Below are 72,089 nucleotides of genomic sequence, written 5' to 3'. Positions count from 1 at the left end.
TTATATCCCTTTCTCTTATAGTATTTTGTTTTACGCTTTTTAAAATATCATTTTCTAAATTGAGTTCTTTTCTTATATTTTCTTTTTATCTTTCCATAATAATATGAACTATCACATCCAATCATTAAAGGCATTTTTGGACTACTACAACTTAAAGATATTTTTCTTTTTAATCCCTTGCTTAATTTAGCTAATATAGCATCTCCGCACCATTCACTTAATTTATCTCTAACATGAGTTATTCTTTTTCCTAACGTATCAGCTGTTCCTGGATTATAAGTTTTTATTAATCTTTGTCCCCAAGGGTCTGGTATTTTTGCAAAAAATAATGCTAAATAACTATTCATATCCGGTACTTGATTATATATATGGTAATAATAATCTTGAAATACACAAATATATCTATCTATTTCACATATGTCACATAATTGTAATCTTATTAAGGCTGTTGAGTATTTTTCGATAGTTGCTGGGTCTTTTATAATATTTCCTTCTCCACAAAATTCTAACCTAAAGGCTTCCGCTGCTCTTGTTATTATGTTTGCTATTATTTCATCTTGTTCAAATATTGTTCTCTTTATATCTAAAGGTAAATTTTGCCAATATCTTAAAGCACTATTTATTAAAGTTCTTTCTAAGAATCCTTGAAGTGTTTCAATATCCATTCTATTAACAGAAACTGCTATTCTTAAAGCTGTTTCCCATTTATCTATTGCTTCTTCCGTATTTTTTATACAATCTACGTCTAAATATATTCCAAAGGGATTAATCGGTTTATTTTTCATATTCTGGTATGGTTTATAATTATCTTCATTTTTTATTGTTGATTTTACAGCAGCATATCATTGTGCTGACCTACGGGTTTCATCTCTTATTGGAATTTTAGGATTTGTACTTGAGCTTGTTTGTTCAGTATCATTAATATTAAAGTTTTCCTCATTAGCCTTTATATTTATAAAATTATCATTTAATTCCATATCCCCTATCTTTGTTATTAAATTTTCTATTTCAGGAGATACGTAAACTTCGCTTTCAGAGTCGTCTGAGCTCATTTCTAATTTCTTTTATATTCTTTAGGAATTTTCATATTTTGTAAAAGTTGAACTAAAGGTTCCTGAAATCTATTTGGGGTTATTTTGTTTTTCTATTTGGGAACGCTGCTTCTAATAAATCTATAATCGTATCTAATTTAAAAATTATTTTATCTCCATAAAATATAATTGTTTTTTGTAATTCTATCATATCTCCATCTATTTTTAAAGAGTTTTCTGTTTCTTTTAGTTTATTAAAACTATTATTTTCCATTACGGTGAAGGGTATTGCCAATCAGTATCATCATAATAGTATTCGGAATTAGTGAATTCATATCCACTAAAATTAAAGTCTTCATCTGAAATATAATCTTCATCAAAATCATAATCTGAATTAAAAGTTTGACTAATTTCTTCTGTTTGCATTATAAAAGTATTATTTATAAAATTAAAATCTAAGTATATTAAGTTATTAAAATCGTATTCATGTATATTAAATTTATCGGCTAGAGCCCCCGCGAAAGAAATTTGCGTGGCTCTGATACCAATTTACACGTTTTCATATTTTTCCGCTGGTACCTCTGAAATTGGTATCAGAGCCACGCAAATTTCTTTCGCGGGGGCTCTAGCCGATGAATTTAATATACATGAATACGATTTTAATAACTTAATATACTTAGATTTTAATTTTATAAATAATACTTTTATAATACAAACAGAAGAAATTAGTCAAACTTTTAATTCAGATTATGATTTTGATGAAGATTATATTTCAGATGAAGACTTTAATTTTAGTGGATATGAATTCACTAATTCCGAATACTATTATGATGATACTGATTGGCAATACCCTTCACCGTAATGGAAAATAATAGTTTTAATAAACTAAAAGAAACAGAAAACTCTTTAAAAATAGATGGAGATATGATAGAATTACAAAAAACAATTATATTTTATGGAGATAAAATAATTTTTAAATTAGATACGATTATAGATTTATTAGAAGCAGCGTTCCCAAATAGAAAAAACAAAATAACCCCAAATAGATTTCAGGAACCTTTAGTTCAACTTTTACAAAATATGAAAATTCCTAAAGAATATAAAAGAAATTAGAAATGAGCTCAGACGACTCTGAAAGCGAAGTTTACGTATCCCCTGAAATAGAAAATTTAATAACAAAGATAGGGGATATGGAATTAAATGATAATTTTATAAATATAAAGGCTAATGAGGAAAACTTTAATATTAATGATACTGAACAAACAAGCTCAAGTACAAATCCTAAAATTCCAATAAGAGATGAAACCCGTAGGTCAGCACAATGATATGCTGCTGTAAAATCAACAATAAAAAATGAAGATAATTATAAACCATACCAGAATATGAAAAATGAACCGATTAATCCATTTGGAATATATTTAGACGTAGATTGTATAAAAAATACGGAAGAAGCAATAGATAAATGGGAAACAGCTTTAAGAATAGCAGTTTCTGTTAATAGAATGGATATTGAAACACTTCAAGGATTCTTAGAAAGAACTTTAATAAATAGTGCTTTAAGATATTGGCAAAATTTACCTTTAGATATAAAGAGAACAATATTTGAACAAGATGAAATAATAGCAAACATAATAACAAGAGCAGCGGAAGCCTTTAGGTTAGAATTTTGTGGAGAAGGAAATATTATAAAAGACCCAGCAACTATCGAAAAATACTCAACAGCCTTAATAAGATTACAATTATGTGACATATGTGAAATAGATAGATATATTTGTGTATTTCAAGATTATTATTACCATATATATAATCAAGTACCGGATATGAATAGTTATTTAGCATTATTTTTTGCAAAAATACCAGACCCTTGGGGACAAAGATTAATAAAAACTTATAATCCAGGAACAGCTGATACGTTAGGAAAAAGAATAACTCATGTTAGAGATAAATTAAGTGAATGGTGCGGAGATGCTATATTAGCTAAATTAAGCAAGGGATTAAAAAGAAAAATATCTTTAAGTTGTAGTAGTCCAAAAATGCCTTTAATGATTGGATGTGATAGTTCATATTATTATGGAAAGATAAAAAGAAAATATAAGAAAAGAACTCAATTTAGAAAAAGATATTTTAAAAAGCGTAAAACAAAATACTATAAGAGAAAGGGATATAAGAAGACGTTTAAGCCTACTTATAAAAGAAAACGAGGTCCTAAGGAATGTAAATGTTATTTCTGTCATGAAAAAGGTCATTATGCAAATGAATGTCCAAAAAAGTTTAAAAGGAATCTTAAAATATTTGAAATAGACGAGGATATAGGAAAAATGATCGAAGACGGAGATTTTATACCAATAAATGATTTTCAAGAAATAGACTCTGATGAAAGTATATTTATTTTAACTGAAACAGAATATACGTCATCTGAAGATGAATAGATTGGATACAGCCTCTAGTAGTAAAATAAATAATAACATAATCTATTGTCAAAATGAACAATTAGGAGAATATAAACAAGAAATTTTAATAGATAAGAAAAAGCTTAAGCAAATACAACATGAAAATTTTTCGTTATCAAACTATTCAGGATTTAAATTGAATACTTTACAAAGATTAGGAATAAGACCTAGAGATCATCATTTATATTATGGATTAAACATTCAAGAAAGGGCTCTAGATATTAATATAACATCCAATAAAGTTATGATACCTTTATTATCTAAAAAGGATATTCAAGAAAAAATACAAAAGGTAAGACCAGAAATAAGAAATACTTTAGGATGGGCTCACGTTGGAGCCATCCAAATAATAATAAAATCCACATTTAAAGAAGGTATAGATACTCCTATAGAATTAACAATCATGGACAATAGGATCCAAAATAGAGAAGAAGCGTGTCTTGGAATATTAAGAGGAAATTTACAATATGGAAAACTTAAATTTAATATTTATCCAAGAATTTCCTATCATATTCAAGACAAGGATTTTGATAAAACGTTAAGTTTATTGCAAGATTTTAAAAGAAAAGATTTCTTTAAACAACAAAACAGGCCATATTCTATTACATATGCTATCTCTTATGCAATATCGAATACTCATCATTTCGATTGTTTTAGTATAAAAGACACAATAGATTTTCCTTTTTTATTTAATGATGTGTGTCAGATACAAACGCCTACCTTACCTAAAATATAAGAAATAGATTCAAGACCATTAAGTCTTGATTTACAAGATAAAACGTTATTATTATCTAATAATGTTCCTTCTAGATTATCATTTTCTAATAAAAGTGTAATTAGTCACTCTTTAATAAGAGATACAAATTCTAATAGATTCTCTGACATAATTAAAGCAAAAGAAGATACTATAAAAAATTACAAAATACAAGGAGAATACTTTAATGGAAATAAATATTCTCATGTAAACATTTTAATAGATACAGGTGCAAATGGAAACTATATAAATTTCAAACTTTGTAAGAATTTACAAAAATATCCATTAGACGAACCTCACCAGTATACTAATTTTAATGGTGAACTACATGAGATTAATGAAGCTGTGGAAACTATGATAAAATTTGGAGATGAAAAAATTTCATTAAGATTACTAATAAGTAACGAGGATGAAAACGACGCATTAGAAATTATGTTAGGATTGACATTTTTAGAAAATGTTAAACCATATCAGATAACCTCCTACGGGTTAAAAATAACACGATATGATAAACTAATATATATACCAAAATGACAAGCTCTAGAAGTATTTATATTCCAATAGGAATCACTTATAAAGATTATAAAGCCGAGTATTTTGCAGCTTACATAGATAGTGGTTCAGGATTAAGTATTTGTAAACCAGAATGCTTTCCAGAATAATACCATGAGGATTTAACACCTTGTAATGGTATTAGTTTTTCTAAGGATATAGTCTCTTTAAGAAGAAGAATAAGAAATCCAATAATATTGTTAGGATCATATATAGTTAAATGTCCTTCATTCTACTTTTATGATTCAGGATCAGACGTATTATTAGGAAGTGATTTTTTTAGAAAGATTTAATAAGATAACTTTTGATATAATAGCATATCAAATAATATTAAAAACACCATGCCACCACTTAATAGTTGTTAAAAGAATAAAAAATGCGTACGGAAGAAAATTTTCAATTAATTTTACAAAACGCTTCAGCAAGCGTGGTGATATAGGCTACAAACCAAACCCAAAACTTGAAAAAGGAATCCTGATTTTACAATGTTACCCAGAAAAACCATTAGACTATCAAGTAAATCTAAGAAATTTAGATATCCATATTGAAAATATAAAGCATAAGCTTAAACAATGTTATACAGATAATCCATTACAATTTTGGAATAAAAATCATATAACAGCAAAATTAGAAATGAAAGATAAAGATAAGAAAATAAGAATAAAGCCCATGAGATATAATCCAGAAGACCAAAAAGAATTTAGCACCCAATTAAAAGAACTTTTAGATTTGAGATTAATTAGAGCTAGCCACAGCCCACATAGTTCTCCTGAATTCCTGGTAAGAAAACATGCAGAAATAATAAGGGGAAAACCTAGAATGGTAATAAACTATAAAAAATTAAATGATAATACTGTTTTTGATGGATATTTCTTACCTCATAAAGAAAGTTTAATAAACTGGACTAGAAATAAAAATATATTTTCTAAGTTTGATTGTAAAAGTGGATTTTGGCAAATAAAAATGCATCCTGATAGTATTAGTTATACTGCATTCTCCACCCCTCAAGGTCAGTATGAATGGCTTGTGATGCCTTTTGGATTAAAAAATGCACCACAGATTTTTCAAAGAAAAATGGATACTATATTCAAAAATTACGATTTTATTTTTGTTTATATTGATGACATTTTAATATTATCTGATAATATCAATAATCATTTAAAACATCTTGATATATTTATAGATTTATGTATAAAACATGGTTTAGCCCTATCTGAACGAAAAACTAGCTTACTAAAAGATAATATTGATTTTTTAGGAATGAAAATAGATGGTAAAGGAATAGAACTCCAGAGCCATATTCTTGAAAAAATTATATCATTTCCTAATAAATTAATAGATAAAAAGCAAGTATAAAGTTTTCTTGGTATATTGAATTATGCTTCAGATTTTATTAAAAATCTCGCAGATATAAGAAAGCCTTTTCAAAACCTACTAAAGAAAGATAAGGTATTTAGTTTTGATAAAAGCTTAGAAGACCAAGTGAAAAATATAAAAGAATATTGTAGGAACTTACCAAAATTACAATTACCTAAAGAAAACGATGATTTGATATTAGAAACAGATGCTTCAGAATATTATTGGAGTGGGATACTTAAAAAAATAGACTATGACTCCGAAAATAAAAAAGTTGGTGAAAGCATTTGTAGATACTGTTCAGGCCCTTTTAGTGACACTGAAACAAGATATCATATTAACGAAAAAGAGCTTTTAGCAGTTGTAAAAAGTTGTCAAAAGCTTTATTATTTTCTATTACAAGTTAGATTTTTACTAAGAACTGATAATACACAAGTAAAAGCTTTTATAAAAAACAATTTGCCCTCTAAACCTGGGTATAAAAGGTTAATTAGATGGCAAACTTTACTATCCGAATATAATTTTGATATAGAAATAATTAAACCTGACAAAAATGTATTAGCAGATTTTTTAGCCAGAGATGGAAGATCATGAGATAGCCCAAAAAATGGATAAGCATATTGAAGACATGGATAGGCAGGTGGTGTCTATAAAAGAAATAATGAAAGATATGAAAGAGATGCTAAGTTATTTTAGCACTCTCCCTGAACAGGTCTCAGACCTAAAAGATTTGATCACAAGAAATTGTCTTCTTACAGACTCAAAAATAGTCTTTTATGAATATGATAGCATGATATTAAAATCTTTGGTAAAACACCAAATAAAATAAAGAGTGAATTTATCTCCTATATATAAGGAGGTGAAAATAGAAAAAAGAGATATCCCGTCATCTTCAAAGGGAGTTCAAACAATAGATCTTACTTCTGATCAAGATGAACCTAAAGAAAAACATTTTAATTTTAAACCACATTCTGGGCAGACTTCAAATTTTGATAATACTTTCCAAAGGATACCAACTCAACAAAATCTTGTTGAGCAACAGTGGTTTAAAATGAGAGATTTATATAACCTTAAAAATACAGATATAAGATATGTTGATTGTACTGGGGTTTACCCCAGAATTAATTACTTACAAGGTAATTCCCCTGAAGAAATAAGATACTGGTATGATTTTGGATCAATAAATTCAATATATCTTACATCACCAAATTTCCCAGAAATTTCCTTTTTACCAAAATGGGTTAGGGATGGAGTAAGGGACAGTTATCTATATAACTCTACTATTACTCCAAGTGATGTTATGGTGTTAAAACTATTTTCTGCAGGGCCTGATTTTTATAAAACAATAATTACCCTGCATATCATCTAATTATAATAGAAAAGATTCATGCATCTCTTTCTTACAATATAGAGACAGAAAGATTAAAAACTTTTCAAAGTTTTAATGAAAATGATATTCATAACAGAAGAGCACTTGGTATGAAGATAGTTCTTTGTACTTTAGAAAATATTTTTAAAAAGTGAATTTAGAACTTATGGAGGAAGTAAGATGCATTCCTCTGTTATGATAGCTCCAGCAAAGAGAACTCCTCCAGCAGCTAAAAATATATAGAGGATAAAATCAGATTTTTGGATACTGGTGTTATAGCATCAAGTCCTCAAGCTCAATATAAACTGTGCTTAACTAGAAAACATCAACACAATGTTTGTCCAGCTTGTTCTAAGAAAAAGAACAATATGATTATTGATTCTCCTAAAGAGAGTCAAACATCATCTGAAGATTAAGATTTTAATTAATCTTATAAAAATAAGATTTCATAAATTAATGATTTAATAAATAATGGATAAACTCTCATGAGATACATACAAAAGTTGGAATGCATGGATCATATAAATCCAAATGTTAGAGTTCCCATAGGGAACATGGATGCAAGAGAAAAGAAAAGCCAAAGTTCAAGTTTCCATGAGGAATCTCAACACCAAATTCAATGATCTGACAATGGAGAATTTCAAGAAAAAGAATATCACATGGAAACAAGATATAGATGACAAAGTGGTGAAGTCTATCTAAAGGGATAAGGGGCCTATATAAGAAGAAAAAGAATGAAGAAGAAGATCATCGGGCCTGGAACAAAATTTCAAAAAAGAGTGTTTAAGCTTTCATGTATTAAAAATAAGAGTGTTTGTATTTACTTATGTACTTTCTTTCACATCTTCATTGTAAAATACCCATCATGAAATAAAAACTTTCACTTTCCTTATAATACCTTTGAGTGTTCTTCCTATTTAGAAGTATTTCTCTTTTAAAAAGAGGAAATCTCCAACTACGAACTGTTCCTTTTTACCATACACCGGAAGTAGGAAACGAAACCTGGTTGAGCTGAATATTGCTGAAGGAGCCAGAGAGGAGTTACCTAAGGCTACTTAGGTTTGGTCTGGAATAACCTAGTAAAAAGACTCCTGGTGTAACCCGGCGATATCTTGGTCAAAACGGGAAAAAGGTACGGAAGCATGTTGGACCCTTGTTCTTTTTAATTTTAAAATACTTTTAAATATTTGAATCTCTTGGGTCTTATAAGGAAAATTCTCATAATTAATTTGAAACAGAGATATAAATACTTGCCTTAATAATTTTAAATTACACTTAAAAATAATCACTATGTGTTTAAATTTTGCATACTTATTAAATATTTGTTATAATATGTGGTTTATAAAATTCATAAGTTTCTTAAACTTAGATATAATCTTAAATTTCATGGATAATAACTTACTTGAACTAATAATCTTAAATCGTTCATATTTTTCCGCTGGTACCTCTGAAATTGGTATCAGAGCCACGCAAATTTCTTTCGCGGGGGCTCTAGCCGATGAATTTAATATACATGAATACGATTTTAATAACTTAATATACTTAGATTTTAATTTTATAAATAATATATATATATATATATATATATATATATATATATTTCTAATGCACGTTTTCATTTACACACACACACAAATATATATATATATATATACATAAATATAAAGAAGATTATAACTTAAAAACTAATGTTTTAATATATATATATATATATATATATATATATATATATATATATATATAGGGGAAGGTTAACGTACAAATGAAATTAACGTGCTAAACGTGAGAATCAAGTAGAGTAATAATATATACACATAGAGTAATTATGTAATTACTTTATAATAATTACTCAATGATGTAATTACATAATTACTCTACTTGTATATATAACTACTCTACTTGATTCTCACGTTTAGCACGTTAATTTCATTTGTATTTGATCCAAACCCTATATATATATATATATAATCAAGTAATTTTATTTATAAAACTAAAAATAATATTTTATGTTTTCTTAAATCAAAATAATCGTTTAATAATAAATTTCTCATAAATATAATATTATTATAATATCTCTTTGCTATTAATTATCTAGTTAAATCATGTATTTAGTAAGTCTGTTTGCTCTCGTTTTCTCATAAGCTTTAACGTTCACGTGTAATTCCTTCTCTCATTCGCACTACCTTAATCATCCTCGTTCGTCCTTGAGGTGAGTACCACATTCCCCTCTATTTTTCCGTTTTATCACTTTTGGGGACATATGCGTAACTTAGTATATTTTCATATTTTATCTATACACAAAACTGCAACTGTTGTTTATTTGTTAACTAATTTTATGCCATACTTGCTAAATGTTTATGTGCTCATTGTGAACCGCATTCAGAGAGGTACAGCATAATCTCAGAAAATAGTATGAGTATTTGGACTTGGAAGATTGTTTAAGGACTTATGCTAGAAGGATTTATATTGAGACAATGAATTTCATGATTTTGATTTATTTGATGTTTTGTTTACTTTGGATTTTGTAATGAATAATGGTCTTATTTGAATTTAATAAATAGATATTTAAATTTTAAATTATTTGCATGATAGTAACCTTGTGAGCTGTGACAATCAGTCAACGTCCCGGCATTTCCACCGTAGGTTGAGATGTGACACTCATGGACCCAAAAAACAGGATTGCAAACTATGATAGTTAAAAGAATTTTGGAAGAGTCATTGAATTTTTTGGATCCATAACATATAATAATTTTTATAAATAGCACGATTTGCAATTTTGTTTTTTGAGTCCATGATATAATAATTTTTATTACAAAAATTGACATAATAATATATTGAAACACTTAAATTATTTAACATTTTGTTTTTTTATATATTTTATAAAATACTAGAAGAGTGCCCGCGCGATGCACTGGGAAATACATACTTTGATAATCATGTAACAATTTATGGGTGTTCATTATTCCGTTTGAAACTATGAGACCGTTCATCAGTTTGGTTTCCTGGTTGAGACCGGAGCTGGCCGTACATATTGAATGTTAATTATTTACCTATTTAGTATTATATATGTTTTATAATATATATTAGACATAGCTAAAATATAATTGAGCAAAGTTTTATTTAATACAAACAAACACATTTATTACAACTTTAATTTATCCCAATTTCTAGTATGTTTTTTTTTTACAATCTTGGTTCTTATTATGATTTTGTCTTCTATTTATTCAAGTAATGTTTATTATTTATGTGACAAAAGTCATCTTTGTTCATAGTATGATTCTCTTATTAATGTATTAGTTGGTGCTTAGTTTGAAGTGAAGGTATATGCAGATTAATAATTCTTATTTTAACTTTAAAACTCAATTTTTTTATTGAAGTACAAACTATATCCGAAAGTAATCGTCGGTAATGATTTGGCTTAATTGGGTTTTAATTTTAAAGAGTTCAGTTTTCGGCTTTCGACGAAAAAAAAACGTGTAAATTTGGCACATGGTTTAATCTAAAACCATCAAAATCAAACCGCAAAACTTTGCATAAATTGCTTTTTTACTTCGAAAACTATAGCAATATCATACTCAAATCAAAGATAATAAAATGCTCGTTTTTATGAAGCTCTTTATTTTAAAAATTATTAACGTATCAAAAATTTTTGACCGTTTAAAAATCGTGAGGTAGTTGGGATAAAAGTGAAAATAAAATAATATATAAATAAAAGATTAAGAACCAATGCTAACTTTAAGGGAAGAAAATTGTAATTATTTTGAAGAATACAATGACACTTTTGCCCTTAGTTGATGTTATACCCTATGCTTTAAGTGTTGTAAATTATTTAAAATGGAGTGTCTTAATTTTTCCATGAGTGGCGCATTACATATAGTATAGATGATATAAAAATAAGGATCACAAAAAGTAGAATACATGACATAATAATTTTTAACATAAAAATAAGGGATCACCAAAAATATGCTACAAGGCATAATAATTTTTATAAAAGATGATATAAAAATAAGGGATCGCAAAAAATATGGTAACTGACATAATAACTTTTATGAAAGATTACATAAAAATAGAGACTCAATAAAATAAGGACATTAGTGATGTATAAGAAATTATACATCTTTTCAGCATTATATTAGAAAAAATAACCACTAATGTTTATTATTTCTATCTATAGGTAAATATAGTCATAAAGAATAAACAAGTTGAAATACGAAGAGAAATAGAGATAAACGGTGAAAACCGGCTCAACACTGTAACAACTCAGATTTTTTTAATTGTTATTTTATTTAACTATTTCCCTACCCGTTTTCATTTTTGGGAAATTTAAATCAATATAAAATATTATATATCTTTCTCTGTATTTTTATATTGTTTATTATAATTATTATTAAAATATATTTATTATATATAAATTAACTTTAAAAATCTATAATTCTTACCCTAAACCATACTTTAACCCTTTAATGCTTCCATCCTTATAGTTCAGGGATCTATTGTAATTTCTGCTATATTAATATATTATTAATCCAAACCCTTTAACCCATATTTAAAAACCTGACCCATATCGTACCCGATGACCCGTTTGTTTTGCTTGAACCACAATTCTTATTCTAATATAGGAATTTAGTTGTGATTCGTGATCCTATTGCCTTAATAAGCCATGCCGACACTCGTATTTATGCTAAAACGATCCTATATGATACGAATTTCTATTCTTAATAAACCGTCTTCATTGTAATAACAATCCATCGTCTAGAGATCAAGAGAACTCAATTAAATCTGCACGAACAACCCTCATACGATCGCGTACAATACCCCCTTGGTTAATTTAATTTTCGTTACGTGTTTGTACCCGTTATCAATCTCGTTCTCGGCCGGCCTGTGTATTCAAAATTAACCCTGCTGATTTATCTTTGTAAGTAATTGTTATGGTGTTTCAATTCGTGTTGTGCTATAGATTATAAACCCTAACATTTGTCGGCCAAACAATTAACGTATTGGCCGATTGATGATCTAGGGTTCTTATGAGATTATGGGTTGTTGATCTGCATGTTATAAGTTTCTGTTGTTAGGTTTAAACCAAGTGGCGCCCTAGCCCAGGTGGCTAGGGGATACGTTGCTGATTTGCTTGGCTGGGGGCGCGGGTTCGAACTCCCCCCCACCCCCACCCCACCCCGTTTCTGTTTTTTTTTTTGGAAAATGATGTTTTAGACCTTAATACTTGTAATAATATCATAAATATTAAACAATAATAATTAATTTATATCTTATTGAAACAACGTTTTTAACTAGTTACTTTTTCGAGACTCGAGTAAAGCCATACATATATTTATATATATGTATATGGAATTGTTTTTAAAAAAATCCTTAAAGGTTTTAATATTTAAAATTAAGGTTTTTAATTTTATATATATATATATATATATATATATATAAATATATAAATATATATATAATATAACACGTTAATTCACGTATTATAAATAGAGTTCAAGTATTTTATAAAATGTTATATGTTATATAAACATTATCCTCTATTAACTATTATTTATTATTAATGATAAAATGATATTTAAATATATTAAAATGTATTTTTAGTTTAAGATATACATGTAACAATGAATCTCTTTATATAATTTATTCGAGAATTTTATAAATGTTTATTCATGTATTTTTATGTATTTTATATAATTTAATCATGTTTATTCACGATAAAACTTTGATAATAAAATGAATAATAAATCTATTAATATTAAACTTTCGTTGAATGCACCCGATCATCGAATACTGAACCTCTACCTAGTTTTAGCTTCATTATTCCATTCATATTTATTCCTCAACTATTGTTACTTAGGATTTCTCGTCGATAATTTCCGAAGAGTGTAACTCTTGTTTACTACTGTTCTTACCGCGTTCGTTTATCTCTTGCTTATTGCTAAGGTGAGTACCACATTCCCCCATTTTACCGCTTTCAATGTTTTGGGGACATATGCGTAAATTATATTTCTTATATATACTTATATTCAAAACTACAACTATTGTCTTATGTGTTAACAACTTATACCTTACTTGTTTATGTGCTTATCTGCTTTATATGCTTCCGCATTCGAAGAGGTCCAGCATAATCTCATAATAGTATGATTATACGCCAGTCGTTAGCCTTTATGCTTCTCGACATATCAGTTATACTTGCTCATTTGGTTTATTTGTTATTGTCATATGACTTGTTGCAATTACTTAATTTTATATATACGATATGTACATTTAAACTGGTGTGTTGCTCACTCAGCATGTGTTGTTGACAAAATTCTATTTTATATGCATATGCAGGTTATCGTAGAAATTTAATGCAGGTTGGTGAAGGCTTAGTGAAGAATTTAAGTTAGAAAATAACTAATCAAGATCATTTGTGATATAAGTTCTATTGTTGTATGATTATGGATTATGTATTTGATTTATTTGAAAACTTAATTTAATTAATAGATATTGTCTAGCTTGGATTAAGCATAGAAGTAATCGCTCTAGCTTGGATTGGGAGAAATAGTGTAAATTTAACTTTGTGAATTTTTCGCTTTAAGTCTTTGTCTGGACAGTTGTTTTTATATGTTATTTCCTTATACTTTTCAGGCCTTTTGCTTCTCGTAAATGGTCTTCTTTATTTGTTCAATGATATTGGCTTTTCAAAAAAAATTAATACATATTGTCATTTAAATAATGTTGCATGATAGTAACCTTAAGAGCTGTGACAATCAGTTTGCGCCACAACATTTCCGCCGTTGGTTAGAGTGTGACAAATACACCCTATGGTGAATCAAGACATTGTCATGCCTAGAGCATACTAAGTAAAGACAAAAATCAGGAAATCAAGACATGATCATGTTAACCAAAACACACCACATGTTATAAAAAAAAGACAAAATAGAAGGTTTTGAAGCAAAACACGATTATGCGTTGCCAAGACATAGCCATGCCTTCAAGGCTTCAAGTACAAAAAAAATAAAAATAAAAAATAAAAATAAAAAAGACAAAGCTGAAGAAGTTTGGAATGTTGTGGAACTCAACACGGTTGTACCTTGCTTAACACGACCGTGTTAACATTGAGTTGCATGATCTGACATGAACAGTTAATGCAGCAGGACTAAAATGACGACATGGTCGTGCCCCACTCAGCACGGTCGTGCCTAGAAGGTTTGATCAATCTATAAATTGAATGCTCATCTTTTTCATTCAACACACCTTGGAAAGGCATTAAATATACATTCCACTTCATTTACTCATCCCAAACCACCTCTTTTCACCATCATTTATAAGGGAATTTAATCTCATCCATCCAACCCTTGAAGATTAAGGAGATTAACCTTTTGGGAGAATTCATTAGCATCAAAGACTAGTCATCCAAATTAGTTATATTGTTTTAGTTTGATCATGTTTGTATCTACTACTTTGATAATTATCATTATGCTTATTAGTGGCTTAGCTTCCATAGTATCATCTTGGTATATAATGAATCTTAATTCAAGTTTAATATTGATTGTAAAACACGTGATTGATTTTTAATAATTAATGGTTATGTTGCATTTATCACTTAATGAGGAATGTTAAAATAATCTTAAAAGATACCCCAAGTGCTAAGTTTGACGATAAACTGAGAAATTGCTAGTCTTGCGAAGCCTTGACGAACCTTATAATAGACACCAAGACCCCAAACTTGATAATAAGTCGAGAAATTTCTATTCTTGTGAGGACTTGGTTGATAAATTAAGAGTCCTTAAAATGAACCCTCAAATACTGAGCTTCACAATAAGTCATGGAACTGTCACTCTTGTGAGGTTTTGGGGAATAACCTAAGAATCTTTTAAAGAGCTGCCAAGACTCTGAGCTTGATTACAAGTCGAGAATCGCCATTCTTGTAAGGGCTTGGCTGAGGAAAAAACGTGAATCCTAGTATTAACATGGACCAAATTGAATATTAGTAGTGATTGACCATTTTAAAATGGGAATTATCAACAACGTTGTGAAAACGGATTGTAAGTGTTCATCCACTAGAATCGATTAATTACTCGTTAAGTGACTATGCAACATAACCTATTTCAAGCAACTTTTGAGTGGTTATTACATGAGTTTTATAATTGTTCACGAGTTGTGTGGGTTAATACTTGGTAATTCAAGGTTAATCCTTTACAACTCAACTAATCTTAATTGATATTTTATGTATAATACGAATGTTATTTATACTAAAGTATCAAGGACAATTTACTTAGTAATTTAAGGGATAGTCTCATCTTTAAAGTGAGTTAACTTATCTTTATCAAAACCACTTACTTACATAAAATGATGTTTTAATAAAAGTGACCAAGAATTATCTCTTTGTTTAATTATCATGGAATAACATAACTAACAATATTATTCTCATATTTAATCATCATAACAAGCTCAAATCACATGTTTACTAATCAACTATTAAACCAAGTTAAGATGAGTTTTAACAAAGATGATACACTTATATCTTTGATTCTTTCTATTTAAAAATATAAAAATATAAAAACCCAAAAATATTGTCTTTTAATTTTAATTTACGTTTCTTTAAACTCATTTACCAAAACCAAAACCAAAATTATTTTTGCTTCCTGTTAAATAAATACAACGATTTAGTAGTAAATATCTATAAGTGTGTACGTGGATCAGTACTTGGTTCTTACATATACGACATATACACTTGCCTATATGTGTGTAGTTTAGTTAAGATAATAATAATAATTTTTATGAATTTAAAACTCATTGTTGTGTTAACTTTACTTGGAAAAAATAACACATTTTTCATACTGCACCCACCACTCATCAATGACATAATAATTTTGTTTAAAAGTGACATAAAAATAAGGGATTACATAATTTTTATACATTTTTAACTATTTTTTAAATAAATCTGATTATTGCTAAAACGAGTAGCCACGAGTAGGTCAAACTAGTCCCGATAAGTTAACTGGTAATAAACTACTCATATTGGAAATGTATACCGGTTGAACTAGTATTGACCAAGATCTACTCGTAATGACTATTTGAGATTTCAAACTAACTAATCCAGTTAAAGGTTTTTTTTTTGTTATTTTTTTGTTTTTTGTTTTTTTTTTGTAAAACTAAACAATTCAATGTTTTTGGTAAACAAAACAACTCGTCATGGTTAGTTTCGTAAACTATTCGTGTATCGAAAAGCTGTAATCTACTCGACGCGACTAAAGGATTTATGCAGCACTCGTGGGCGTTGATTACCAGACATGCAATTTCTTTATTCGTGAAGACTAAAATATTAGTGAATGTTGATGTATATAAAAATATACATCTTTTTAGCATCAAATAATCGATAAAAACTGCAACTTCTATCGTATAATATAGTTAAAATAACTACTTATCATGTTAAAATGTATTTTCAGGTGAATCCAAGCCTCAAACAAAGAAACGAATGAAAAGCCAAAGAAACACCAAAGAAAACCCAAGAAAACAGAAAAACATGGGGCTGTGGTTCAAGAAACACGGGGTTGTGCATCAGAAAACACGGGGTTGTGCTTCTGGGAACACAGGGTCGTGCTCACCTTTCAGAAAAGACAAAAATCTACGAGAAAAAGACAAAATAGTGGAAAGCTAGACACAGGGCCGTGTTTCTGAGGAAACGAGGCCGTGGTCACCTTTCGGAAATGGCAAAATAATTATCACATGTCACAAAAAAGCACGGGGCCGTGCCTTAGAGAGCACGCCCCCGTGCTGAGTCACCATGTACGATCTGACAGAGCATTTAATGTGACTGGACACGTGGACACGGGGGGCGCCTCATGGAGCACGGGGCCATGCCTGAGTGCACGGACAGCCTATAAATAGTTGAGCATGTTGCACTCATTTGGTGTGACTTGAAGAGAGTTCTGTACGGTTTTCACTTATAAAAACACCCACTAACACTCACATTGAAGATCTTGTGGAGAGTTTGAAGGCTTGGAAATCATCATCATCATCATCATCATCATCCATCATCATCATCATCATTAAGGGAGATTCATCCATGTTTGGTTAGATTATTCTAGATTGATCATGTGCTTGTTATCTTCATATATTTTGATGTCATTAACCATGCTCATTATGAGCTAAACTCCATTCACCATATAAATTCTATGAAGAAAATTTGTTTTACTTGATGATTATATTGAACTTGTGGTTAAGTTTTGTAAAGTACATGGTTATTTTGCAATTATCCTTTGATGTGAAAAATGTTTTTAACACTTTAACTCAATAAATCAAAGTTGATGATTAACAATCATTCATGATTTACTCACGTTCTTGGAGACTAAAAATGGTAAAAAGAATACTTTGATAACTTATTTAAGATAAAACATGGATCTTTATATTGTACTTAGAAATGATGAGGTATAAGCTATGATCTATTTCTCTAGTTTTGATAATTCTGAAATAACATCGTTAACACGATTGCTTAGGTTATCATGCTAGTTAAAGAAATCATATGTTAACGGAATGTGTAATTATAACCTACTTAAATCAACCAAGGGGAGGTTGTGTGACTAAACTATAACCACCCGAAGTTGTTAGAATTGGTATTTGAGAAATCTAAGTCAATCATAATCTTTCTACTTTACTAAACTACTTGCCAACTCAAATTGACAAACTCGTGGTAGCATGACATTAGGAAAGGGTTGACTTTAAAATGCGCATGCTACTTTCTTTTATGTCATAGGATATGCTCACTTAGAAATGAGGGGCTATTATATCATGTAACACCCCCGCCTCTCGTACCACCAATATTGTCCGCTCTGCCCACGAAGAGCTCACGGATTTGTTTTTGGTTACCCAGATAGAGACTTCCCAAAACACGTTGGTGATGTTAAGAGGCAGGACATTACTTATGAACCAATGATCTCTCTTGTCCACGGCCGATGTGGGATAGCCTTAGAGTGGGACGATGTTGTGTTTGCCAAGGGTGTTACATATCATACATTATTACAGCAAGTTTATCACATGTTCACTTTATAATCACCAAGGACAAATGGAGTGGATTCTCGGATTTAGATGATAACCTTCATATAATTGAATTTCTCATTTACAATTTCTCGTCTTGGTCACCTATATATTATATATATATTATTTTATAAAAGTTAAAAATCAACCCCAAAATGATTAAAACTCTCTGATTAAACTAAAACAAAGATTCATTATTAGAAACATTCGTGTCCACGGATCGATACTTGGTTTTTACCAATAATATTCTACATATACGATAGGTACACTTGCCTATTTTGTGTGTGTTTAGTCTTAGTAGAAATCACTTTTATAAATTTAAAACACGATCTTGTGCAAAAGCTAAATCTTCAATCTCTTATATTTTAAGCACGCGCACATCAAGTTTTTGGCGCCGTTGCCGGGGACACGGTACGTTTCTAAGAACGATCTAAGTTTTAATTTAATCATTGCTAATAATTGTACAAATTTTTAACTTTCATTTCATTTTAAATTTTTTTTTACTAACTATTATATTATATATTTTTAAGGCTAACCTAACTTTTAGTGTAGCTTATTTAACTTATATATTAGTTTAGATTTAGAATAGCTTAGCCTAACTTTTTATTTAACTTCAACTAACCTTTAGTTAAATTTAAATAGTTTCAATTTGATTTAACCTCATGTATGTCCTCTACATTCGGACCTGAGCTTGTTTCTCCAATTTCTGAACCGGAACTACTTTTTCGTCGACGAGCATGTAAACGGACTGCAAAAACCTCTGAAACAATCAAAGATGAGTCAGTAGACGCCACCACATCAGGAGAAAATCAAACCGAAGAAATGATGGCGGTCCAAAACAATGAGTCGAACATGAGCCAGTATGCCAAGCCAACTCTCGAAGGCTACGACAATGGAGTGGCTCCACCCGATATCACCGAACATTTGGAAATCAAATCAAGCACCATTCATATGATGGAAAATTCAGTTCAGTTTCATGGTCTCCTCGATGAAGACCCTCTTTCTTATATATCTCGATTCCTATGAATTTGCGGAACCTTTAAAATTCAAAACTGTTATGAAGTTCAGATCAAACTCAAACTCTTTCCTTTCTCTCTAAGGGGTCAAGCCCTGGAGTGGATAGAATCTCTTTCATCTGGTTCTATCACTACTTGGGACCAGATGGTTGAACAGTTTCTCCTCACATATTTTCCGCCTGATAAGACTGCCAAACACCGAGCCAGTATTACCGGATTCCGGATCGATGATGATGAGTCGTTACACGCGGCATGAGAGAGATACAAAAGTCTTATGAAAAGATGCCCACATCATGGACTGAGCGTATGGTTACAAGTACAAACTTTCTTTGACGCATAATCGAGTCAAAACAAACAGGCCATCGACCAAGTCGCCGGTGGAGACCTGGAATCCAAATAACCTAATGAAGATTTGAAATCATGGAAACGGCAGCAAAGAAGAGTTTTGCTTACAACCCACCGAGATCTACACCAACACACAAAGGAATGCACCACGTCGATTCCAACACTCTTGTCACCGCATAGCTTGAAGCCCTTTCTAAGAAATTCGAAAAACTTCAAGCCGAACTATTATAAACCAAGATCACCTATGACACCTGTGGAGGAACACATAAGACAAGTGACTGCAAAACAAGTCATTATGGCCATGGAAGAAGTTGACTTCATCGCCCGTCAAAACAACGCTTTCAGCAACAACTAAAATCCCGGTTGGAGAAACCACCCGAATTTCAGTTGGAAAGATGAAGGTAAAACTCAAACCCTACCCGATATCTAAAAAATGCCGATGAATCAATCCTTCCAACCTAAACCTCAATTTCAAGAACAAAGTTCAAGTAGCAATCAAAATCCGAGCTACTCAAAAATTGAAGAAATGTTTATCCAAATCATGACCAAGACAAATGAAGCAGAAAAGAAGGCCAACTCAAGAGCCGTTGATATCAGCGGAGTATTGTTAAAGCATGAACCTGACCTAAAAAGTCAACAAGCATTATTGCAGAATCTAGAAACTCAGATTGGAAGATTGCCCGACAATTATCTGAAAGACCACCCGGCGCTCTTCCAAGCAACACAATAACAAACCCAAATGCAACAGCCAAAACTATTACATTAAGAAGTGGCACAACCACTGTTACCTAACCAACTTTAGAACCAGTTATGGAGAAGGAATCCCCTGATAAAATGCAGGAAAGATTGATCCCAACAGGTACCGTACTACCTAAGGAACCAGTCCGAACTTATGTTCCACCTATTCCATACCCTGGACAACTGAAATAGGAGAGATTGGAAGCTCAGTACGGGAAATTTTTAAAACTCTTCAAACAACTCCACATCAACATCCCTTTCGTCGCAGCCATTGCTCAAATGCCAAACTATGCAAAGTTTCTCAAAGAAGTATTGACCAACAAAAGGAAGCTGGAGGAGCTCTCGCATGTCACCTTAAGTAAAGAATGTTCAGCTGTCCTCTAAAGCAAGTTCCGCCAAAAATGAATGATCCATGGAGTTTTATTATCCCTTGTCTCATAGGAAATTTGTATGTTAGCAATGCACTGGCTGACCTAGGATCTAGTATTAATGTAATGCTTTATACGGTATTTGCAAAATTAGGGATAGGAGAACCAAAGCCCACCCTCATGAGCATTTAGTTAGCTGGCCAATCCGTTAAATACCTTTTGGCATTGTTGAAAACATGCTTGTCGAAATTGACAAATTTGTTTTCCTGGTAGATTTTGTAATTCTAGACATGGAGGAAGACAAAAGTGTACCTCATATTTTAGGAAGACCGTTCTTAGCCACTGCAAAGGCTATTATTGATGTTTGCACCGCAAACTCACTCTCAGGGTCAATGACGAGGCAATCACTTTTGACATAGGAAAATCTATGCAATATTCGCAACATCAAGATAACACATTATATTATGTCGACATCATCGATTCTATCGTGAGTTGCTATGAGCGAGATTCCTCCATCACTAACCCACTCGAAACACAAGTCTTAACCGAAACCATCACCATACCCGTTTTAGAAAATGAAAATATCAATACTAATAATCAAGAAACATCAGAAGTAGTATGTGATAACTGAATGTAATGAAAAATCAAAACCATCAATCGAAGAACCACCAACCTTAGAATTAAAAGAACTCTCAAATCATCTCGAATATGCCTTTCTTGAAAAAGACTCTCAACTCCTAGTAATTATTTCATCTCACCTTTCTAAATAAGAGAAAGACGAATTTCTTAAGGTTCTCAAAAACCATAAGAAGGTTATCGCATGGAAGATCATGGATATCAAGGGCATCAATCCTTCCTTTTGTATTCACAAAATTCTCATGGAGGAAGAATGCAAACCCGTGGTCAACATCAAAGACGTCTCAATCCCAACATGCAAGATGTGGTGAAAAGGAAGTAATCAAACTCCTTGATGCCGGATTAATCTACCCAATCTCGGATTCACCTTGGGTTAGTCCAGTTCAAGTAGTACCCAAGAAGGGAAGAATGACAATTGTAATGAACGAGAAGGACGAGCTGATACCCATGAGGACCATCACATGCTTGAGAGATTGCATTGACTACCGGAAGTTTAATGACGCCACAAGAAAAGATCATTTTCCACTTACTTTTATCGACCAAAATGCTTGAACGTTTATCAGGAAAAATGTTCTACTGTTTTCTTGACGGATTCTCCGGATACTTTCAGATTCCCATTGCTCCTAAAGATCAGGAGAAAACCACCTTTACATGTCCGTATGGAACCTTTGCCTACCGAAGAATGCCATTTGGACTATGTAATTCTCTGGCCACTTTCCAACGTTGCATGGTGGCCATATTTCATGAAATGATCGAAAACTCTATGGAAGTCTTCATGGACGACTTCTCAGTCTTTGGAGATTCATTCGATCAATGTCTGAAAAACCTAGACAAAATGTTAGCTTGGTGTGAAGAAGTAAATTTAGTACTCAACTGGGAAATATGCCACTTTATAGTCAAAGAGGGCATTGTTCTCGGTCACAAGATATCCCAAGCAAGACTAGAAGTTGATAGGGAAAAAATCGAAACCATATCCAAACTTCCGCCACCAACTTCAGTCAGAGCCATTAGAAGTTTTTTAGGTCACGCGGGAGTCTATCACCGTTTCATAAAAAACTTTTCCAAAATTGATGAACCTATGACCAAACTTTTGGAAAAAGACGCACCATTCGTCTTCTCTAAAGAATGTGTTGAATCATTCAACATATTGAAAGACAAACTTGTCAATGCACCAATCATGACTACACCTGATTGGACCCTTCCATTAGAGATAATGTGCGATGCAAGTGAATTTGCAGTTGGATCCGTACTCGGACTACGCAAAGAAAAGCATTTTCACCCAATTTACTATGCTAGTAAAACTCTTAATGATACACAAGAAAATTACACCACAACATAAAAGAGTTATTAGCAGTAGTTTTTGCCTTTGAAAAGTTTAGATCCTACCTAGTCTATTCCAAAACCATAGTTTACACCGACCATGCCCCCATACGATACCTCTTCAACAAGCAAGATGCAAAACCCAGACTTATCTGATGGATTTTACAACTCCAAGAATTTGACATAGAAGTCAAGGACAAGAAGGGAGCAGAGAATGTAGCCGCAGTCCATCTTTCACGTTTAGAATGCCCAGCTTCAGAAGAACATCACAAGGAAATTATCGATGATAATTTTCCACATGAAGTTCTCATGCATAACCAAGCAGTCATACAGGTAAAGGACGAAAGTCCTTGGTTTGCCAATTTCGCAAACTATCTAGCTTGTAGATTCCTAAGAAAAGGGCTAACTCATCAACAACGGAAGAAATTCTTCTCCGACCTTAAGTTCTACTTCTGGGAAGACCCTTACTTGTTTAGGATAGGTGTCGATCAGGTTGTTTGTAGCTGTGTATCATGAAAGAAATCGTTAAATATCCTCAAACACTGCCATGAAGGACCAACTGGTGGACACTACAGCACCGCCACTACGGTTAGAAAAGTGTTTGATGCAGGATTTTTCTTGCCCACCATATATAAAGACACACATACTTTGATCCAAGCATGCGATGCTTGTCAAAGAGCCGGAAACATCTAAGCCAAAAATGTGATAGCCCAAAAAAGCATTCAAATTTGTGAGGTATTTGATGTATGAGGAATAGATTTCATTGGCCCATTTCCTAACTCATTCGGAAATAAGTACATCCTTGTAGCAGTCGACTAAGGTGTTGTTTGTTTTTTAAAACAAAAACTGTCTGCAGATTTCATCTGATTTTATGTCTGTAACTGAAGATGTGGTCTGAAGGTCTGCAATCTTAAAATATAATACCGTTTGTTTTATAAAGTGGATATCGTCTGCATAAGCTAAAAAATAGTTACTTATCATATATATCACAATAGATAAAAGTCATTTAATGTTTGTAGACTTCTAAAATAATTGTTGGTGGTGTACGGACTATGGAAGTGGGTGGTTGTTGATGATTGGTGGTAGACGATTGTGGTAGGCGTTGAATAGTGGTGATGGACGGTGGTAGTGGACGGTGATGGTGACCGATGATGGGTAGTGGTGGTGATGGACGGTGGTGGTGGGTGGTGGACTGTGGTGGTGGCGGTGGTTGGTGGTGGTGGACAGTGATTGTGGCCGACGGTGGGTGGCAGTGGTGCTGACCGGTGGTTGTAGACGGTGGGTGGTGGTGGTGGCGGGGGGTGGTGGTGGGTTGTGGTCGACGGTGGGTGGTGGGGGTGGGTGGTTGACGGTGGTGGTGGTGGTGGCGGACTGTGGGTGGTGGTGGGGTCGGACGGTGGGTGGTGGTGGTGGCGGTTGACGGTAGGTGGTGGGTGGTGGTGGCGGCAACGGACGGTGGGTGGTGGTGGTGGTGGTGGACATTGGATGTTGGTAGAATAAGAAGTGAAGATGTGTGAAAATGATGGATATTAGCTTATTATTTAAGACCATATAAGCAGTTTTCAGATCTTTTTCTTTTTTTTTAAACAAATTGTCTTCAGGAACTTATGTCTGGGCGCCCGCAGACATAACCCTCCTGCAGACATTTGAAGCAAAAACAAACACAACCTAAGTGTCTAAATGGGTGGAAGCACAAGCTCTCCCCACTAACGATGCTCGAGTAGTTGTACGATTTCTGAAAAAGTTGTTTTCACGATTTGGTACTCCAAAAGCCCTAATCAGGGACAGGGGTACCCACTTCTGCAATACCTTAATGGAAAAGGTCTTATCACGATATGGAGTTCACCACCGATTGGCAACACCATATCACCCTCAGACCAGTGAGAAAGTAGAAGTCTCGAATCGAGGAATTAAAAGGATCCTCGAAAGAACTATAGGAATGAATCGCAAAAATTAGGCAGAAAAGTTAGATGATGCTTTGTGGGCCCTCAGGACGGCTTACAAAACCCCATAGGAACAACACCATTCAAACTTGTTTATGGAAAAACATGTCATCTACCTATAGAACTAAAGCACAAAGCTTACTGGGCTCTTAGAGCAGTGAACTTTGATCTAATGTTCGCCTGTAAAAATCGGGAATATCAAATTCACGAGCTCTAAGAACTAAGAGCACTGGCATATGAAAATTCCTGGTCTTACAAAGAAAAGACTAAACGTCTGCACGACGCCCACTTAAAAGGAAACAAGAAATTTCAAGTTGGCGATCGTGTACTGTTATATAACATACGTTTACGTATTTTCCCAAGAAAGCTGAAATCTCATTGGATAGGTCCTTACGTAGTTGAATCAATTTTTGAATATGGGACAGTTGAGATTTCAAGTTCTGATGGACACAAGTTCAAGGTTAATGGACATCGCTTAAAACCATACATCGATGGACCATTCGAGGCCGTCTCGGAGGTCATAATCCTCCATCAGGATAAATAAACATATTGGAAGTAGGTTCTGGCCAAGACCCTCGCTAAACCAGGCATTATATATATGTTTAAAAAAATAAAAAATATATATAAATAATAATAATAATTAATAATAAATAATTAAAACTTACGAATTGTGATAATTCTATGCGGGGTACGGAAAATTCCACACCCGATTTTTATTATTATTATGCTTGTTGGTTGTATGCAGTTTTTATTATTTAGGTACACTACTGGAAAACAGACGAAAAACAAGGGACGCTCTGTCGAAATTTCGTTAACCCTTAGGGAAGTTCCTTTCCATTTTACCCACCATACTTCATATGAATTTTTTTACATTGAGGACAATGTGAGATTCAAGTATGGGGAGGGGAATTACTTGACCAATTGCTTGCTCAATTAATTATAAGATTCTCTAATAACAAAATTTTTGTAGCAAATAAAGACTATTTTTTATAAAAAAAAACCAAAAGAAAATCCAAGAAAATGTTTTGCAAATAACCAGCTAAAAATCAGCTATAACAATAAAAAAATTGAAAAGGTAAAAAAGAATTTTTGTAATATTGAGAATAAATTTATGCAAAAAATATCGCGTTTATACCCAATCCCTCCGTTACTGTGAGATAAACCTCATGCTGTATAAATATTTCTTCGGAAGCTTTGAGCGAGTCATATGGTTCGTGTGATTTAGAACTTGTCGCAAATGTTCATTTCAAGACTGCACGAAGCGTTGTATAAGGAAGAAGTAATATTATCACAATTCGCTCAAACCATTCTTCAAATTACAAAAAACCAAAGGGCCTTACCCAAAAACCTTACCAGTTTATCCCTCTCCCTGGTAAAATACAACACTGGTCTTTTACCGGCAGACCCTAAAGAACGGGAAATGCATTCTTTCGATTTCAATTTCCTTTGCTGAATACATTTCGTAAAACCTAGGTTGCCTCCAGAACTTAGGGAGAGAATCTTTCTCTTTAGCAATGAGGTGAGTAAAAAGTGACACTAATACAAACAAAGGCCACCATTTTATGGAGTTTCCAAAAGTGCAGTGAAAAGAAAAGCAAAAAGATACGAATGTTTCTTAGGATGCAGAAACTAGTCCCACGAAGGAAGATGTAGAAAAATTCAAACTCGGTCTCAACATGAATATACTGAACTAATGAGGGTGGAGGTTATTAGGCTCAAAGCCGAATGATCCATTAGAGTTGGGAGTTATGTTCAGAGCAGGATTGAGGAAGAACTGATTCACATCCTTAGCAAAACTGGTCTTGATGATCTGACCTTAAAAGAGTCACTAGATCTGTAAAATAAAAAATAAAAATAAAAATTCAGCAATTGGGAGAAAGGATCTAACCATTGAAGATATCTTAAGACTCCCGACAATCAGCAAAAGTTATATTTACCATCCTCATTAACCTAAAACCTTGAACCACCACAAAATAACAAATCCCTACTCACACAAAACCAATTAATATTACCTTCTAATCTATGCAACCCTTCACAAAGGTGGAGATTTAAACTTGTTAAAAGCTTATTTATTACACGTCACATTTTGGCTAAGAGTGTTCACATACATACATCCCATGTATGAGATATAAAACCGAGTGAGAGTGAACATTGTGAGAACATGACGTTTTGCATAAACAGAAGCTCATAAAAACAAATCGCCTTTTTATATATCACTACATATATTCCTATGATTTAAGGTTGGTTATTTTGTTTCCATTCTCTTAAAACTCTTTTGGGAATGTTTAAGCTATGGTCCTAACTTGCTATTTTTAGAAAATATTTATAAATAGCTTGCTTTAGGACAAGCAAGGTTCAAGTGTGGGGATGTTTGATGTATATAAAATTATGCATCTTTTTAGTATCAAATAATCTTTAAAAAGTGCAACTTCTATCAAATAATATAGTTCAAATAGCTACTTATCATGTTAAACTGTATTTTCAGGTAAACCCAAGTCTCAAACGAAGAAACGAACAAAAAGACAAAGAAAGATCAAAGAAAACCCAAGAAATATCTAAAACACGCCCCCATTCTTTCCTGTGCAAGAAAGACAAAATACTGGACAGCTGGACACGGGTTCGTGCCCCAGTAAGCATGGGGTCGTGGTCACCTTTCAGAAAATACAAAAGAAAATATAACAAAACACCAAAAACACAGGGACGTGTTTCATGAAGCGCGCCCCCATGGTGAGTCATCATGTACGATTTGTAGCAAATAAAGACTATTTTTTATAGCAAAACCAAAAGAAAATCAAAGAAATTTTTTTGTAAATAACCAACTAGAAATCTATTATAACCAAAAAAGTGAAAAAGTAAAAAAGAAGTTTTGTAATATTGAGAATAAATTTATGCAACATAATGGAGTTTATACCCAATTCCTCCGTTACTGTGAGATAAACCTCATGCCATATAAATATTTTTTTTGGAAGCTTTGAGTGAGTCATATGTTTCGTGTGATTTAGAACATGTCGCAATTATTCATTTTCAAGATCGCACGAAGCATTGTAAAAGAAAGAAGGGAGTATTGTCACAATCCTCTCAAACCATTCCCCAAATTACAAAACCCAAAAACCTTAACTAAAACCTTACCACTTTATCCATCTCACCGGTAAAATACAACACAGGTCTTTTACCGGCAGACCCTAAAGAATTGGAAATATATTCTCTAGATTTCAATTTTCTTTGCTGCATACATTTCGCAAAACCTAGGTTGCCTCCGGAACTTATGGAGAGAATCTTTCTCTTTAGCAATGAGGTGATGAAAAAGTAGCGCCAAGACGAACAAAGGCCACCATTTTTGTGGAGTTTCCAAAAGCGCAATGAAAAGAAGAGCACAAAGATACGAACGATGCTTAGGATGTGGAAACTGGTCCCACGAAGGAAGATGTAGAAAAAGTCAAACTCAATCTCAACGTGAATATACCGAACTAATGAGGGTGGGGGCTATTAGGCTCAAAGCCGAACGATCCATTAGAGTTGGGAGTTATGTTCAGAATAGGATTGAGGAAGAACTGATCCACATCCTCGACAAAACTGGTCTTGACGATTTGGCCTTAAAAGAGTCACTAGGTTTGTTTAAAAAAATGTTGGGAGAAAAGAGCCAACCATTGAAGACATCTTAAGACTCCCGACAATCAGCAGAAGTTGTATTTACCATCCTCATCCTCATTAACCTAAACCCTTGAACCACCAAAAAAATACCAAAATCCCTACTCACACAAAACCAACCCATATTACCTTCTGATCTATGCAACCCTTCACAAATATGGAGATTTGAACTTTTTACAAGCTTATTTATCACATGTTACATCTTGACTAAGAGTGTTCACATACATACATCACAGGTATGATCAGATATAAAACCGAGTGTGAGTGAACATTGTGAGAACGTGACGTTTTGCATAAACGGAAGCTCATAAAAACAAATCATCATTTTATATATCACTACATATATTTTTATGATTTAAGGTTGGTTCTTTTGTTCCCATTTTCTTGGAACTCTTTTGGGGATGATTAAACTATGGTCCAAACTTGCTATTTTTGGAGAATATTTATAAGTAGCTTGCTTGAGGACAAACAAGGTTCAAGTGTGGGGATGTTTGATGTATATAAAGATATACATCTTTTTAGAATAAAATAATCTCTAAAAACTGCAACTTCTATTGTATAATATAGTTAAAATAACTACTTATCATGTTAAAATGTATTTTCAGGTGAATCCAAGCCTCAAACGAATAAACGAATGAAAAGCCAAATAAAAACCAAAGAAAACCCAAGAAAAAAGCAAAACATGGGGCTGTGCTTCAGGAAACACGGGGTCGTGTTTCTGGGAACACGGGGCCGTGCTCACCTTTCAAAACAGACAAAAATCTACAAGAAAAGACAAAATAGTGGACAGCTGAACACGGGGTCCTGCTTCTGAGGACACGGGGCCGTAGTCACCTTTAAGAAACGACAAAAGAATTATCACATATCACAAAAAAGCACGGGGCCGTGCCTCAGAGAGCACGCCCCCGTGTTGAGTCACCATGTACGATCTGACAGAGCATTTAATGCGACTGGACACGTGGACACGAGGACGCGCCTCATGGAGCATGGGGTCGTGCCTGAGTACCCAGACAGCCTATAAATAGTGGAGCATGTTGCACTCATTTTGTGTGCCTTGAAGAGAGTTCTATGCGGTTTTCACTTATAAAAACACCCACTAACACTCATATTGAAGATCTTGTGGAGAGTTTAAAGGCTTGAAAATCATCATCATCATCATTAAGGGAGATTCGTCCACATTTGGTTAGATTATTCTAGTTTGATCATGTGCTTGTTGTCTTCATCTCTTTTGATGTCATTAACCATGCTCATTATGAGCTAAACTCCATTAACCATATAAATTCTATGAAGAAGCTTTGTTTTACTTGATGATTATATTGAACATGTGGTTTAGTTTAGTAAAGTATATGGTTATTTTGCAATTATCCTTTGATGAAAAATGTTTTATCACTTTAACTCAATAAATCAAAGTTGATGATTAACAATAATTCATGATTTACTCATGTTCTTAGAGACTAGAAATTATAAAAAGAATACTTTGATAACTTATTTAAGATAAAACATGGATCCTTATATTTGTACTTAGAAATGATGAGATATAAGCTATGATCTATTTCTCTAGTTTTGATAATTCTGAAATAACATCGTTAAAACGATTGCTTATGTTATCATGCTAGTTAAAGAAATCATATGTTAACGGAATGTGTAATTATAACCTACTTAAATCAACCAAGGGGGGGTTGTGTGACTAAACTATAACCACCCGAAGTTGTTAGAATTGGTATTTGAGAAATCGAAGTTAATCCTAATCTTTTTACTTTACTAAATTACTTGCCAACTCAAATTGACATTCTCGTAGTAGCATGACATTAGGAAAGGGTTGACTTTAAAATGCGCATGCTACTTTCTTTTATGTCATATGATATGCTCACTTATATATGAGGGGCTATTATATCATACATTATTACAACAACTTTATCACATGTTCACTTTATAATCACCAAGGACAAATGTAGTGGATTCTCGGATTTAGATGATAACCTTCATATAATTGAATTACTCATTTAGAATTTCTCGTCTTAGTCACCTGTATATTATATATATATTATTTTATAAACGTTAAAAATCAACCCCAAAATGATTAAAATTCTTTGATTAAACTAAAACAAAGATTCATTATTAGAAACATTCGTGTCCACGGATTGATACTTGGTTCTTACCAATACTATTCTACATATACGATAGGTACACTTGCCTATTTTGTTTATTTTTAGTCTTAGTAGAAATCACTTTTATAAATTTAAAACACGATCTTGTGCAAAAGCTAAATATTCAATCTTTTATATTTTAAGCACACGCACGCACACATTAAATGTGCTAGTCACGGTTAGTTTATTGCCACGTGGCATGTTTTAATTGGCTCTGCAAACTACTCGTGTGTTAACATAATCTACTCATCACGACTAGTTTATAATACCTAATATGGAATTCTTTGAAAATAATACCTAAAACTTAAAATTTGTTTTCGTAAATACTTATTTTGGGAATTTCCAAAAAGTAAAACTTAGCCTAATATGTAATAATTTTTTTTTGGAACGACCAACTAAGTATCGCCAGGTACTCCGTACGCGGCCCCATTTGGCTAAAGGTAGCCCGAGCCGGCCACGAGTCCGGGCGGACGGAGCACCTAACGGTCCACCTATTTATGGATTCCCCCGGATAAAACTCGACCTCCACGCCCACCAAACGGCACGACAGTGATGAGCCGGTAAAACCGGGTGATATCTGGATTCGAACCCTGACAAGCCAGGGTCATCCCTCATATCTCCCATATAAATTGATAATAGTGATGAATGCACTACCTCTCACTAGTAAAGCGAGTGTTTTACCATTGAACCACGTCCGATTTATATAATATGTAATATTAATTACATTGGTAATCATTATGAAAATCAGCACTAGTTATTTGTTTTTTAAGTATGCTATTTAATGCAACCAAATTAATGCAAATATATATTATTTACCTCATCATCTTTCTTTCTTTCTTAAAATCAGATTAATTTTTACTTTTAACCTTACATCACTAAATGTGGGACCTTATTACTATTTAATGCAGCCAAATAATCCAATAAAAACTTTATTCTAACAATTTAATTAATAGCCATTTTAGTCTTGACTCATATTGCTATTTTTGTAGGAAGGTGAGATGGTTAAGATGTATATTAATAAATTAGAGGTTTAATCCTTGCAAACCGTAACATTTAGCTGTTAAACATAAAAAGAAAAAGAAAAGATAACGACTTTTGTCTTTGAGAGTGAAGACTAGGTTTAAAATGTGACATGCGAGTTGGTAGTCTTTTAATAATTTTATTTAGATACTACCTTTGAATCGATCAGAAATACTGTGGGTTTGGTTCACTGAAAGACATCTTTACTGGTTCATGAAATATCTTAATGATTAAATTTTAGAGACATGTTAAATGATTTAGAGGTTTTCTTAATTAGTCATGTCTCAGCGATTGCCAAACAGCCTCTTATATCCATTATTCACCAAAGAAAATCTTTGGTAAAATTTAATTAAAGATTACTTATTATTGAATATTTATTCATATAAATAATACATGTGACGAGAAAGATCAAATCCTATTAGATTAGGATGCATTTTGCAGTAAAAACAAAAACAAAAACAATTTTAGAATACTGGAAGTATACATTTATTAGGGAAAACACTATAGAATAGTAACAAAGTTTTAAATTTGTTCTAATTAAGTTACTCATATTTTGTTTTGTCTCAATTAAGTTCCTCAACTTTCAGTTTGTCTCAATTACGTCACTTAAATTTCAATTTTTGCTCTAAAACGAGAGGGACAACTACTATATTAACGTAAGTGATATTTTTACTGATAAGAAAATAAAAAAATGCTGGCTTAAAAGACGTTTTAGTTATATGAACATATAATATGAAGGTAAAAAAGATAATATTAGAACATTTATTGAAAGTTGAGTGACTTATTGCGTTAAAACTAAAAGTTGAGTGACCTAATTGAGAAAAAATAAATTATTCGCGACTTAATTAGAACAAACTTGAAACTTGGTTACTATTTTATATAGTTGTTCATTTTTGTTATTATATAGAGTTTTAATATAACCTTTTGGGGTTGGGAGTGTCGATGGACCTTGAGAGATCAATTGGAAGACGTGATGTTCTTGCCAAAAGAATGCCTTTTATTCTGTTGCTTCTGTCACTTGGGTTCTTGTCATATTTGGGATGGGAGTATCTATGGATGCTGGTTTTTATTTATGTATGTTTTACGTGTTAGAACTCTTTTCAAGCACCAAGCTAGTTATTTTATTTAATTTTATGATCGCCATTATAAAAAGAAACAAATTGTGTTCCCCCCACCCCATATTGCCATACCAGTCAATAACCGCCTCCTCTCATACGTTATCTAACAACAAAGCGTAAACCAATTTTCGCCAACTCTAGCACGATCATTGTCGATGCACACCATTTGTTCCCTATATGACCACATTAGCCTTATATATTTCCCTTATCCTTCGGGTTTTGATCTTGTCTATGTATTTATTGGACCTATTTCAAGTGCTAACTCTTCTATGCGATCTCATTTATTTGATCTCTTTGATTCGAATTTGCTTTGATGAAACTTTGGGCATCGATAACATGTTTAGAATTTGAGCCTTCAACAAGTACTCTTTAATGTGATCAAATGAAAATAAGTAATCTTTAATTTATAAAAAGGTTAATCTTCTCACTAAAAAAGTGAAAAAATAACCATGTCAAATTCTTGCTAGATGAGTAGATGGCAAATAGAAAAAGATGAAAATGACTACCTATCTAACGCCAACCTATATTGTAACCATGTAAAATATTGTAATTTTTTACTTATAACTGAATTCATATGGAGAATTTTGGTGGTTGATTTCTTGAACTAGAAACTGACTGATCATGTGTTGTTATTTTTTTATATAAAAAAATATAAAAATTATTATTTTTACGAAGTATGATCTTTATCAAAAACCCTAATCGTGAATCTATCCTCTTAACTCAGGTCTATGCACGTGACCTTGATCAACAACTAGTTGGTGCTTAAGTGTCATTATAGGATTCAGTTTAGGTAATATCTTTAATGAGCCCTGTGAGATTACAGTTATGATCTCGATCAAGTAAGAAACGACATATGCTTTTTCATCTATCACCAAGCGATAAATAAATATACAATTTATTACAATTTTGACTAGTTTATAGTCAATGTTGTTAACACTAAGGCCGATCAAATATACGCACATATTACATGATTTACTGACACATAATTTCTTTTTATCATATATATTTACGTGATTCACACCGTGAATGTTGCAATATTGCTATGTACCACACTTTAAATATTTAAAAGGTAGTTTATAAATAAGCTTCATGAGGTTAGAATCATGATCTTAAAGTATGAAATGATGTACAAGTTCTTTTTATCTAATCACCAAATGATAAGATGATGGTAGAACTTATTACAACTTTAACCAAAATAATGGTAGGATTGTGTTTTTTAGAAAGTCGATGTCGTTAACACTAAGATTGTGTGTATTGGATCCCTTCTTGAGCACCAATGGACATCCAAGTCAGCTACGGAGGGCACTAAACCAACCACTACACGGTCGCTAGACCGGGGGGGGGGGGGGGCTCTTACAAGGCTTTAATGAGAGTGAAAAGGAATAAAAGACAAGATGTTGGGAGTGGGGTGGGATAACTTTAAGAAACCTAAGTTAAAACCACTAAACCAATGTTAAAGAGTATGATAATTAAAATCCCATTGTCTATGTAACATTTTAACTTACTCCACCACACATAACCAAAGGCCAATCAAATGTAAGAACATCTTATATCATTGAATGGCCATATATCTACTTTTATCATATATAAACGAGCCTCATGAAATTACAATCATGATCTCAATCAAAGAAGAAATGTCGCATGTATTCTTTTTATCTAAGCACCAATCGATAATAATATAACAACTTCGACAAGAATAATAATACGATCGTGTTTTGTAGAAAGTCGGTATTGTAAACACCCAAGATTGATCAAACATACGCACATCTTACATCATTTACTGACCATGTGTCGTATTTTTATCATATAAATTTCCGAATGCATACCGTGAATGTTATTAATCTTGTTACACACCGCACTACAAAAATATTCATGATCCACCTGTTCTGAATAAATGCTATCATTTTTCTCCGATCCATAAAACACCTGGTTCCGTCTTAAACCCCATCACCACTTTATGAAAAAAGCAATTTTGGCTTGTTGAGAAATTAAAAAGGTATCACATAAATAAATTAAAATTATTTGTGTTAACCAATAGTTAAGTTTCTTAACTACTCGAAAAAGTAGCTTCTAGTAGTACTTAATGGTAAAGAGAGGTATCTCTAAGAAAAGAAAGAAGGATAAACCGGCAGTAAACTTTTTCCGTTAATGAAACAAACGCCGTTAAGTCTTTTCCACTATATAAATACCACAAGGATTCTCTCTTATTGTCTCTTCCTTCCTCTATTGTTAGAACATATTCTTTACGTACATCCACTCACACCAGACCATATCCATACACTTCGCCGGAGCTTCACCGGACCGGAACTCTCCGCCGGAGAATGTCACAACATTTTCAAAAATCTTGTAAGTTTTTTATTAATGATTTAATTCTCTACATTTATTTTTAAATTTTATATAAATTGAAATTTTCATTAATCACAAGTAGTGTCATGTACATTAAAAATGCGTGCAACAAGCTGTGTCACTAGCTTTTTTACATTTTGGATTTGCCTCGAGTCGTTTTCGAAGGTAACACATGCATACGATTTGTCTGTTTAGCATTTCGTAGCATAACACTTTTACAACGATTGATCATCCGATCCACCTGTCTCTCTCACACACACGTCACTTTCTCTCTCATATAAATTATTGAACAATGAAAGTTCTCAATCCAGTCATGGAATAAAATCCTGCTGAATATAAATAAATAATAATAATAATAATACTATTATTATTATTTTCTTTTGAAACGGAAAAAATTTGAACTATTTATCGATTTATGCGAATATTATTTTTGTGCATGGACCATGCTTGCTTCAGTTTTATCGGATGTCACTGATCGGATTGATTATTATTACTTGTTGATAATAATAATAATTTGGAATAAATGAATGTGTGTTTGATTTGGAAGGTTGGGTAAAGCAAAGGGGTTTCTGATCCCGGAGGCCTCTATGCACTTTCTCTTTATTTTCTCTCTTTTTCTTTGCCCCAAGAAAATGTTTTCTTGGAATTTTCTTTTCTTTTTTCATGGTGTTGTAAGCAATTCATTTAATTGTCTACTTTTTGTTTTTTTAATGTTTTTTTATGATTTTTCAAATATTTAAATTGTCATTTTGGCATAAACAGAATTGTTTAATCATAAATGAAAATAAATTTATGAGTAATTAATTAAGTGTAATTAATGAAATTACGATACAAGGTATGTTCACTCTTTTCTTTTCCTTATATAAAAATTTTTATGCTAATAAAAAGAGTCGATTGAGGTTGTGCTCGATTAAGTTCAAACTTATCTCGTTTAATATTAGAGTACGTGATCTCGCGTCGTATCTAACTCTACATATAAAAGTTGAGCCAGACTCGTTTTTATTAGTACTCACAACTATTTATTTATTTTGTTGTATGTATTTACAACTATAGCCCTCACGATAGTACAAGTGGGAATCTATTGTGGAAGTTTACGAACCGAACCCTAGCACCACTCACTCTGCTTTGGGACACGTGATTTACTTTACTCATGTTAATTGTGGGACCTGTTGATGGGAGACGCCTAATGATGGCGTGCACCATGTAACATAATCAACTTAAAAAACACTATAAATGTAATTTATTTTACTTAGCCTTTCATACAGTATTTATTAATAATATATATTATATAAATAACATAACATGAATAAATAATATGTTAATTTATTTTGTTTCTAATCAGCTTGGTATATTAAATTCGTACTTGTTTATCACACGATTTTTATCTTCAAATGAAGCTTGTTTAACCTATGCGTGATTCAAATTTTTAATAAGCCGATCTAAATTAGCTCACGAACAGCTCGAATATTTCATACATACAAATATGATTCCATCTCGAGATTCTTGCAGGGCCCGGTAAATAAATAGCAGGATAAGCATAAGCTTGCATCAATTACAATCGTAATATTTAAGAAATGTCATAACTTTTTAACCAATGTTTACTTGCATGAAATATCCAACATTTAATTCATTTCGTTCTTTGAAACCGATATTATTATAACAATTAATTAACTTCCAATTAATAATAAATCACCATTAAATACATTACTACTTTCGAACCATATTATTATTAATATTATTCACCTCCAAAGGTGCTAAAGTAAGTTTTATTCTTTATGTGTTCAGAGGAATTAAGGAAAAAAGACACAAGAAGATGCTGACGTGTATAACATGTTCGAAGCAACAGATAGAAGATGAGAAAGAGGAAGTGGGAGCGCGTGGGACTGCAACCACTAAAGAAGCCGTCAAAGGTCTGACGGCGCAGGTTAGCTTCCTTTACCTACTGTCCTTCTCTAACGTACGCATCAGTGTGTGTGTGGGCGTATGTTAGAAGTATATATTTGTCCTCATCTCATCCTAGTTGCCTATTACTAACAGTAGTCTCTTTGCTTTATCTGCTTGTTACCCTTGTTCTATGATAAAAACAAAATATTGCTCAGACCATGCTTATGAAAAACATTTATTGCATCCACCAAATAATATTATTTACAAGTTTTTTTTTATGTTTGCAAAATGTGGCACCGCAAGGTCTCAAGTTTGAATCCTATCCCAAACATGTTTAACTGCAGTAGGCATTCAATCAACAGGTTTCCTTCAGAACATGAGATGATGGGTTTGGGCTACCCAACGTAACAGAGTTGGTTTACTTTTTTAAAAACAAGTACAACATGTTGTATAACAACATCCTTAAAAACATTTCTGACAACAAGAATATAGGTTCATGTGTGACAACTGTTTAATCCATGTTACAAATTTGGATGATTCTAGTTCTAATTTAACTAAGTTGTTGCTATATCTAGTTTGGAATTAGAAGGGGGCCCACATGATTTTTCAATCTTCAATGGTCGAAAAAATGGGGATCTGTTGAGATTTTCTTTTATTTTTTATTAAATGATCAAAATAATGCATTGAAACTGCTACTCTAATCTAGGCTTTCCTTATTTAGTTTGAACTAAATGTTTTTTAAGTGCAATTATTAACTGAATACCCAAAATTGACATAATTATATTAATGTTTGAACTGCCCAAGAAAGTTGGTGGCTTCTTTTCTTTTCTGATTTTTCATCAAGAGATCTTTTTTTCAACAAAAATGAAAGTTTACAGTGGTATATAAATTGTTAGTTGCATCAGTAAATATTGGCTGCTGCATTAAATTGATGTTACTTTTTTTTAAATGTTAAGTCACTTAAGTGATCTTATACTTATATTAATATAATATATGTAGCACATAGCTCCCTAGAGGTCCTTTGTACCCACATGCACCATATAAAACTTGCTTTTTGACACGTGATCAACTGACAAATAGTTTGTTGAACTGTACAGCAACTAGAAGTTATAAGACTTGTTATTGATCGGTCCAGCGGGAAACTCGTTTATGTTTGTTACTTTATTAATGAACGAACATGAATAATCAATTTTGTTGATTTAGTTAAACGGACGAACATGAACAAGTGTCTTGTCCGTTCGTTTATGTTAGTTAATGTTCGTTTACGTTCGTTTAAGTTCGTGTGCTTATGTTTGATGATATGTTCATTTAAAAATTTTTTGGCTCATTTAAGTTTTAACAACTTTTTCGGCCGAACAAATTGTTATTCACATTTATCATTAATTCGTTTTAGCTTCACCATGTTTGTTCAGTTTACGTTCATTATACCGTTAAGGAACTTACATAAACAAGCACGAAGACGTTCATTTTCTTAGCGAGTGAACACAAACAAGAGAACCCCGTTTGTTTAATTGTTCTTTGATTGTTTGTTCGTTTAAGATTAAATGAATGAACACGAACATGCTTTGTTGTTGTTCATTCAGTTCATTTGCAAGCCGACTAGTAGTATATTACATAAGGAAAGATTTGTTTCATGGTTTTCACTTTTCAATATGATATTTTACAAGTTCAGTAGACAACTAATGTACTGTGTTTATGGTTTGAGATTCTCTTGTTACTTTTATTTAAAAAGAAAGTAAGACAAGAATCTCAAGTATCAAAAAAAGAGATAGTAGATAGAGTGAATGATGGTTAAATTTTATTCCAATCACACATGCTAAAAAAAAAGTGGATGGATATGTAACAACAGTATATCTTAAGGAAAAGACAGCACAATCATGTTGGGAAAAGTGACACACGAGTGTCTATATTAGACCTACCATTTAGAATCTTTGTCTGTTTCTCACTGACCCCTCACATCCATTCAAACATAATCCTAGTTAAGAATTAAGACACATGATAATCATAATAATAATTAATGTTGTATTATTACAATGTGCAGATCAAAGATGCATTAAAAGTTTCTGGGCCTTCAAAGGGCAAACCACCTATGCCACCTGGCAGTTACAAGAAAGGCCAAAGAGGGTACCCTGATTTTGAGACCGGGTCCGGTGGGCCCCACTATACGCAACAGGGAAGCTCGAGTTCTACTCCGGCTTGGGACTTTACTAGCAATGACCCTTATCATGAAAGTGGAGGATTTGAACCCCCTAGACAATCGGGTCATTTGGTTTTGGAAGATGATGAACCTAAAGAGTGGATGGCCCAGGTCGAGCCCGGGGTTCAAATTACTTTTGTTTCGTTGCCTGATGGTGGAAATGACCTTAAACGGATTCGGTTCAAGTAAGAACATGTTTCTTAACTGTTTTATTAGGCCTGTAAACGAGCCAAACGAAAAAGAACGAGGCATTTTTTATTTGTTTGTTAGACTAATGAACAAGCGGTCAAACACGCACAATTAGACGAACAGAGTTTTCTTGTTCATTTTCGTTTGGAAAATATCAGCTCGTTTACTGGCCTAGTTATATTTATTCCATTTTAGGACTTTAAACTTGTTTCTAAAATACAAGCTAATATTTTTTGAATTATTTGATACGTTAAAGCCGAGAAATGTTCAACAAATGGCAAGCTCAGAGATGGTTGGGTGAAAACTACGACCGCATAATGGAACTCTACAATGTTCAGAGATTCAACTGTCAAGCGTTAAACACGCCATCTCAATCTGAAGACGGGGTAATAACCAATAAATTAATAATTAATAACTAATGAATATTAATTATTATTTTTATTATTATAATAAGTTATATAAATGTTTAAATATTATGCAGAGGGATTCTACTTACTCAAGACTAGGCCTAGCATCAGCAAGAGAAAGTCCAATGATGACACCATCAGTTAACAAGGAATGGAATAGAAACTATGGAGGTAATCAGCCTTACAATGTGGGACCCAGTGGTTACGGGCCGGGTGGGTCCAAGGGGGAGGGGTCATCAATGGAGGCTTCAAGGACAACAACCGACTCTAGAGACGAGCCTTCGGTTTCAGTTAGTAATGCTAGTGATATGGAGTCTGAGTGGGTCGAGCAAGATGAACCAGGAGTTTACATTACTATCAGACAGTTAATGGACGGCACTAGAGAGCTGCGTCGTGTTAGATTCAGGTAACCGTTTATTCACTTGACACGTTTATTTATTATTATACGGATTGTGTAATCGGGTTTCTTGTGTTAATGCAGTCGGGAAAAGTTTGGTGAAGTGAATGCTAAACTCTGGTGGGAACAAAACAGGGAGAGAATACAAACCCAATATCTTTAATTATATACATTATGTGAACCTACCATAGCATTGCTATGGTAGCCTACCGGAAGCAGCCTCTCTATCCCTATGGGATAGAGGTAAGGCTGTCTACATCTTACCCTCCTCAGACCCTACCATAGCATTGCTATTGGTGGGATATACTGAGTACGATGATGATGATGATGATGATGACGTGAACCTATTAAGTATTAGCAGTTGTGAGATTGAAGAATATAGAGCCAAGATCAGGAAAGATCTTAACTTAGTCGAGGTTCGACATCATATACAAGCATTGGTCACTAATCATACTATCATCGGGGTTTTAGAGGGTGGATTTTTTTTTTCTTTTTATGGTAAGCCGCGGTTTTGGGCGTTGAAAACTTTGTTATTGTTTTTTTGTAATTCCATACTTTTAAGTTAAAATATTAGATTTGAGCGATTTGCTCTTTCCCTTTTTGGAGTTTGAGGTTGATTTATTTCTTTTCGGTTTCTGAAGTGGATTTATTTTAACGTGTCGATTGCAAGTTGAGTAAATTAGGGTTTGTGGGGTGTTAACTAGGGTGGATGAGCACACCCGGTAATCATAACGCGATTTATTTTTAAAAGAATCATTGATTCAGATAATTCTTATTTGCTAAATATATTATTTGGGTCAAATCAAATTAAGCGATGATTTTCTTATAATGGTTGTATAGAGGCCGTAACCTTCATCGCACTAAGCAGCAGACAAATTTTAAGTCCTTTTTTAAAACTTGTTTCAACCTAATCACTTTCATAAAAACCAGTTTTACAACCAAACTCATTACATCTTTAAAACATGTTTCGAGTTTAAATTGTTTTTGACTCGGACCAGCCCATGGCTTCATAGAGAAGGCAAAAAAAAAAGCAATTTAAAACTTCACCAAAGACAATTGGCGGAAACCCAATCATCAGAAAGTTGCAATTTAGTTTTAACCACAATATAGTTATCAAGTTGCTGACAACTTAAGAAACAAAATCAAACTTCACGATATAAACATATGACCAACAAGACACAAACAGGGTTATAATATAGTAGACCCTAAACACTTATTTCCAAACCAGATACAACTCCATCATAACTAGTACAGGACTCTCACAAGCAGAAACGCAAAACACAGCACTACAGTAACATATTTAGGCAAAGAGCATAGAATATAGTTGTTATCCCGCCACCTTACTGCTATAAACTTGAGACCTTCCAGTAAACAAGTCTGATGATCTACCATGTGCTGCCACTCCCGCTTTCATTGGTGGTGGTGCTGGCGGTAGTAGCCTCGATCCACCGCTTCTTCCCGACCCAATCGACATATTTCCCAACTTTTCAGCTGTGTCCCCGATCCCGTGTCCTCTTCCCTTCCCCATATACATTCCTCCTGTCACATTAATATACCAACAATCGTTTTTCATCAACATACTCAAACGATCAAATCATGTATTTATATCTAATGAACGGATTCTTACTCGAATTGTTTTTTATGGGTGGTTGGTATTTTGGTTGCCTAGCGGTGTTCTTATTTGTCTTTTCACTCGCTCCATCCTGAAACCAAGAAACAAGATGTTAATAACAGAAATACCGACTTAATATATATAGAGGTTAAGATTATGACATATTATGCTAGTTATGTCACACACCGATCGATTCATTTCCAGTCTACGTTGCACACCTGTAACAAATTTAAGCTAGGAAAAGGCATGAGTATAAACAAAGAACTAATGATAAACAAAATTTAACCAAAATATAATCAATAGATCACCGCCGCCTAGAGATGCGTGCACTTTGGCTGATGAAGCAATAGCGTCCACTGCCTTTGAAATAGGCATAGACCCTGGGTATTTCTTGACACATTTCTGCTCCACAACCTTCCTCCCGCTTACTCCTGCTGCAAAATCTCATTAAATTAAAATATTTTTCAACAGAATAATAAAAAAGAAATGCAAATAAAGTCAACAAACCAGATGGAGGTGTCCTTGCGATAGTAGTTGATTTAGGACGAAGAGATGGTGGAACATAGTAACAACTCTGCATATTTCAAAAACAATGGTTTACTGATCTTTGTACATATTTTAACCTGTAAGAACGTTTGTTTGCAACTTGTGTGTGTTTTTACCTGAAAAAAAGGATGTTGAAGAGCTTCTGAGGCTGTAGGCCTCTTACACGGATCCCATGAACAAAGCGACTAGATATAACATAACAATGAAACAAATACAACTTTTAGTTTGTAAATATAAATATATATAATATAGTTATAAAGTTATAAACTAGGGCTTACTGCAATCAGGTTGACTGCTTCCTTGCTTGCAGATGGTATCAATGAAGAAAGATTTACACCACCGAGCTGCTAAGATAAAGTGAACTTTTGCTCAATTATTTGGTTTTTATAAATGCAGGAACTCACAACATTAAAAATTTGAAATTAATAATTTTTAACAGATTTTATTATTATAATAAAACAAAAGAACTAACCTCTGGAAACAGATAATTGATATTACTCGCAAGCTCAAGTCCCTCAGCCCATGAGCTTTCTGTAGGGCTGCCTATCACACTGCAAATTTTGTAGATTTCATCTGCTTCACTGCACACACAAAAGAAGAATAAAAAAATTCAGTTACATATATTTAAGTCAAAAAAGTCAACTACTCCAGTTACCTAACTCTTGAAGATTAATAATTACATTAATGAAACAATAATCTAAAGCTTCATCATAATAGTATTAAATAAAAGTGTAGAGAAATAGAAATGTTAACTCTATTTAATAAACCGAAGAAACATGATTAGTAGCTCCACACAATGATCATGATTAATTATTAAACTGCAAGCATTAAATAATCAATCATTCACCTTGAACCTGGAAAAAGTGGTCGAAGAGTAAACAGTTCAGCCATAATTGCTCCCATTGCCCACATATCTGTTAATTCACAAAAAGAAAAACAAAATAAATAAAATTCACGTGCATATGAAAAACTATCATCATATATATGAGCATATGATTCATCCACTCACCAACTGGAGGACCATATGTTGTTGCCTGAAGAAGAACCTCAGGAGCACGGTACCTACCAAAATCATATTTCAGCAAACAGGTAACAAACAGAAAACCGACAAACAAAGAAAATAAAAAAGATCAATCACTTACCAGCGTGTTGAAACATAATCAGTGTATGGTGGTTGGGAAACAATTTCTCGTGCAAGACCGAAATCAGCTATTTTTATCACATCCTTGGAAACAAGAAAGTTCTCTGCAGCATAATATAGAATATGCAAGCATTCAGCCAAAAAATAGCAATAAAATAAATAATACCAATGATAATAATTTTTAGGCAGTTGTATTTATGAGATTAGCGTGTAGGGGCATGAATGCCTTTGCCTTTGTATAGTGTGTTAGCGGTGATTAGTGTGTCTGTGGGCCCTAGCTTAGCTCACTGTTGTATATAATTTTCTCTCACTTTACATCATATTATCCTCGATATATAGAAGGTATTACAATTGTGAAGAGATATACAAAAACAAAAGCAACAGTGCCTTAAGCTACAACCACAAAGCGAACAAACAACCTCTTAACAAACTACACAAACAAAAAGACAAAATTACCCCTGCATAATCTTATATATCCAACCGTCAATAATAATAATAATAATAATAATAATAATAATAATAATAATAACAACAACAACAACAACACAGAAAAATAAAAACTATCCAATTTGTAGATAATCACCTGGCTTAAGGTCACGATGAAAGTAACCGCGTTGATGCATATATGCAAGACCTTGAAACACTTGAAAGCACCAGTTTTTAATTTTAGCTTCCAAGAAAAACTTCAGTCTATCTTTCATTAGTTGGTAGAGACTGCATTCCATGTACTCAAAACACAAAGTATAAGATGTCATTTTCTCTCACAACTTCCTTAAGCTTCACAATATTAGGATGGCTCATCTTGCGCAGAGACTGCCAGCATAACACGGACAGTTTAGTAAGTTACATATTTACATGCAAAACAGTGTTGAAAAGTATGATTAAGAAAGTTATTTTACCTTGACTTCTCTTAAGTTTATGCATTCTTCCCATGAATAATACTTTCTCTTCATTTTCTTAATCGCAACCTGCAAAAATAACAAATACATAAATCAACTTCAATTTAACACAATCAGTTCAATTACCAAAAAGTAGGCATATAAACAAACAAAACAAGCACGAACAGGCCATGTTCGTTTGTTCAACTTTAACCGCATAAAAGATCAAACAAAGACAGATAGACGAACAGGACTTTCTTGTTTGTGTTCATTCGCTAAGAAAATCAACTTGTTCATGTAACATTCGTCAACAGTATAAACGAACGATTCACGAACATAAACAAAAGAATAAAACGTAAGATAGATAAAATGAATATGAACGAACATGACAAGCGTCTACCTACTAAAAGTAAACGTGAGTATTAATATATGGGCTTAAAAAGCAATAAAACTAGACTAAATTGTAATGGGTAATTTTTAAATAATAAAACTAAACTAAATTGTAATGAGCCAACAAGTGAACACATAAACGAACAATCTTAAACTAACATAAATGAACATAACGAACAAACATAAACGAACGTCCACAAACATAATTGAACAAATGAGACATGTGTTCACGTTAAAGGCATACCAAAAAAAAGACTAGCAGAAACTTACCACTTCACCGTTTTGTTTTAATAAAGGCTCGCCAAACAACCCCAAAGCTTCCATTACCAACTTCTTTGATTATCTTGTACCTGCAAAAGAATACATCCAACACCTTAATTATAATTTCATGATCATTTATGGCATAAACCACAAACAAAGAAACAATAATGAGCTCACCTTTCCATTTTCCCGTATGCAACTTTGTAGCACCTTATTTACGAACAAGAGACACAAACATAGAAGAAGAAATAACAGACTTAAATCTTTAAAACAACTATAGAACTAGATAATATTAACTATCCACCCTCAACTTTCTTGATGTATGATCAAAGGAGCAGGATGCTTCTGATGAACAGGCTTCATAGCCTTATTCATAAAGAACACCATATCAATGACACCCAGACGTTGAGTAGGCATATATAAAAGAGAAAACTGAGAACCGCAGGGCAACTTGATGCTTATAAAAGTTGAAATTTGTAGCAAAAAGGAAAGCCTCTGAAACTAATGATTCTGTTGTTGGAAAATCTTCAGCCAATACAAGTTTCTTTGTAAATCTAAGTGGAAAACTCTCAACTAGCAATTAACGGTGTATGAAAAGTCATCATTTACATGTGAAGTTCAGCCTGCAATCAGAGATCATAGTCAAGTGTTAGCATAGATAACTGGAAAACATATAGTGAAATAATTGAATGCTTACCTCAGCAAACGGTCTTGGAAAATTCTGATGTGAGTATTGTATCGGCAGTGCCCTGAAAATTGGTACAAATATGATGAAAATAGTCTTATGAAGTGTAAAGATCTCGATTAATAGGTGAAAAGGCTTACTTGTCAATTTTCACTAAAAGATCCAACACCTATGTCATAAAAAACTTGCATTACGCCTGCTAAACTACTTGTATACAAGATGATCACTAGGTGCAGTTAACAAAAGAGAAAAGTGGGAAACTTCTGGGAATGAGAGAACGCCAATCAAGAACCTTCTGAAATGAGATAATCTGATTCTGAAAATAATCTGACAAGTGGTGTGTTTGCTCCATGTCTCACGGGGAATTAAAACCTTTACAAACTGAAGAAGAAAAAAGTATATTAGAAAGACAAAACAGATAGCTACAATTAGAAGAGATAGCAATACCCAGCCTAAGCCTGGCAATTTCTGACACAAACCTCTGTTAACACGACACGACACGGATATTAACAGGTTTGGGTTTGGCTTAACAGGTTTCTTATCTTACCAAGGTCGACCTGTTTAAATTCATGTCTTAACAGGTTAAACACATGCTAACCTGTTTATATTTATAATTTAAGAGTTTTTATTTTTTTATTAAAGTATGACATGCATTAATGATGAATTCTATGGATTTTTGTTTCAATATGTTAAGGAATATTATACTGAGGTTAATTATTTATGTATTTATTAAGACTTTTATGAACTTTTAGCAATTTATGTTTCAATATATATGTATCCTTTATCGCGTCTTTAAACAGGTTCCTAAACAGATTGTTTCGTGTTAACCTGTTTCTAAACAAGTTTGTATTTGTGTTTGGAAAAAACAACACGATTAGTTATCGTGTTGTTTCGTAGCACCATTGGTAATTGTGTCATGTCTGACATGTTATGCCAGCCCTAACCCAACCATACAAATCAGGTCATTTAAAAGAAATAAACTGGCCAGTCTCACTAGGACACTAAGTTTAATAACAGAGCCGTTTACAAATGATAATATCTTAGAAAACTATTAGCAGAAAAACAAGAAAAGTATGTAATGAGCAAATGTGATATTAATTTTCCATTTTCAGTGTGATGATTTCAATTTATGAAATTATGTCTTTGACATGGAGCAAAAAACTGGGAAAATCATGCAGGATGAACGCTGACTAGAAATAACAGTTAACAAACATCTACATAAACTTTCTACTTCTGTTTCAGCTTCCATTACTCAGCTATAGCAATTCAAATACGGTTAATGAAGTTATAAACATGAGGTTGTAAGCAAAAAAACAAAACATTAACAAGATTAATAATGACCAAAAACTAGACAAAACAAGCATTCAATACCCTTGCTTCTCTTAAATCTCACACCAAGTATAATAACTTTGCACGAAAATGTTACGCTAAATCACCCTCTCCGATAATTATGAAATTGTCTAAATATAGGGTAGCTAAGAAGTCTTCTTTACCCTTAAATATATCTGTTAATAAGACTATGGTCGCTCAATACACCAAGCTGCAGGTTCATAAATGCGTAACATCACAGATCACCTATTATAATAGAAGATACGAACATCATTTTAAACATAATTCCTACAGAATAGCATCCAGATAAAATAATAGCCCCATCTTATTCACCATGAGACATGCTCAAAGCATGCTCATAGACATGCTGCATGCACCAGTGCATCCTTGTGAAGTTGTGATCCAAGATACAATACAAGTTTTCATTCTTAATATGCATGTCCAATTAATTAAAAGGTAAAGTATGACCTTAACATCCTAATATATCCTATACAAAAATGAAGTGGCATATCAGGCATCTAAACCTAATAAAGCTATAAAGTAATCTAGCATACATCTTAATAGCATACCTAATTCCCATATACGAAGAGGTAAATGCAACTTATTAATCGTATAAAAACACTAAAGAACAAATGAAAAAGGAACCAGATATAATAATGCAGGCAATCATAATCATCTCTCTAGCAATAACTTTACATCGTTATCGCTAGATCCATCGATTCACATAGCACCTCACAACATCCTATTTCCATAATCCAATACCTAATAACCTAACTCAACACCTAAAAAAGACGTTCAACAATAATATTCATCATCCTATAGATCTGGCCACCTAAAACGTACCTAATTCAACGAATCCAGCTGTAAATTACTCTGTACACAAATAGAAACCCTAGAAACCAGATCTAATCGAACCGGATCAAACACACAAACGGAAACAATACAGATCTGATGCGATATGAAGGAATAATAACAATAATAATAATAATAATAATAATAATAATAATAATAATGGAATTGATTGATACCTTGGGATTGACTCCAGAGCTGGTGAAATGAGAGAGAGATGAGAAGAGACCTCTCACCCACCGATTGATGTTGTGTAAATTAAGGAAGATGAACAAGAATGAAACCTAATATATATATATATATATATATATATATATATATATATATATATTGACAGCGTCAATGTGTGTGTGTAGAGATATATATAGATTGATACCACGTGGGTGTACGTATAGGTGGTGTGGGGATGATATGATTGAGACTAGACCACCAATAATGACAACCCCGTTTAATTATCCGTTACCATCTTGGAGATAGGGTCTAGGGGTGTCGTTTTTATCCGAAACCCGGATGCCGAACCTGGCTCGAATTAACTCAAACGTTTTTAAGATAAAACTTGAATATCAAAGGCGTTGGGTAGTCTACTTTATATGTGACTCTGAGTACAAGATTTATGGGACCCCTCTTTGTCCAGCTCAGCTCAGCTCAGCTCAGCTCGTGTATTAATATATAGAAAGATTCTATGAGAAAAGATATGTGGTGGCTGACCCGGCGCAACATACGAGAATTGATGCTAAGCTGCTTTTCTACTATACAACTACGCTATAATCTTTCTTCCCTTACCCAAAACCCAAAGGTAGTATTTGATTCGGTAACTTTAGAAGCACTCCTAATTTAGTTGAGGAATGAAATGGTATCAATTGTTTTATAGATCATTCTGCAACGCATTTTTTATTTGAATTGAAATCATTTTCAAATAAAAATATCTTCGTTTCCAAATTCCATTGGATTATAGTGGATAAACGTATTCTATAACAGTTTGCTCTCTATGCATCTTTTATTGCTTCGTATGAGAACTACATTCAGGGTAAGATTGTTGATCCTGCAATTTTGGATGAAGACTATGATCAGATCGATGCTGATGATCTGGAGGAGATGGATCTGCAGTGGCAGATGGCTATGATTGTCAGAAGGGTGAAGAGGTTCATGAAGAAGACTGGCAGGAAGTTTGTCGGAGATAGGCCAGGGTTTGATAAGTCGAAGGTACGCTGTTACAACTGTCAGCAGAATGGCCACTTTGCAAAAGAATGCAAAAATGAACGTGTAGAACGCAGTCAAAACAGATCTACACAGCAGAGTGGTAGTGGTAATGACTATAGAGCCATGATTTCCAGACAGAACGAGGAGTACAACTGGAATCTGCATGTTGAAGAAGTATTTGAACAGGCCAATTTGGCAAACATCGAAACTGCAGATAGTGAGAAGAAGGGAACTGGTGAAAATGAAGCTTACATGGCAGATGTAGCAGACCAGCTCTCCGAGGTAAGTACCGAACTCCCTTGTACTAAGTGTGAACATCTGTCTGAACAACTGACAACTATAACTGATCAGTTTGTTAGTTTGGATGCGTAATTTAAAACTTTAAAAGAAGATCATCATTTCACTAAAGCTAGAGAAAATAGTTACAAAGTAAAAATTAAAGCTAGTGAGAAAGATATTAAAAGTCTTAAAGCAAAGCTTGCTGAAAAAATTCAAGTGGTTGATCTTAGCTATGAGGTTCTAGAAGAGAAAACCAAACTAATAGCTGAAAGGGAAAAACAGATAGCTGATCACCAGGTAAAAGTGGTGGAACTTAACAGGAAACTGGAGCAGTTCAGAAATTCCTCCGCTATACTTGATCACCTCGTTAGTGATCAAGGTTCCCCAAAAAATGGAGGAATTGGTTATCATGAAGTTCCACCACCTTTCAATCATAATTACACTTATGACCCTAGTAATCAGAAATCTGTTGATGTTGACTATGGTCAGACAGTTCCAGTTCAAGTTACTATTAAAGAACCAGAAGTTAGTAAGCCTGTTGCAAGTGTTAAGATTTCTGCTTCGAGTCATGTCTCATCTAACTCAGACAAGTCCTCTGAGTCGTGTGAGATAAAACAAGAGGAAGTGTTACCGAAAAGTGGAGAGAAAAATAAAACACCTGAAAAGAAGTCTCCACTAAACCCGTATGTCCCACCATATGTGAGACAAACGGGCAGTAATACAGCCTCAACATCTAAGACAACTATAGATAAGAAAGTTGAACACAGGAGTTGTTTTAGGTGTAATCAAATAGGACACCTTGTTGCTGATTGCCCTCTGAAGCAGAAATTCAGAGGTGTGAGGACTTCAAAATCTGAGAAAAGAACCAACGCTAATCATTACAATGGTAAAAATGAAAACCCATCAAATTTCAGAAAATGGACTAATCCAGGTTTTCAAAAAAATAGATCTCAGTTTTACACTGCTAACAACCAAACCTTAAGTAATAATTCTCTTAATTCACGAAGGTTTGGATGGCCTCATGGTCAATCCACAAGAAGGTATCCTGTTAGGACTCACATAAATTATTATGATACTAACTTTGGACAGCCAAGGTACGGAATGTATCGACCCAAGACCAATCGGTCTTGGGTCCCCAGATTTTAATCATCTGCTTTAATCGTGCAGGAACAGTTGAACAGGGCTGCCAACAATCAATGGGTTGTGGATAGCGGCTGTTCCCGGCACATGACGGGTAACAAGAAATTGTTACACGACTTGAAACCTGTTCAAGGAGGAAGAGTGAGTTTCGCAGGAGAGAGCGGTGGAAGGATTACAGGAATAGGGACGGTGTCGAATGGAAAGATGACTTTGGAGAAAGTAAATTTTGTTGAAGAACTGAAGCACAATCTGCTGAGTGTTTCGCAGATTTGTGACAAAGACTACACCGTACATTTTACAAAGAATGAAGCGATTGTGTTGTATCCTGGTTTTAAGTTACCAGAGGATTGGATTGTTATGAAGGCTCCAAGAGTGAAGAATACGTATATCATGGATATGAGATCGACTGAGATGGCCACAGAAGAATCGTGTCTTCTGTCAAAAGCAAGTGAATCGGAGTCCGAGTTGTGGCATAGGAGAATGGGGCACATTCATCTTCGGAAAATGAACTACCTTGTCAAAAATGGGCTTGTGCTGGGTGTTCCCTTGAAGAATTTCAACTTTGAAGACAAATGTTTATCATGCAAAAAGGGAAAGCAACACAAGAAATCCCATCACACCAAGAAGGTCAATTCAATTGTCAGTACCCTAGAATTACTTCACTGGATCTCTTCGGTCCCGTGAATGTAAGAAGTCTAGGAGGAACATCTTACTGCTTGGTGATCACTGATGATTTCTCTCGATATTCCTGGGTATATTTCCTGAAGTCAAAGGATGAAACAGTGCAGATGGTAAAGAATTTGATTACCAAGGTTGAGAATATCATGGGGAAACGGGTTAAATTCATCAGGAGTGACAATGGAACTGAGTTCAAGAACTATGAGATGGAGATCTTCTGCTTACAGAAGGGGATAGAACACCAATACAGCGCACCGTATACTCCGCAACAAAATGGAGTGGCTGAGAGGAAGAACAGAACTTTAATTGAAGGAGCCAGAACCAAGCTGGCTGATTCGAAACTTCCCGTGGTGTTCTGGGCTGAAGCTGTTGCAACAGCCTGTTATATCCTTAATAGAGTGTTAACTGTCAAAAGATTAAATAAAACCTGTTATGAACTTATGCATGGGAGAAAGCCAAACTTGAGTGGTCTTGAACCATTCGGGTCCCCATGTTCGATATTAAAGACCAATTCTAAATTTGGTGAAGTAGCCGATGAAGGAATCTTAGTCGGATACGTTGTTGGGACTCCCAACAGACGGGTCTTTAATACATCGAACAGCAAGGTTGAGGTGGTGTGTAACACTGATATCACAAGTTACAAATCACCAAAACCAAGCTCGGGACCCGCTGGGGTTTTCGACTATGATAGACTTTTTAAATCTTTTAACATACCTTATCTGGATTTTGCAGAAGTTGAGGAAAGAATTGCTACGAAGATGATATGCGATGAGGAAGACACTTTGGTGCAACGACCACAGTATGATGAATGTCAGCCTTCCTCATCAAATGCTGTCAATACCCCTGCTGCCTCTACTGAAGAGGAATTCATCAATCCGTTTCACTCTCAACATCAATCACCCATTGATGAGCTATCTTCAAACTTGGAAGATAATCTGAATGTCAGTTCGGTTCCGACTACGAGAATTCACAAAGATCATCCTTTGGAGAATGTGATAGGTGATCTGTCCGCCGGTGTACAAACAAGACAAAGCTTGAATGAGCACACCTGTGTTTACACAAGCATTAAAGAATCAGGCATAATCAACGAGTGCTTGTACACCTGCTTTATCAGCCAGATTGAACCAAAGAACTATCAAATGGCTCTTAAGGACAGCTCGTGGGTCGAAGCCATGCAAGAAGAGTTAGCTCAGTTAAGAAAATGGAAGTATGGGACTTGGTTGCAAAACCAAGGAATGTGCATGCGATAGGCACGAAATGGGTCTTCAAATGTAAGAGAGATGAGAAAGGGATTGTTATCAGGAACAAGGCGAGGCTGGTTGTTAAAGGCTTTAATCAACAAGAGGGGATTGATTACAATGAGGTGTTTGCTCCTGTGGCAAGATTGGAAGCCATTCGGCTGTTTTTGGCATTTGCTGCTCATAAGGAGATGAAGGTCTTTCAGTTGGATGTGAAGAGTGCGTTCCTAAACGGTAAAGTCGATGAGGTTGTATGTTGAGCAACCTCCGGGTTTTCCTGACCCTGACTTTCCCGATCATGTGTATAAGCTAAGTAAAGCGCTGTATGGACTACATCAGGCACCTCGTGCCTGGTATTCAACTTTATCAGATTACTTGCTTGAGAATGAGTTTGAAAGAGGTAAAATTGATAGCACATTGTTCTTCAAAAGAAAGGGTAGCGACTTTATTGCTGGTGCAAGTCTACGTGGACGACATTATTTTTGCTGCATCAAAAGTCTCCATGTGTCAGGAGTTTGAGGCCGTCATGAAGAAGAGATTTGAAATGAGTGCTATGGGTGAACTAACTTTCTTTTTAGGATTGCAGGTTGATCATAGGAAAGATGGGATGTTCATTCATCAGACGAAGTATGTCCATGATGTTCTCAAACGCTTCAAGATGGAGGACAGCACTCCATATGATACTCCAGTCTGCGTCAATCACAAATTGGGTACTGATTCAGACAACGATGCAGACGTGGACCCAACCCAATATCGGGCTATTATAGGTTCTTTAATGTACTTAACTGCTTCTAGGCCTGATATAATGTTTGCTGTTTGTCTTTGTGCACACTTTCAGGCAAACCCAAAAGAATCTCATTTGAAGGGTGCGAAGAGGATACTGCGGTATCTCAAAGGCAAGCCGAAGCTGGGGTTGTGGTACTCGAGAGGAGGAGACTTGGAGCTAGTCGCTTACACAGATTCTGATTATGGAGGGTGCAATCAGAGTCGGAAGTCTACAACTGGTGGTTGTCAGTTTCTTGGTGGCAGACTAGTGTCGTGGCAATGCAAAAAGCAGACCTCAGTCGCAATTTCAACCTGTGAAGCAGAATACATGGCAGCATCCAACTGCTGTTCCCAGGTTCTTTGGATTCAACAACAGTTGCGCGATTATGGTCTGAATTTCTCACTTACTCCTATTTGCATTGATAACACTGCTGCTATCTCAGTAACTAACAATCCCGTAAAGCACAGTAAAACTAAACATATTGACATACGTCATCATTTTATACGGGATTGTGCTGAGAAGAAACTGATTGAGCTCGAAAAGGTTGACACATTAGATAATTTCGCTGACTTGTTCACGAAAGCGTTTGACAAAACTAGATTTCAAAACCTTGTTGAGCTGAATGGGATGATCAATCCCGAGTAACCATGTCATTTGTTTCTGTTTGAATGAAAAAAAAAAAAACGTCAATATCGCTTAGAATTATGTCGGTTGCCTCAGTTTGAAGGACATGTCTTCGGATATGTTTGGTCCTCATTTCTACTTGTAGAATATGAGGATAGCCATTAACCAGATGACTGAAAGTGACCGGGGCGGTTTATGATGAGTTTTCATTCTTTCGCTGAAAATTAGTCGATCATACTTAGTTAGAAGGACACATACTAGTATGTGGTCGGTCCAGCTGATCCATTAGATCTTCGGGATAGCCGTTCACCTGAAGACTTTGATTTGGTCGGGGCGATTGATGTTAAAATTTTTTCTTTGCGGGAGATGAAATTATTTTTCAAGTCTACTACTTCGTAAGAAGTTTCTTTACTATGTTAACAGAAAATTGATCCAACCTTGGAAAGTGATAGATATACTGATTCTGTGTGCTTAACTAGTGAAGTTATTAGGCCTAAAAGACTTTAGAACAGTCATTGTATGTCATGGTAGCTTTTTATGGTGCGTAAAAGTAGAAGTGATACTAACTAAATCTACTCGATTTTATGTGGAAACTCCTTAAGAGTTGTGCATGTCTTCATACATATCTTTCCGAATGATAGGCAGAAAAGCGATTACCCAGTCATACATGAGCCCGTGAGTGTTCTGATTCCCGTGAAGATAGAGTGTCAAGACGCTGCAGTGATCCAGATTCGGGACTTGCAGTTATTTTCTACTTGAAGTTGTGTATATACATGTTAAAAAAAAAACAAACTTCTAGAGTTCATAATGTTAATGATTGCCAATCAAGACGCAAGAAGATGAACAGGAAGTAGAGTCTGAGATCGAAGAGTAATTACTACTTAATCAGACACTACGGGTTGAGGTCAATTCGGGGTGACTTGGGGAAAGCCTAATAAGCCTTGAGAATAGATAGGAGCCATCATAATCTCTGAGTTGTTGCCCACTTAAGTTTTGAGCTTAATTGAACCTAACTCGTATCACGGAAACGATGAAAACCATTTTAAGTAGATTACCTGCTTACAACCTGTTTCTTTATGTCATAAAACAGCTGAACACAGATCTGTGTGACAGTCACGAAATTAGTATGATTCCTGTTCGGATCTTTTCTAAAACATGGTAGTCCCTGTCGAGACTGAAATTTGATCCCGTGTACTTTAATTTTTCAAATTTTTGTTACTTTTGTAATTGGTTGATTTTATACATGGTTACTTGGTCTTGATCGTATCATTTAACGCTTTAAAGGATGTTTTTGAAACTTTATTGAAAATTGTTAAAAGTATAGGGGTTGGTTTTGTAAATATAGGCGAACTTGTTCATAACTTCGCCTAGAATAAGCGAAGTTATAACTTTGACCCTATATAAAGGAAGTTAAAGGTCAAACAGTTTCATTATTTCAAAATCTCAGCGAACTTATCCTCCGAAACCTTAGCGAACTTATCGATCTTAAGCGTCTGTGTTCTTATTTCGATTCCAATCCTTGATTCAAGGTGTGTAGGGTTTGGTTATCATATTATCAATGTCTTTTGAGGTTAATCATCGGTCGTTTCGACTCGATTCTCGACCTCGTCTTTCGAAACCTTAAACACCCGATTTCAAACTTGTTTTTACGTGATAGTAAACTACTTGAACGTCTAAAACTTCATAAAATCATGTATTTCGGAGTCCTCGATCTCCGAAATCATCATCTACACGTCGTTCGTAAATCCTAACTGTTGCCGATTCAAATTCGGCGAAGTTACAGTTTAGGCGAAGTTATCCGTAACTTCGCCTGAGGTTTAACTTCGCCTGATTATTGATTTTGAAACAGTTTATGAGGCGATGTTGTGATTAGACGAAGTTCAAGTTGAAGCGAAGTTGTTTCCCAACTTCGCCTCACCTTTAACTTCGCCTATACAGAATTGATCACAACTTCGCTCATGGTAACATGCGAACTTGTGATTCGCTTTGAAGTTTATCTAACTTAACCTGTTGGTTGCAGATATGGCTGCTGTTGCTGGAGCAGGTGGTGCAGGCGGTGATGACGGAGGTGATCACCAGAGACAGTTCTTCCCGGGTCACAACATGTACATAACATTAGACCCGGAGGCGAGCGGAGTTGATGATTTCCGCGAAATCATCACATTTCTTTTACGCTCGAGGATATTCCACGCGATTACAACAACTCTGCCAATATCCTTACCCAATATTGAGGATTTCTGGCAGACCGTGGAATACGATTGTAGGGTCGAGCCCCCGGTGATGCGCGCAACAGTCAACAATCAGATTGTTCAGTTCTCTTCTGAACAAATCCGGGCGGCTTTATGATTTGGGAATGAGACAAGGGATGACCCAACAGAGTTTGTAGCTCATTTCCGTGATGGAGCGTTTTTGAGGATGGGATACTCTGGTCCCTTGGGGGATACGCAGAGGAGGAAAGGCTTTTTATTTAACCAGTGGCGCTTTCTCATGCATGTCATGATTGTATGCATGTCAGGGAGAAAGGCGGGCACTGATGGCATGGGCGCGACCATGCAGTCAGCGATGACTGCTCTGACTTACAACAAGCGATTCAGTTTTAGTCAGATGGTCTTTTATGAGATTGATCGTCAAAGAAGAGCGATGGCGCGTGAGCGATTCATCATGTATCCAAGATTCCTAAAAATGATCTTGAATCATGTTGCTCCAACGCTTCCTCAGCGCCGTCCGATCCGATACGTTGAGAGTGTGAACAAAAGAATCTTCGCCCAATGTAGATCCTCCAGTGCGAGGAGCAAACCTGAGCTCCGTCCTCGGCATACTCCACTCTTTGGGTACTTGATCAACCCAGGGTATGTGCCTGCACGAGGGGACGAGTTTAGGGACCCGGCACCACAACAGGCAGGAGCACCTCAAGCTATACCTGCTGCTCCTGTTGTGTCACCGGAGGAGAACGTGGACCTTGATGCAGAATTTGGTGGTCAAGGCTTCTTTGATATGGATCGGGTGGATCCAGAGGAGAACGTTCAGGTTCCGGTTGAACGTACTTCGACTGTGAATGTTACTAGGGCAGCTACAACGGTGGCTGGCTCAGATTCTGATGATGAAGTGGCAGAGGCGAGAAGGATTATGGTAACTCGAGAAAGACTACATGGGAAGAGAAATAGAACTGTTGATGACAGCGAGTCTGATTATGAGGAAGAGGTACAATAGTTGATCCGGAGGTCAAGAAGGGAACGGATAGGTGCAGGATCAGGAGCCGGTGAGAGCTCTAGGGTGGTACGTTTCACTCCACCAGCACTATCCGGTATGACAATGGTTCCCTCATCACTACAGGTTACAAGGCCAAGCGCTACGGTTGTTCCCGTGGTGGCTACCTCGTCTACTTTTGGCCTCCCACCCACTACTTTCCAACTTTCGACTCCTGAGATCGTTTCATTGCCGCCTCCGACCGTTACTCCATCGGAGGTCGTGGCACAATTTATAGAGTCGACTGTTGTGGCCACTGCAGGGCTATCGGTGACGATACCACCTGCGGTTACGTCTATTTCTACTTCTGAGGTCCCGGTGACATCGGAAATCCCTCCTCAGTACACTCAAGATATATCACATATGAGGTTCGATTTCGATGCAACCGTATCAGACTCGGAACGAATAGCAGCACTGGAACGGGTCGTGGCAGAGCAGTCAAGGATTAATCTTATCCAGACCCAGGCTATTCAGCGCCTAGTTGCAGAGAATCAGATGCAGTCGTCCCTGCTGGTACAACATGGTAAAATCATAGATGCTTTCAAGGAGTTCTTGGCATCTCAGGGGGAGACGAGCTGTAAAGGCGACGAGTTGAGGACCAAGAGACGAAATGATAGAGACGATGATCCCAATGCATCGAAAGATGCAGGTGGTGAGTTGCCAAGAACTGATCAAGCTCTTGGAACTTCAACAACTCAGGGGGAGTCGACAACTGCGGCTGGTTGTGATGATGTGGTGGTAGTGGATGTAGAAGAGATGGATGATGTTTTGGTTGGTGATGATGATGTACTACCGAGTGATGTGATAGAGAAGATTGGTGAAGAGATTGTGATTGATACAGAGATAGAAGAGGGAGAGATAGTTGAGGAAAATATTGAGCATGACATTCCAGATGTTGAGAAAGCAGATATGAGTAAAGAGATGACAAGTGATGAGTCTGAATGGGAAGAGCAGCCTAGATGGAAGGAAGGCTATGCTCAGTGGTTCGTCAAAATGAAGAAACCGGCGGTCCCTAAAATGTTTAAGAAGAGTTACAACATTAAAGGCTATGCTGAAGCGAAGAAAGGGATTATTTGCTGGATATATGATGAGCAGTTGAGGCTCTTCGTGATTAAAAGGTATGACGGTGTTCAGTACTTTAGAAGGATGTTAAGATCGTTGAATACACTGCCAGAATGTGAAGTGAAAGACTTAGCCAGATTGGGATTGATAAACAGAAGTGATGATAATATGGCTAGAGTCATTGGGAAAATTGTGTGGAAAGAGAGTATAAAAGAGAAGAAATTTGAGCTGTTGAAGCCACAAAAGGGAAAGCTTGTTGAAGACAAGGATAGAGGTTTGAGAGCTGATGGAAAGCCTTGGATGATTATGAAGTATAAACCGATCCGGTGTTTGAAAGAAGTACCGATGAAGCTAATACCCAAGGATGTACTTAAAGACCTGAAGTGGTGGTTTGTAGATTGTGAGACAGCTGAGGCAGTGATGGAAGACGAAGATGAACAAGAGCTGCTTAGAGTGTACGATCCGATGCACTTGGTAAACTTATCGCAAGCTGATTTGCAGGTGTTGAATGACAAGAAGATATTTTATATTCCTGCTTGGAAAGACGAAGCGAGGAAATATCAACGAGTTGTCTCGGTTTGTGTTCGAGAAGGAGTACATACTTGAAGATAGAAGATTGAAGATTACAAGACACGTGTTTGAAGCTAAAGAGATGAAGCTACTGCCAAGGGGGAGTCTGTTGGTGCATGATGTCAGTAGTTCAGTGTCAAGTGTCTGTAATCGTGTTAGTTAGATTTGAGTTTTGTATGTAAGTGAAGTTACTAACAAGTTCGCTTATATGGGCGAACTTGTTAGACAAGCGAAGTTAGGAACAACTTCGCCTGAACATGCCAGGCGAAGTTGTCGTGTCTATATAAGCTGTTTGTTACGGCTTATTCATCAGATTAAGAGTTTGTTATTTTGTGTATTCAAGTCAGAGAGTTTTGTATTAGTGATCATAGTATCACGTGTTTACGGTTGGAATACAACGTGTGTTTGGTTATCGTATCGTGTGTTAGCTCGTATTGTTTTCTATACTCGTAACGTCTTACGTAGGGATTCCGCACCTACGTAGAACGCGATATCTTGTGTAGATCCGGCTGGGAACCTAGAATGTCAAGATAACTACATTGGCATATAATTTAACATAAATAAACGCGCTAACTAGCCACGTACCTTAATCTTCCCTTTTAGTTTCGCGCCCCGTCCGGTTTGATCTCCCGGATTGCCACTCGAGTGCTTACAATTCACAACACGATTACTTATTAGGATTCATTTCCTTTCATACTGTATATTTATTACCACATTCAACCATTTACCCAAGGAGTTTGTATTCTCCTTCCTATGGCATGTTAGACATTATATTTCTCATTCAAGCATTTCATCAGATACCTTATAGGCATGACTCCTAGTTATTAAATTCAACTAAATTTCATAACTTTCTATCGCTTTAATTTCCTTCAAATCTTACAAACAAAGGAGCTGTTTAGCAAGTGCTAAACCATTAAGATGTTTGAATGATTAAGAGAATTTGAACCAGTAAGTGTTGTTTGGTTGAACCTCTGAATAAGTGTATGTAACTATTTTACCCCTCTGAGCTATTAACAAACAATCAGTTTGAACAAACAATCTGCCGATTATCGAATATATTGAACCAAATTGAACATTACTACGAACAATAAAATAGATATTGCAAAATATGAAAGTAACAATTGAACAAATTTCTTTATTCTTGAATAAATTGCAACACAATCACAAAAAGTAAATTAAACCCAAAAAGGTCACCACACCAATCCACTCTCATAAGAACTTTATTTTCTTTATTTAATTTGGAAACAACTCAACAAAATAAAATACCAGCTCGATCTAACTCATCTAACCTAACCTTTCCTCATCTGATCTAACTCCGGTGGCCCAAAAAAAATTGGCGACGGAACCCAATATTCTTGGTTGGCTGTAGAGATTTTCTCCCCTAAGTTAGCTGGGTCTCGACGGTGTAGGACAACGACGGCGACGTCTGTGACCGGCGGAGCCACGGAGCCGACGGGTTCTTCTTCTGGCGATGGTGACTTGGCTCGAGATGGACGCCGATGATGAGGAGGCTGATTGGTTGAGAGGAGTAAGAAGCATCAACGAAAGATTTATCATGGTAAATTTTCCACTGAACCATTCAGCTTGATTTGCAATCTGACCGATTAAAAAGTGAATGAAATCATTCAGATGTGTTATTTTATCAAACCAAACATACTGAAATCTGAGCGAATAAGATATGTCCTCTGAATGGTGCCATTCAGAAGTAAACAAACCCAAAGCCAATACACTACCTATTGTTCATGAAATCGAGTTCTTCACCTTAAGGTTAAAACTCACTTCATAGTAGACTTGAACACTAACAAACAAGTGTTTTGTGCTAAGTACTCCACAATTTCAACATTTAAGACAAATTTAAGCATTCATGTACTATCATTTTCATCATAAGAACATAATTCATTCACCATTTGCAAGTAATCTACTTGTTATCTTTCACTATTATTGTCAAATATGAATTAATAAACATACCTTATGATCACAAAGTTGAGATGATCACTAATTTACCCACATGCAAAGGTTTGTCACTAATTAGCCTTTCAATTTGGGGAAATAGCTTAACAATGTGGGGTTTTCTTCTTTCCTTCCCGATGATGGACACACGCACAAGTGTGGGTGTGTGTGTTTCCCAATTTCATATTTTACAAGTTCTAGTTTGCCAATATACACAACCAGTCCTTGTACTTTAGCTAGTTATTTAAAAGGCCCATTATACTTTAATCTATTTAACTAAGTTAAATTCTTAGGTGTCACCATTTTTTTGTCTAACAACACTTAATACACATATATGTTCACGTTTAATAATGTATAATATTTTCGGGATGTTACAGTATGTATGTATGTATGTGTGTGTGTGTATGCATGTGTGTATGCATGAATGCATTTATGTATGAAGTTTTTTTTGTCGTGAACATGACGATTTAACATTCTTTTTTTAATTTATATGCTTGGGATACATTTTTCCTTTGGCTCTGTGCTTATATAATTAGACATTTTATAGGGCAGAATTATAAAGATTGTCCTTATGTTTGTATCAAATTTCAGCGCTTGTTCTTTATCTTCAAACTTGACATAATTTGTACTTTACGTTTCCAAATGCTACACCATTTGTCGTTTGACCATAACCCAGTTACTTTTTCTCGTTGAGTCAGGTCATGTGCCTGATATAAGGGCAAATTAGTCTTTTTACCCATTTAATTAAAAACATTTTAATATTTTAAAACAATTATATTTAAATATTATTTTCGTAGCAGTACCTTGACCAACTCCAGGTCCAATAGAAGCAAGCCCTACAGCCAATCCAGCAGCAATAACGGAAGCGGCAGAAATCAGTGGATTCATGATAAGTTCCTCGTACAAAAAAAATGGTTAATGATACATTCAACCAATGAACTATGACTTAATTATTCCATTGCTACGATTCATCCAGTCGAAGTAACTACGAACTTTGAATTCAAGTAATAACATTATTGAATCATCAAAATTACTTTGATATCCTTTTTTTAGTTTCTCTCGATAAATTATTTGTGAATCCATACAACTTTAGTTTTTCCGTTTTTTTTGTCCCGAATCGCTCTTTGAATTATTCGATTTTTTGATTGACTTAATTCGTTTATTCATTCAACTCACAGTCACAGATGAGACAGAATGACTTCTATAGAATCCCAATCTACATTCACATTCGATTAGTAGGGAAAATTAGATGTATCTTTAGCTCGTATATAACTAGTCAATATCTAATATCACATATACATGTCTTTTTTCCACAATGTAAACCAACTCTTTCAATTCAATTTGATAAGGATGCGTCTAACCCTTTACAAGGGTTAACTTATAGCCATTCAATTCCATATACTTAGTTCGACCTACCCTCTACTAATCTTTTATGAACCCCACTTTTTATCAATTATCCTTTCCCTTCCCCCTTCATTTATCATTATCCTTCAACCTAAATTGATAAGATAAGCAATGGATAAATTGGTTGCACCGAATCGTTGCATAGAAATTGATTTGATTGATCTAAGTTCATACAATTTATTATTTATTAATATTTTCCTTTGGTCAATCGGTGAATAAAATGAACTGAAAAGGGGAATCATTATATAGAACATCCTTTTTTTAATGACATTTAATAATACATGGTAACACCACAAGACTTCTTCGTCAAGTTACGACTCCGAATAGTGAATTTTCAGATTCGATGACCAATCTAAACCGAATATTCATTGGGGGGGGGGTATGATTATGATATAAATGGACCAAACTGGAATTTTAGGAAAAAGATCTTTGAGATCTCTTTCCCCATTTTTTTCAATTCTCTACTCTAATATTTTTGTTGTAATTTTTTTTTCTATTCCCATTTAATCTTACCTCCACTGTCACCATAGATCCATCTACGACGAGCAACCACTACTGTCTTCTCTGATAACGAAAACCACCACCATAGCTGGTTTAACCTCATCGGCAAAATTGTTAAGCCTCATCTGCAAATCCCTTTCTTGCCCTTCATACCACTCCCGTCTGCAAATCTATAATAGTGAACAGATTATAGATTGGACCTAAGTCATATCACATTGCTTTTAATCGCTAATTATATTCGACAGAGAACTAAACCCTCGATGCTACTGAGGCGGAATTCTTTGTGACGTCGTTATCTTCCTCGCGAGAACCACCACTAGGGTCGGCGGTGCTAGGCAGTGTAACATTCGACAAAAATTTTCTCTAATATAATCATGTTTATCATCCTAATATCACTTTATTAATAAAATCCTTCTTTATTAAGGTTCTATATCTTGCAAAGTCAACAAAAAGTCTAAATTCCGGCACGAAACAAGTAAAACGTGTAAAAATCTCGGGCAACGAGCCAAAAATAAATAAATCATTAGAATGATTAAATAATCCCAATAATTCAAAATATATGTTAAAACATACGAGACAATATATAAACATAATTTAGGAAGACTCAAATCGCGAAAACTGGAAAATAAGTAAGCAAAAGCCAGTATAGGACCCGGAAAGGACCCGACACAAACTATTTTCAGAAAAATAGTTTTTATAGTCCATACTGTCAGGAATTTGATTTCGTTCAAAGTCTGACAAAAATTATTAAAAACAAGATCCATTTAGATATTAAAAACACGCAATACGTTAAATGACTAACCATAATTACTTAGATATTAACCAACCTTTCACCTCCACCTCCTCCCCCTTAGGCCGACCCCCCTATCCACCTCATTACCCCACCTCCCATTCCTTCCAATAACCCTCCACCAAATCCCCCTTCTAATCATTGCATGTTTCTAGAAACTTGGTGTGTTGGATGCATGCAAGATTAACCACATTTACACTCTAAGCACACACTCATCAAGCCTACTTCCCTCTCTCCCTCTATAAAACTCATGGCCACACACATTCACACACACACACACACTCAAAGTTCAACTTTCTCTTAAATACACACACATGCAATCAAATAACATAGAAGATTAATCAAGATATAAGATCAAGAAGCTAGGAAGGAAGAATAGGAAAGAAGAACATCATAATCACACTTATAGCATTATCATTCTCATTCTCATCCTTCAATCTTCAAAAAACACAAGTAAGTATGGTTATAGGTTGATTTCTAGGATAAATAAATTAGATTTAAATGTTATTGAGTTAGATTAAGCTTGAACGTTTGATTGCATGGATGATAATGTATGTATGTATGTATGTGTTGGTGGAAGGATTAAACCCACCTACACATCCATACATTCATCTTGAAGATCATACATTGATTGCTAATCTTGATTATAAGCATTGTTGGATTTCTTGTTAATTTGATATAAACTTGGATGAACTTGATGTTAGGGATTAATGATAGAATGGAACTGGGTTGATTATTGATCAATAGCTTGTTAATATGGACTTGAATCATTGAATGGTTGTTGTTAGAGATGAATGTGATAAGAACTTGTTCATAATTGTAAATTGGGGATTTTTGGATTCTTAGATTAATTGGGGATTATGGATGAATTAATGAATCAAGTAAGTGTTATGGAATAATAATATTGGAAATGAAATAGGATATATGCTAGAAAACTCATAAAACCCATAAATAATCCTTGAAGATTGTTAAAAAATTGCTAATTAAGAAAACTTTATTTGGTGAAAAGTTAAATTTTGGTTATATGAATACTTGGTATGAATGTGTTCTATGTGTAATAAATTGTATCTTTGAATTAAGATAGGATGCATGATTGAAGTACAGAATAGTCTAGCATATTGAATTAATTAACAACAACTTACTAGAAATGAAAACTTTGTTACTTGATTAAAGCTTGAATAGAAACATAGGATGCATGAAACTCTATCAAACTAGTTGAACGATTTGATTAAATGATTGATGATGATTGAATGATTTAGTTGAATGATGTGATGAAATGGTAATATTAAAAATGGACACAATAGTTAAAGAACATGATCTTTACTTATATGACATATGTTAGAATCTTCTAAAGTAGAATAAAAGAATATTATTGTAAAGTGATGTTTTAGACTTATTAATATAAGTTAAAATCTGAACTTTTAGGACTAAATGACATAAGAAATGATAAGTTGATTTGTAACATTGTAATAAACTCAAATATTAAGTTAGAAGCTTAAAAATTGATTTTATTGTGTCTTGTGAGATTATGTGGTCAAATCTGGAAGTTTGAATGAAATATGTGTTATAATATGTGTAATTAGTTCATAAGATGAATTGTGTAGGATTATTTGACTTATTTGACTTATCGGTAACTTTAACGGTCGAAAATCGCCTTTTAAACGTGAACCGACACGACTATTAGGGACTGTTTTAGAACAGCCCCTAAAGTTGTAAAATGTTCATATATAACATAAGTTAATATATGGGAAAAGGACATTAGTCCTAAACGGTTCGTGTCGCGAAAACCGACACGAAAACATTAAAAAAGTTGCTATTTTAAGAAAATATTAACGAAAATAAAAATAATATATTTTTGCAAAGTAACTTATAAAACTTGACTAATATATATGTAACAAGTATTTTTCAAGATTAAAAGTTACATTTTTAAACGAAAAACCAAACGGTTCGTTTTTCAACGCGAAACCGACAAAACCAACAAGATTTATGAAAAATAATAGAATAATATTTTCTTAAAAGTTTCCAGCAACTGAAACTTAGATATTTTAGTTATATTTTAATTGTTTATTAATTTATTTAGTTATTTAAACAATGGTTAACATAAACCGAACTATTCGTGTTCGTTAACTTAATAAGAACTTATTTGCTTATGTGCTTGTGTGGACACTAGATTAGGATTAATAAACTTAAATTTTTTTTATAAAACTAAAAATCAAGTTTTATTAACAAACATGTGTACTAATATAGGACACAAGATTTTTGCGATGAAAGCCTGCAAACCGTGAGTTTCTCTATCGAACCCCCTCGTTTTTAAATGAAATCGTTTTTAATTGTTTTTATAAATGTTTTTGGGGGAAAAGCATATTCTTCATTTATATATTGATTTCATCGAGATTTTTTTAAAAAAGCATTTTATTTTACAAACCGTGTTAAATACGAGATAAGTTTAGTTGGCTAAATAAGTGTTAACCCTAGAAAATGGCACATAAATATTGATAGATCTATCGGGGTGACGCCCCCCATTTCCAATCGCGTTGGGTCAAAAGTGGGTATACTTTGAGTTTGGTACGTATCGAGTTATCAGCTATGATAGTCACACGCATGTTGTATTCTTTGCTCATCTACAACAGCACGATTTGTTTAAGAAATAAAATACTATTGTTTTGTGATATAATGGCGATAGATCATTATACCCGGGTTTTTATATGATTTGTTGCGATGTAATGACGATAGATCATTATATGGATTTTTATATATATATACATATATATATATATATATACATATACATATGGGCTATTTTGATTAAAAAGGGAAACTCACCAACACGATGTGTTGACAGACGATTTTAATATGCTTTTCAGGTAAGTGATGGCTTCATGGTGACCAAGGAAAAGAGGCGGGTGGTGTTTGAATATGAAAAATAACCTCGGACCTGTAATAACCGTGTTTTTATACACGTCTAAACTTTTTATTTTAATAATAATAAAGTTTTTTTGAAAAGTCAAACTTTGTTTATTATCATATTATACTTTATTATGATTGGCTATCGCCGACTGTCACAACCCGAACGACTTGGTCAAAAGTCTTCCGCTGCTTAAATTAAGATTTTCGAGGTGTGACAGGCGGAACCCTAGTGTCTGACACCGTCAATTTGGATCGTCCAAATGGACGGTTACCGGAGCTTCACCATCGCTTGTGCGTCCACGACGTTGCTAATAGTTTCGATTATAAAGTCTTTGTTGATGCTGGTCATACTTTGCCAGCTTTACTTCCGCCGCCGCTGCGGCTAGCTGATGAGACGTTGACTCCGCCGCCGGAAGTTGTGAGTTCGTCGGGTGGGTTTTGTTTGTCAATTTCTTGATTCGTTTTATTGCTGGTGTTTTGGTTATGAATGTGATTAATTGAAATATGTTAAATTTTGTTTGATTTCAAGATCATGTTCGTGTGGATTTCTTATTCTTGTTCTTGAAAAAAGCTACGGATTATTTTCTTGATTTGTTTGTTTTGTTCAGTTGGATATAAAAGAAAATTTAATTATATATATATGTACTATAAATTTTTTTAATTAAATGGGTAAAAGACCAATTTTCCCACATGGGAAGACACATGATCTGACTTAATGAGAAAAACTAACCGGGTTTGAGCCAAAGGATAAATGGTGTAACATTTCGAAACGTAAAGTACAAATTAGGTCAAGTTTGAAGATAAAGGACAAGCGCTGTGTCACAACCCCCAAACCGTGCCTGGGAGCGTGACTTGCCCGTTGGTACCTGTTTTTTAAATATATCAGAGTATAAGGTTTATTTAAGCGGAAGACTTCTTTTGATTAAAATTATATTATATTTGTCTAACTTAGTTCGGGAATAAACTCCCAAACTTACATTGTTTTACAAAACAAGTAATTTACATAACAAGGATTTCGCTATTTTAATATATCAAAAACTGAGCCATTCTTCACGAATCTTCTAACGGTATGACTCTATCCCTGCTTAGTACATCTTTTCCTTACCTGAAATGTTAAGTAAATACATCAGCGATATGCTGGTGGAACGTATTGACTCAATAAAATAGTTTTAACAATATTTATAATACATAGAAAGTTTTCTTATTACTTAGCAGAAACGTCTCTTATTTCTGGGACCATAGCCACAGTAAAATACAACAAACTAACATGCCCTCGACAACTGATGCCCTTATTGAGGAGATTAGTTTGACTAGCATGTAACAAACTATATAAATTCTCGGGTCCCACTGCCCATATTGAGAAACTAGTTTAATCTACATGCAACAGTATGTTTGGATCCAGACACATGTACTGACTGTCTAAGTATTTTATTATCTAACATGTATTATAAGTTTTAGAGATCCTGACATCTCATGTAAGCATTCAACAAACTTTAGGATCACGTAATCCATTTACTTTGACGGACTTGTCAAGTCAAACCCAATGTCTAACTTGCCAAGTTTCCAATAAAAGGTTGTACGTATTCACCTTTCAAAATCGAGCTTTAACTTCTTTCGTTTAAGCTGGATGAACGAGATTGATCAGACCTATAGTTTGATAATAACCACATATTAATACTAGATCATGTAATCTAGTTCCAGATCTTGTATCTGGTTTAACCTTGTAAATCTTTTTGAATAAAACTCTTTTGTTTATTCTAGGGTGACGTTTGATATAGCATGTTTTGGCCTAATAGGTTCGATCACTCTCATCGAGTCTCTCCAGGAAAGTAAACGGGTCCCTCGGTTGATTGGGATTTATACGAATTACTTTCCTTAGACAAGAAACTCAACTACCGGCGATATCCCCCTTCAAGTTACTACATGCCCGTCAAAATATAATTTTTACTTGGACATTAATTCATCTAGAAATAATATCCTCATGAAAACGTTTAAGCGTATATCAAAACAAGGTTATAGACGATACCCTTGACTAGGGTTTAACATATATATATAGATAACTTAGTACATAAGTCACCTTAGATAGGCTAGACAACTTGATAACAACTTGGACAGAGGTTCGATTCTTTGTTTTGATTGCTTATGAACTTCCTGACTCGCAGGGCTTCGTCGTAGCACTTAGCAGCGAACAATTAAGTGTTCGAAAGAGAGAAAGAAATGTTTTTGGTGCGAGTTTTAGCTTGAATACGAAGTCCATATATATAGGCCTTTTGAAACCGCCATTAGGGGTCCAATTTTACAATTTCGGCCCTTAAGCTTTTGTTTTAATGTTTTCAACCCTGTACTTTCTTGTTTCGCTATGCAAAAATCGTGCAAAGTGCAAAGTGCGCCCATCGCCCGTGCGCGTTCGGGTGCTTCGCACCCTCCGCTAGGACCACTGGGTGCATAAGGGCATATAAGAATATTATTATGGAATTTCATCTCCTTATAAGAATCTCAATATCTTTTTCCATTTCCAATGTGGGATGAGATTTGCACTTCTTATTTATACCCATGTGCAAGGATTCTAATGGTGGCATCTTGCGACCGTATAAAGCTTCGAATGGTGGCATCTGTATACTCGTGTGGTAACTGTTGTTATAAGAAAACTCCATTAACAAGAGATGAGTATCCCAGCTACCACCAAGATCGATTACACAAGCACGAAGCATATCTTCCAATGTTTGAATCGTTCTTTCGCTTTGCCCATCTGTCTGTGGATGATAAGCAGTGCTTAAGTTCAGATGGGTGCCCATAGGTTTCTAGAAACTTCTACAGAAGTTTGATGCAAACCGACTATCTCGATCAGAGATGATTGATAGTGGTACACCATGCATTAATACGATCTTCTCTACATAGAGTTGGGCTAGTTTGTCCATTGAAAATGATTCCTGAATTGGAATAAAATGTGCAGATTTTGTTAATTTGTCTATGATAACCCAAATGGCATCGTTACCTCGAGTAGTCATAGGTAACTTCATTATAAAGTCCATGGTTATCATATCCCATTTCCAGATAGGGATTTCGGGTTGCTGTAAGAGTCCTAGCGGTTTTTGGTGTTCCGCTTTGACTTTTGAGCAAGTTAGGCATTTAGCTACATATATAGCTATTTCTTTCTTCATGCCTATCCACCAGTAATTGTTCTTGAGGTTGTGATACATTTTATTACTCCCCGGATGCATCATATACTTGGATTTATGAGCTTCCTCAAGAATCTTATCTCTTAGCTTACTAGTTGTTGGTACCCATATTCTTTTGCCAAGGCGGAGAATTTCGTCATCCCCCTTAACCAGTTGATCAATGGTACCGTTCTCTTTTTCTTCTTTAATGCTCCCTTACTCTAGAGCCAACTTTTGTGCTTCACGAATTTGACTAGCTAAGTCAACCTTAAGTTCTAATCGAAGGGCTCGAACACGTTTAGGTATCTTGTGTTCTTTTCGACTCAACGCATCAGCTACCACGTTTGTTTTACCTTCGTGGTATTCAATATCACAATCATAATCACTAAGACTTTCCATCCATCTTCTTTGTCTCATATTTAATTCCTTTTGGTTAAATATATGTTTGAGACTCTTATAATCAGTGAAGACGGTGAACTTGACACCATAAAGATAATGTCGCCATAATTTCAAAGCAAAAATTATAGCTCCCAGTTCAAGATCATGAGTGGTGTAATTTTTCTCATGAGTTTTTAACTGACGTGAGACATAGGCTATTACCTTGTCTTGTTGCATTAATATGCTTCCCATTCCCGTGTGCGAAGTATCATAGTATATGGTAAAGCCATCTAGTCCTTCAGGTAGGGCTAGTATGGGTGCATTTGTTAGTTTTTGTTTCAGAGTTTCAAAGGCTTCTTCCTGCTTAGGTCCCCATTCGAATTTAACCGACTTTCGGGTAAGTGAGGTTAAAGGGACAGCAATACGAGAGAAGTCTTGAATAAATCTCCGATAATATTCTGCTAAACCAAGAAAACTCCTAACTTAGGTTGGAGATTTTGGTTTCTCCCATTTGGTTATGGCTTCGATTTTTGCTGGATCAACCTAGATTACTTTGGCACTTACGACATAACCTAGGAATTGAACTTCTGAAAGCCAAAACTCACACTTTGAATACTTAGCGTATAATTTCTCAGTTCTAAGTACTTCGAGTATGGTTTTCAGATGGAATTGATGATCAGATTCGGACTTTGAATAGATATGAATATCATTAATAAATATGATAACGAATCGATCCAAGTATGGTTTACAGATTCGATTAATCATATCCATAAATGCAGTTGGTGCATTTGTTAAGCCGAATGGCATAACGGTGAATTCAAAATGACCGTATCGGGTTCGAAAGCTGTTTTAGGAATATCATCATCCTAAACTTTCAATTGATGATACCCGGATCTAAGGTCGATTTTTGAAAAGTAACTGGCTCCTTGCAGTTGGTCGAACAGATCATCAATACGGGGCAAAGGATATCGATTCTTGATTGTTACTTTATTCAGATCACGATAGTCAATGCACATCCGCATCGATCCATCTTTCTTCTTGACAAATAACACTGGTGCTCCCCAAGGCGAAGAGCTTGGTCTGATAAATCCTTTCTCTAATAGTTCGCCTAACTGTTTATTTAGTTCTTTCATTTCGGTCGGGGCCAGACGATATGGTGCTTTTCCTATTGGGTTAGTTCCAGGTAGTAATTCGATTTTGAATTCCACTTCCCTGTCAGGCGGGATTCCTAGCAATTCATCGGGAAATACATCTTGGAATTCAGACACTACTGGAACTTCATTTATTTTCTTAGGTTCAGATTCCTTTGTTACGTAAACCATGAATGCAAGACATCCTTTTCCCAAACATTGGCTGGCTTTGATTTTGGAAATGATACTAATTTGACCAGCATCTTGATCTCCAACGATTCTTACGGTTTTATTATCGGGTGTCCAGATATCGATTGATTTTTGTTCGCAGTTGATGTTAGCTTGGTTGGCTGATAACCAGTCCATACCAATCACAATATCGAAACCGGTTATAGACATTGGTAAAAGTCTAATACGTATATCATACCTAGCTAAGGATATTTTACCTTTGTTAAAGACTTTAGTTATTTTAATTAATTGCCCGCTAGCTGTTTCTATATCGTAATATATGTCTAGATTTTCTAAGGGTTCGTTTATTACTTCACAGAATTTATGATTTATAAAACTCTGGTTTGCACCTGAGTCGAATAAAACCCTATCATAAACATTATTTACGGAAAACGTACCGGTAATTACGTCCAGCACATCTGCAGCCTCTTGTGTGTTTAGCAAGAAGGCCCGAGCATTACCTTTCTTGGGTTCGTTCTTATTAATATTGCTCGGTCCTGCTGCTGCGGTTGTGGTGGTGGTGATCTTTTTATTTGTACATTCATAATTAAAATGTCCCGTTTCACCACAATTATAACACACAATCAATTTTCGTCGACAACTGGCCTCGACATGGCCTGGTTTCTTGCAGTAGTTGCAAGTATTACTGTTTCCTCCTCGGAAGTTGCTGATTGGGTTACAACTCCCGGTATGACGTCGGTTACATTTCTTGCAGAATGGCCGATTCATCAGTCTCGGTCCATTCTTCTTCTTTTCTCCTGCAGGCTCCTTCTTCTCATCCTTCCCTTTCTTTTCCGTTCTATTACGGATCATACCGGTTATCAGATAACCAGCTAACTCCAAAGCTGATTCAATCGTCGTGGGCATACGAGCTCTCACGAGATCACGGATTTCGATAG

General features: G+C 34.5%; 1 protein-coding gene and 1 pseudogene across 2 annotated transcripts; one reads left to right on the top strand and one right to left on the bottom strand.

The window, feature by feature from the left end:
• Positions 1 to 36,903: 36,903 nt before the first annotated feature.
• Positions 36,904 to 40,427, top strand: LOC143530248 (protein BREVIS RADIX-like). Its single transcript, XM_077025838.1, has 5 exons — positions 36,904 to 37,100; positions 39,102 to 39,442; positions 39,703 to 39,832; positions 39,928 to 40,259; positions 40,335 to 40,427. Exons 1-5 carry the CDS (start codon positions 36,990 to 36,992, stop codon positions 40,411 to 40,413), a joined length of 993 nt encoding a protein of 330 aa, XP_076881953.1. The 5' UTR covers positions 36,904 to 36,989; the 3' UTR covers positions 40,414 to 40,427.
• Positions 40,428 to 41,373: 946 nt separating this feature from the next.
• LOC143530263 (cyclin-dependent kinase F-4-like) lies at positions 41,374 to 48,246 on the bottom strand (annotated as a pseudogene). Its single transcript, XR_013134825.1, has 18 exons — positions 48,121 to 48,246; positions 45,904 to 46,144; positions 45,776 to 45,827; positions 45,256 to 45,701; positions 45,088 to 45,167; positions 44,449 to 44,517; positions 44,133 to 44,362; positions 43,551 to 43,653; positions 43,418 to 43,470; positions 43,256 to 43,322; positions 42,881 to 42,989; positions 42,687 to 42,752; positions 42,525 to 42,593; positions 42,370 to 42,436; positions 42,171 to 42,296; positions 42,049 to 42,080; positions 41,878 to 41,953; positions 41,374 to 41,789 (listed from the first exon to the last, which is right to left on the bottom strand). The product of XR_013134825.1 is annotated as a cyclin-dependent kinase F-4-like (transcript).
• Positions 48,247 to 72,089: the final 23,843 nt, after the last annotated feature.

The sequence above is a fragment of the Bidens hawaiensis genome, unplaced genomic scaffold (assembly GCF_021521415.1).
Source record: "Bidens hawaiensis isolate Kalapana, Puna unplaced genomic scaffold, B.hawaiensis_p1.1 tig00008877_1, whole genome shotgun sequence".
In the NCBI taxonomy this organism is placed as follows: Eukaryota; Viridiplantae; Streptophyta; class Magnoliopsida; order Asterales; family Asteraceae; genus Bidens; species Bidens hawaiensis.
Note: the sequence above shows the minus strand (reverse complement) of the source record. Positions and strands in the feature narration are given on the sequence as shown.

Bases quoted from the DNA above. Each gene is read 5' to 3' on its own strand.
- LOC143530248 (XM_077025838.1), top strand. From the start codon at position 36,990: ATGCTGACGTGTATAACATGTTCGAAGCAACAGATAGAAGATGAGAAA. The intron at 39,443-39,702 runs GTAAGAACATGT...GATACGTTAAAG, and splicing joins CTTAAACGGATTCGGTTCAA to CCGAGAAATGTTCAACAAAT. The intron at 40,260-40,334 runs GTAACCGTTTAT...GTGTTAATGCAG, and splicing joins CTGCGTCGTGTTAGATTCAG to TCGGGAAAAGTTTGGTGAAG.